Here is a 53566-nt window from a genome sequence, read left to right on the forward strand (position 1 = left end):
CATCCATCTCCATTTTCATGATCATAAAGCAGCAAAAGACAGAGATCGAATACCGATCCTGCATCACGTTTCTCTTCTCCCAATCCGACACACTCAAGTCTCATACAGCATCACCATTCACGGCGCCTTAAGCTCGTGCTCCACCGTCCACGATTAACTGCGCCTGGATCTCCATCGCTCACGATTCACCACGCTCAGAGCTTCACCGTCCGCGTTTCACTGTGCCTCGAGGTCCACCGTTATGTGTGCTATGGCTTTCCTCTCCGACAGCCTTAACTCCCCCTCTCCCTCTACCCGTGTCCAGATCTTGAACATTAACTGGTTTCAGAAACAGCCCAATGGAAAGCGACGAGGTTTAATTTCTTGTTCAGATCTACAATTAGGGTTCAATTGTCCAAATGATTTTCTATTAGTTTGTCAATATCACCCTTTTACATTCAATTTTGGTATTTTCAACTTGTTGCTGTTGCTGTAGCTTTGGTACTTCATTTTGCAATTGAGCCAAATGTGTGAATTGATAAAGTTTGTCCACACTTGGGATACTGAAACAATTAACATATGTGGCTGTGATTAGCAACATGAATATATAGTCAATGCCTTATTGTCTAAAATAAAGGGTTATGCTGAATTTTTTGAATTATTGCCTTGTAGAATATAGTTAAAATTGAAAATTGTAACCTACCAAGTGCGGCGGCACAACGAAGAGAAGAAGGGATGAGTGGCAGTGGCTGTGCACGGTGGTTGGTGAGACAATGAGAAGCAAGGGAGAATGAGAGTTAGCATGAGAGAAAAGACAATGGGAGACGGAGATAGAAATTGGTGGTGGTGGTTGGTGGTGGCGCCGGTGGTTGCAACAAGAGAGATGGATGAGAGGATGAGCGATGGTTGGGAAGAAAAGTGGAGGTGTTGGAATGGAATGAAGTTGGGAAGAACAAGGAGAGGCGTTGGAAGGGATTATGCAGTGTGCCAAACACTATCAGGATTAGAGGGTAAAATTGGAAATAAAAAGTTGACTATTGGTTGACTATCAAAAAATTAACAAAAAGGATATAATTGAAGCATATTTAAAATATCAAGGATAAAATTGAAATAAATTAAAATTTAAGGGTATTTTTGAAACTTTTCGAAAACTTCAAGGACAAAAAATATACTTTACCCTTTTTTTTATATGAAAAAATATTAGTGTTTTTGTTAAAAATGAGATTATTGAGTGTAATTACAGATAGGTGAATTTTATAAGTGAGAAGTTAACACGTAGGGACGCGTTGTAACAAGTGGGGACGTGTTGAACACGTGACAACATTTCAGTCAATACGCATAGACATGTTAAAACACGTTAGAAACGTGTTGAATATTTCCACAATAATATAATACACTTCAAATGTCAATATTTTGAAAATGTGGATAAAAGGTTCTTACATCTTTTTAATTTGTGTTATTTAGACAATGTAAAAGCAAAAATATATAGATATATATCTTCAATATCTAATTGATGAGTTAAATGAGTTGTGGTATCTTAATATTTTGACTATATATTTACCAAAAATGAATATTGTTATTCATATTTTAATGCAGTAACTTTTTTTTAAATTTATATAATTTTAATGTAAAAAAATTATGTGTAGAGTGATATTATTATTTTTTTTATCTATCAAATAATTTTTTGTTATTTATACAAGTCACATCTATTGTTATGATTATTATAATTTTTTATTTTACTTTTTTTGGTGTATACTTTTCTCTTATACTTTTCATTTTCAATGTTAAACTTAAAAGTGATTTGATAAAAATTAAAAGAAGCATAAAAATTTATCTTTTATATCATGAAAAATAATATTTACACACTTTTATTAATACTCTTTATGTACATATTTTGTTATAGTATAAGAAAAAATATTAAAAAATAAATATATAAAAATAATTATTTTTACTACATCAAGTAATTGAATATATATATATAATTATTTTATTTAAAAACATATTAAAATTAAATTTTATTTTTGATATACAAAAATAATACATATAATGATATAATCACCTCAAAAGATAAACCAAAAAATATTTAAAAAAAAAAAATCTCACTCGAAGAATGCATAAATAAGGAGACGTGTGTGGAAGCAACCAAAAAAAAAAAGTCACCTCTGACCATGGTGTCTGTCTCTATCTAATCTCTTCCTCTTGAAGCTTTTCGCTGCCACAATGAAACACTAACAAGTGACAATTTGACGCACCCAATCAATCACACATTCACACTCTTATTACTTCAATTTTCGTTCAGAAAAGAAACCCATGGCTATGGAGAACAACTATTCATACCCATCTTACCCAGACTCAGGGGACTCTTCTCCGCGCTCAAGAGAGATCGACTTCGAGAACCCTCCTCCATGGGACGACCAACAACCGCCACCCAACTACAAGGCCAAGTTCATGTGCAGTTACGGCGGCAAGATCCAGCCTCGCACCCACGACAACCAGCTCTCCTACGTCGCCGGCGAGACCAAGATCCTCGCCGTCGACCTCAACATCAAGTTTAACGCCATGATCGCCAAGCTCTCCGCCCTCTGCGGCTGCGACCCCAAGGACCTCTCCTTCAAGTACCAGCTCCCTGGTGAGGATCTTGACGCTCTCATCTCCGTCACTAATGATGACGACCTTGACCACATGATGCACGAGTACGATCGACTCTACCGTGCTTCCGCTAGACCTGCCCGCATGCGATTATTCCTCTTCCAAGCCAACACTACTAACACTAACAGTAATAACAACCTTCCTCCCTCTTCTGATAACCGTCTTGACCCGGTCCAACCAGACCCGCTCAAACCGAATCCCAACGTGGATTATCTCTTTGGTCTTGAGAAGAATACTGCTGTTAATGTTGCTCCTCAGCAGCTTCAGCCACCTGCGCCGTCACCGCCGGCGGCTCCTGTCCCGGTGAAGTTCCATGATACGGTGCCGGAGCCTGTCCCGCCGCCGCCGGAGTACCAACAGAGAGTTGCCGTTAATACCTCCGATCGTGTCGTTGGATCGGATCCGAACTTGAGCCACCCGCTGGAAGTTCAGAGGCAGTTTCAGAGGATGCAAATTTCGGAAAGCGATCAAGCTGCTGCGTATCGGAGGAAGAGCGAGGAAGCTCTCGTCGGGAATTACGCCCCTACCGGCGGTGACTATTACGCTCAGAAAGCTCCTCCGGCGAGTGCGCCGTTACAACCTGGATATTGGCCTGATAAGCATGTTTCCAGCGAGGCCTATCATCAGGCGGCATCGTCCGCTGCCGGCGGTGGTGAGCCGCCGGTTTATGTGATTCCGGCGCATGGAGCGTTCTATCATCACGCGCCTGTAGTTCGTCCACAGACTCCTCCACCGACAACGCAGGGTTACTACGCGGTGCAGCGAATGGCTTCCGACGGTTACCGCGAAGCTCCGTTGTACGGCGGCGTGCCGCCACATAAGCCGCCGTTTTCTTCGGCTGCTCCGGCGAACATGGCACCACCACAGCCGCTTAAAGGTCCCGGTTATACGGAAGGATTCGGGGTGGTTAGGCCAGTTGGGATGCAGGATAATACCGGTGCGGCTTACGCACAGGTGGCGTACGATAGTGGAAGTGGAAGACAGGTTTACTATACTGCGCCGGGTGGTGGTGTCATGCACGCGCCGCCGTACCAAGGGGTTACTCAGGCGCTAACCGGTGGTGGGGTGTCGTTGGGTCAAGATGGTAAGGTCATAAGCAAGGTTTCTCAAGGTTCTGTGTGATTATTAAAAGTTATTAAGATTAAGGTTGTGTTAATTTTGAAATTTTACTTAAAAATATATGTTTCCTTTTATTTATCTTCCTAATCGTATTAATAAGATACTATACGTTTATTATATAGATACTTATATATATTATTCTTAGCTTCTACTCGCTGTTGTGCACATTGTTGATGATGGATATAAATATGTGTAGATTTATTTCCATGCTTCTAATTAGGTCTTAATAGTGTTTCTTTCTCTCCTCCTTTCCCCCTTTTAGAGCTATAGTGATTGAACTTGAATTCCCAAGATTTTATTCTCTTTTCGACTAGAATCATAGAAAAAACAAAATTTTGTGAAGGGGGACCAAAAACGGCGATAATAATGCTTCTAATGATTTTGTTCGAGTTTTTCCTTCCCTTTTCTAGTGGTTTGTCATTACATTAAAAGAATCAAAATTGGAATACGTTTACGTGAAAAAAAAATTTGTTAATTACCGTCATTAAAAGATTTTTACATGATTAGCCATACATGTATATATGTTCAACTATTTTGTAGGTTTAATTGAATAATCTAATGCAAACATATATAAAATCAACTTCGTTTTTATTTCAAATTGGTAGAGAGGGCGTTTACATCTACAAATTAAAAAGATTTGTCCTGATCTGAATCATCCTATTCAACACCACCATCACCATGCGTGCATCAAAATAAAGGTGCACAAAGGAACAAAAATGTAGCAATCAACCTCTAATACCTGCATGATATGATAAGATATTATGGGGAAACAAGATAATTTTGGATCCTCCCTTTTCGTTCCTCACATGGTACCATCATTTGACGAGTGTGCAAATTTTAGTTACATACTCCCATCCAAAATCATATCATATATTTATTTCATCATTATATGGCTAGCAAGTAAAACAAATAAAGATGGCAACTTATATAACCGTGACAGGTGGGGATTTGGATACACTTATTAATAAGTGTGTATTTTCTGAGGATCATCCAACGATCATAATTGTCCCACTGCATCTTCCTTTGAATTTAAGTAGAAGATTGCATTGTGTCTCTTTCACCCCCATTTTTATTTCCTATGATGTTTCATCATGAATTGGGTCCACGCGACATATGTCACAGTTTTTTATGACACGCTTTGAGGCGGCGTGGCGCCAACTTGTGTTGGAAAAGTGTAAGGAGTTGTTGTGATATTTTGACTATTCTATTTTATTAATCAATGCGCAACTAATTAAACTGATGATGACTTAATCGTGCCTTAGCATTTGAGCTGCATCCTTGATTTCATGTGTGTTTAATTAATAATCACCATTTAATTCCCTTTCTTCTTCTGTCTAACGCAGTTCGATAGATCTATCATGTTGACGTAAAGGGGCATCTGGATAAGAAATCGCAAGCTCTATATTCAATGTTATGCTATCATTTTTTTTAAACAAAAGCTGCATTTCATAATTGAGGAGTGCTAGTAACAATATATTTTATGATTTGTAACCATCAATTAATTATTATTAGTATTTTTAATGGTCTAAAATTATATTTAGTAGTGTAGAATTATTCATTTTTTTATTAGTTAAATGCTGGCCAAATTTTAATAAAAATGACGGTTCCTATATTTTTTCTGTATAATTAACTCTTAAGCAATAATAAATAGGTGCATATTATGTATGTGATTAACCGATTATTATTACAGTCGCTACTGTGATTATACGATCTTTTAATATTTTTAAAGTTTATTTAAAAATATTTTGAGTAAAAACTATTAAATAATCTAATATATTTAATTAAATTATCATTTCAAATCTTTTAGTTATGATGTTCGCACGCATGAAGATGTGAATTGAGTAATCTCTTAAATAATACCACTAATTTAACTTTCTTCATTTCCGATCTGAACATGCTTGTAACAAAAAAAGAATGCGATAGTATGTATGAGCATGCTCCCTTTTTTTTGTTCCCAACGGTATGAGCATACTTTTTTTCCTTTATCATTTACGCATTCTCAACAAAAAATATTTGAGAATAAAAAAATATTAACTAAAATTTATTAAAATTTATTATTTTAATTTTATTTAATATATATTATAATAAATAAATATTAAATATTTAAATTATTTAAACTGATTTTTTCTTTTCCTAATTAACATTATCGTATTCACATCATGCTCGTATATAGCATCAAGCCGAAGACTCCTATTCCAGGTCAAGTGAGTAGAGACCCCTTTTGAATTTTGTGTTCCAGTTCCGTGACTTTAGTGCATAGAGGTTAGTTGAAAATGTCATATAAACCAAAGTACCAAACAGAGATAAGGGACCCAAAATGAATCTTGCTATATAATAAGCAAGCACCACGGATTTTCCAAAACGCGCTTTTCTTTTCCACTAGGCTTTGATGACAAAGCTAGTAATAATAAGGGTCTATCTAGTGTACAGATGCAATTTGATACAGATTTACAGATTTTTGTTTTTATTTGGTTTAAAAGCATATCATTAAAAGTGTTGCTTAAAAAGAAAGTGTTATCCTTAATCGTTAACTTGGTTCTGATACCAATTTTACTCTTCATATTTTACTTCGAATAAGTTTATAATTTGTATAATTTACAAAATTTTACTCTTCATATTTTACTTCGAATAAATTTATAATTTGCAAATTCATAAAAAATGTTGACCATTTCTACTAGTATTTATAATTCTGATTTCATTTGTATAGTTTTTCAATCTTGTTTTAGTTTATAATATTCTTTTTTGTAAGGATTATTGTATATAAAATCTTTTATCTGTTTGTCTTTTTCTTTAATATAATTTCTCAAATCTTCAAAAACTTCTTTTATTTCTACACTTTCTGTTGTTTCTAAATATCTTTTTAATTTTTCAACCTCATTCTCCATTTTTTCTTTCAACAGCTTTAATTCTTTTAAGTCATAATATGGTTTTTCAGGCATTTATAAATTGTTTAAGTTTAACTCCAACTTGTTTATATTTATTCTTATTTCTATCTTTTTTATTATAAGGTCATCAATTTCGATCTGAAGATTATTTAATTCCCTTTTATACTCCTTTATTTTACTTTTTAATTTTTTCGCCCTTTTTCTTTTTATTTTATTTTCTGGTCTTTCAATCTTTGTATGCTTCATTATTTATTTTAGAATTTCTACAAATTCTATCATCGCTTCATCACTATTTTCTAGAGATTCTATTAATTTTTCTAGCTCTTCAACTTCTCTTTTTGACTTGTCATAAATTATTTTTAGAGCTTCAAATGCTCTTTGATTTATTTCAGAAAACTGCAAATAATTCAAACGATTTTCTCTTTCAAAGAGCTCTTGTTTCTTATCTTGATAAGTTACATATATTTCTTCTTTATTTATTGTCATAATTTAGTATTTAGGGTTTCATTTAATTTTTCGACCTTTTTTGTTAATTCTTTTATTTCAGAATTTTCTTCTTTAATTTTTAACTTAGATAAACTTAGAGGGCTATTAATTTTAGATTCTCTTATTTGAAAATTTGATGAAACCAATTTTTCTGATGGTTCTTTTAATAATAGAACTGAGTTTTCAATAGCTTTATATTTTGGTATTTCTGTTTTTACAATTTTCTGAAATAGTTCATCGACATAAATTCTTTCTCTGTTTTTAAATATTATACTATGATGGCTATTTGTTAAAGCATAATTTATTGCATATGTTATTGAAAATGGTTCATCATCTTGTTCCATTAGATTCTTTCTATGAAATTTATAAACCAAACTTATAGATCTTCCAAGATTTTCAGTTGATAAAGGTATAGCATATCCAAGATGGACATTAAATTTAACATTTACGTTTGCCAAATTTCCATGAACAATTCTAATTATTTGATCTATCGGGTCATCAGTAATTCTTTTGTCACAGATTGCTAAACTTATTGGTGAATTAATTCCTTTCATATATGTAGATTTGATTAAGACTTGTATAGTACTAATATGAATCCATCCAATTTTAGATCTTTTTTGTTGATCCTTAATTTTCTCAATCTGTTTACTTAATTCTTCATTATTTATCAAAGCTATTTCAAGTTCTCCATTGGCAGATTTTATCTTTATAGGAGCTTCAAGTTGAATTTTTCCATAGTATATTATATTTTTTCTATTAAAAACTTCTTTTAATAGATTTTGTTTATTAAAATTTTCATTTGATTTGAGATTTAATTCTGTTTTTAGAACAGCCTGTTTTTCATTATCTAATAAAGCAGTTAATCTATAATAATCAGATTCTTCTGTTAATTCTAAACTTTCTAAATAATTCATAATTAAAAGACTAGGATGAAGATGTACCTTTTTAGAGAAAAACTTCATTTATTTAGTATATTTTACATAAGGTGTTTTTATCTCCAGAGGGGAGATTGTAGATACTAACTCCAGAGGGGAGTTTAGAACTATTTTTCCCTAAGGGAATTCTTCTTCAGACTATAGAATCGCCTTGGCAGCTTCCTCCTTGCTCTCCTAGCATATGAGTACTCTTAGCCTCCTGCTTTCTATTGTTTGATGCCTTTACAATTGCCTAAGCAACCTATTTATAATAGTTGGGTTTGATGGACAATTTCCATCCTTACCCTTCTTATGACGTCATTGCTTACGTCATTGTTTGTTCTCTTTCACCAGCTACATTGTTGGTGCTCTATGACCTAAGTGCTTACGTCACTATGCAATAATGTTGAGAGATGTTTCAGATGCGCTGTCCTCTTCTTTTATCATGTGACCGTCAGATGCATTGTCTTCTTCCTTCATCATGTGAGTTGATTCCGTTTCATTATTGCTTTCTTCAGATATCTCTGAGGCACATAGCTGGCACTTGTGGTCTTCTCTGTCTCTTATCAAATAGCAGAGATTCCTCTTTATCCTTTCAGGGAGCTTTTCTAAAAGTCCAGATAAGTTGTAGAATGCTGATTCAAATTCCACCAAGAGTCTCATCTCTCTTTCTTCAATTTCATTTCTTTTACTGGACACAAGCAGAGTATTTCTACTTTTATAATTAATCCTTGTGTGAGATTCCTTCGTTATTTTTTGAGTTCTTTCAAAGACCCTTGCTAATGTGCTGGCTAGCCTTCCTTCATGACTGTAAATTGTTAAATCTTGAATCTGATCAATTGGTTGAAAATTTCCTGGGAAGACGGACATGAATATTACTTGGTGTGCTGGAACCAAGCATTCTTCTTCTTCATTAAAAATAGGTTGACTGTTTGTAAATTTTAGGGATATATCCCTTGGATTTACATTGTCAATCATATTTTTAAATCTCTTTACTGCATCAATGAATCCTGTAGGAAACTCACTAATAATTTTTAGATCATTAAAAATTAAGATTGTATCAATTAATCCATACTGGAAAAACTGATAGGTGTCAGATGGGGAAGCATCTGGAAATATAACCAGCTTTGTTAGCTGTTCTTTGGCAATAGGATAATATCCCAAAATTGCCCTTTTTTCTTCAGTCCAATTCAGGACTATGTTAAGGGTTTCTCTGAGATTTGATCTACAGACCCTTTTCTTTTCCTTGATTTCAGCCCTTGTAGGAATGTTTCTGATTATCCCTGTTCTCTGGGTTTGAATTGGAGCTTTATCTGCTCTTTTTAGGGTTTGCTCTGGATGGAGAGCTTCATATTCCCTGAAGGATTTCTTTGCTTCTTCCAGTGTTAGAAACCCTCCTTTATGAATTATCCTTAATTGATGTGTGAATGGTGCTGCTTTTTCCCAGGCATCATATACTCCTTTCATGGGGCCATTATAAATTACATAATATTTTTTTTATCTTGGGTGGATTTTTTAATGATTTCAGCAATTGTTTTATTTTCTGAAATTTTTTCTTCACCTGATTTGTCCACCACGCTTAGCTGGCTGAACTCTGATGGTTTTGCTTGTTGTGTTGATTTCATTGCTTCGATGGCCTTCTTGAGAGATTGGATCTGTGTCCTTATTTGCTGACAATGCTTGCATTTTTCGACTTCTTGCTCATATTTTTGAATTTCTTGATCTAATGCGTTGTAGACGAACTCCATTCTCTTGTTAATGTATCTGCAATAACATTTTTGTCACCCTTAATATATTCAATTTTTATTGGATATTGTAACAAAAATAATTGCCATCTTACCAATCGTCCATGAATATAATCAACTTTTAAATTATATCGTATGAAACCTGTTAGGTAACTTGAATCTGTCCTTAATGTAAATTCTCTGGGTAGTAAATCAATTTTCCATTTCTTAAGAGATTTAATTGCTGCTAGAGTTTCCTTTTCATGAGTGGTATATCTCTGTTCTGTTGGAGTAAAAGTCCCTGAAATATACCTGCAAAGTAATTCCTTTGGAGAATCTTTAGAATCTAGTGATTCTTTTTCTTGTTCCAAACTTTTTATAGCTTTCTTAGCTTTTAGACATCCTGACCAGGTTATATCTGAAGCATCTGTTTCTACTATTAAGTAGTCATTTTCTTCTGGAATATAAAGTTCTGGAAGTTTTTCACATAATTCTTTAATCTTTTGAATTTGCATACTATCTTTTTCATCCCATTTCCATTCTTTTTTAGTACTTATTTTTGGAAATAAGCTTTTAGTGTATTCTGTTATATTCTTTAAAAACCCTTGATCAGAAATATAATTTATACACCCTAAAAATCTTTGTAATTGTTTTCTATCTTCTATTTTACTAGGAAATAAATTTACCTTTTCTAGGACATTTGGCTGAAGTTTTAGCTTTCCTTGAGTGGATAGAATTAATCTAAGAAACTCTATTTCTTGTTTTGCTATTCTTGCTTTCTTTTTGCTAAGAACTAATCCTTTTTCTTTACATCTTTCTAAAACTATTAATAATTTTTGAAGATGATCTTCTCTATCCTGTTTTATAAAAATTAGTATATCATCAATGTATACTAAAACAAATTCATTTAACTCTTTTAGATTTTCTTCTATAAATCTTTGATAAATACCTGGGGCTTGTTTTAATCCGAATGGCAATACATTCCATTCATAGAGCAACACACTTGTTGATTCTTTTGTTGGGCAAGTAAAAGCAGTTAATTTCTTTGTTTCTTCGTCTAAACGAAGTTGCCAATATCCTGATTTTGCATCAAGAGATAAAAACCAAGTTGCTCCTTTGATTTTTTCTAAAATAGAATCTTTTCTTGGAAGTTTATGAGCATCACCAATAGTTGCTTCATTCATCTTCTTATAGTTAATAACCATTCTTCGTTTTCCCCTTTTAATTTCATTATTGTTTTCGACATAAAAGGCTGGAGCCGCATGAGGACTTTTACTTAATCTTATAATTCCTTTTTCCAAAAGATCTCTACATTCTAGTGAAAACTCTTCTCTATCTCTTGCGGAATAAGGAATTTTATTTGGAACATTTATCTCTTTTGTAGGATCTTTTAATTTAATACTTACTAATTCGTTATTTGTATTTTTAATATCTAAAGGATTTTCAGCACAAATTTCATCTAAAAGTTCTTCTATCTTTATTTCAAGATTATTTTTTGGGATATTTATCTGAAAGTATAAATTTAAATAACATGTTTCTAATATAGAAAATATTTTAAATTTTAAGATCTTATCTATAGTAGTAGTCGGTATTTTTATACATTTTGATTTTTGATTTATTGAAGAATCGTATGGAGCTTTTAAAACTATATATGTTAATTCTTGAATGAATGGATGATATAGCTTTAAAAAATTATTTTCTATGATAAAATCCATTCCAGAATCTAACATATATATAGATGGAACAATGAACCTATAATTTTGAATAAAAATTTCAACCATCTCTGCTTTTTGGTCAATTTTATGTATTGATTTGTCAGCTATTCTAACTCTTAATGGTTTCTTTAATTTTTTCCAATCAAGTTTTATATTTGAACTAGCAAAGCATTGTGTTGCTCCAGAATCTATGAAAGCATTTATAAACTTTTCTGTTATTTTCATAGTAATAAATGTAGCATTATTACTCAGTCTCTGAGTCTATTTCCGAAACATATTCAAAAATATAGTCTAAGTTATCATCAGATTCTTCTAAAGGTTCCATGAAACAAGACTTAGCAATTTCTATTTGTTTAGTAAGATCCTTTTTATCCTTCTTTTTCGGACATTCATTTGCATATTGTCCTTCTTCTTGGCAATACCAACATTTACAATTTTCTTTTTTATTCGGGCAATAATTATTTCTTTGTCTTTTGTTTTTATTATTATTTTCCTTTCTAAAATATCTCCTTTTTCTCCAGTTTGGATAGTATTTTTTTTTTCTAAATTGATATTTTCTTTTTCTTTAAAAATTTTTATTAAGACCATATTTTTGAGGTATTTCTTCATTATCTTGACAGCAAATTCTAATTATATTTGCAAATCTTTTTTGAGTTGCTTCTTGCATACAACGTTCTTTTATTTCCTCTCTTATTGCAGAGGTTGCTCCACCAAAGTTATTTTCAATTGTTCCTCTATTTATTTCTCTTATAAATCTTCCCATTATAAATTCATTAGCAGGATATGGAAGTTTTGTTATATACATGCTAAGATAATGATTTTTATCTTCTTCTTTTAATTTGTAATAATGTATTCTATATTCACATATATAAGACTCCACATTACATAGATCATATATCTGAATATTAGCTAAATGGGTTTTTGCTTCTTGATATTCTTTATTATAAACTTCTTGTCTATGATCTATAATATTTTTTCCAAAAAATTCTTTATATAAAATCATCATTATATATAATATCTTATCATAAGCTGTGGTTTTTGTTGCTAATTCTTCTATTATTTGATTTTCTATTGATGTCATATAATCTCTTATAGTTCCTTTAGTATGAAACCCTATGTAATTCCAAATGTCTCTTCCAGACAATTCACTAAGTTTTGGATTAGTAAAGGCTTCTAATAAGAAGGAATTCAACCAGTTTTCAAAAATTTCTTTTTCATTCTTTTTACAGTCTAAATCGAACATTCTTTCTCCTTCCATTTCCTGGATTTTAGGAACGTATTTTGATGGTATTTTTGTATATTTTGAATCTTTATTTATAAATCCTTTTTTAAAAGCATAATTATCAAAACCTGTTTCCCATTTAAATTGAGATTGATTATCCTTAGATGTTCCAGCTTCATTTTTTACTTGTATTGGAATTACTGGTTCTTCGTCACTTGAATAATCTAGGATGTATTCTTCATTTTCTATATTTTCAGAATTTACTAATTCTTCTTCTATCTGAAAACCCTGTTCCATAATATTATTTTCTTGAGCCATTTTTAATTGTTTAAAAAGCATTGTAACTTCTTCTAATTTTTCGTCAATATTCATAATTTTAGTGGTGGTTTTACTTTTAAATCTGTTATGTTGATTATATTTTGAAATTTTTCTTTTTTGGGATTCTCTTTTTCCTTATTTCTTTGAAATTTTATGGATACTAAAATTTCTTCAAGCATATCTACCATAGAATTTAATTGTGGGTTAAAAGTATGATAAAGATGTGGGGAATCATTTCCATGGTAACATTTTTTAGAAATTCCGTGTGAAAAATAAGTTTTTTCAGGTTTTTGAAGTCCTTCAATAAAACTTATAGTAAAATAAAGATTTTGAGAAAAATCATTTTGTATTGATTTTAAGAATTCGGTGTCATTACAGTTAACATTAATTAAAATCATTAATTTTTGATCTATTAATTCTGATAACTTAATTATTTCTTCTCTTAAATCTTCTAATTTACTTTTTTCCATTAGGTGACGCTTTTCTTTGTGAAGAGCTACGGTTTTAAGTAAAAAGCGTGGCTTTAAAAAGTGTGGTTTAAGTAAGCAAATCTTTAAATCTGTACAGATTTAGATCTGTACCATATAATTTTCTTAATAATAATTAGAATTTATGTATATTATTTTTAAAAGTACATATTAAGATTACAAATTAAATTTATTTTATTAAAAATATAAAAAATTTAAAATCTTCTAGATAAATTTGTCCTTAAAGTAAAACGTTCCCTAGGGTTTAGAAAATTTAATTGGAGGTCCTACTCATATATAGTTGAAAGCGACTTCTATAAGGTTCTATGTACCCATTGATGCTTATTAATCTTAAATAAGACTAGGAACACACTAATTCATAGATGAGCATATGAAGATATTATCATTTTTTTCCCTTGTGTGTGAGAAAAATGTAAAACTCAAAATGGCTTATTTGTACAATGGGCTATATGAGTTATAAAATGAACATCACCCATAATATTTAGAATAACCATTTGAGTACTAGGGATAATAAACATCTCATGTCATAAAATTACTTATCCTAAAAACTTAAGCTTTTATTTTGGGGTTTACAAGATCGAACTCTTGATCTTTCGGATCTAAAACTCTAATACCATGTCATGATACCACTCATTTCAGAAACTTAAACTGATGGAAAAAGGTAACACTAATAGTTATATCTCTAATACTCTCTAAACCTTTATTATACCCATTGTACAAATATTTCATTAGCTCCCATACTTTTCCATAAATAAATTATCAAAAATGTATTCAACTTATTTTGTGTCGATAAAAATATTTTCAAATTTTATAATTAATAAAAATATCTTCATATTATTTATTAAAAATGTGACAAAAATACATAATCGTAAACTAAAACGTTTTACATTAGTGGAAAACAGTGACGTGAATTTCTAACGACAAAAAGAAAAATCAAAAGATGTTTTAAACACTTTTAAATTGTATTTTTGTTATATGAATCTTGTTAAAATTATTTTAAAAATATATTTTATACATTAAATACATAAGAATTTAAAAATTTCCTATTATTATAATTTTAAAATTTATCTTTCACCAAATTCCTATTAAAATAAGAAACCCCTTTTGTAAATAAATATGGTGAGTGTTTGAGACTAGGTTTCATGTGTTATTACTTATTGGACGTACTGGGTTGCGATGACCAAATCCCAGTAGCGAAGTCAAGCAAGAAAGGTTAGATCAGATGGATAATAACTCAATAATTTCACTAATTATTCTTCCCTAATTAACACGCTAGTCAAGGTCAACACAACAGAGAAGTAATTCAAGGCTATTTTTTTTTATGAAGTAAAAGAAGTGATATATTTTAATATTGTAATTTTTGGTTTTTTAAAATTGTGAAAAGTATATAAATCGGAGGGTCTGATTTCGGTACCTCAAATTTTTTAGTTTTTTTTAATACAAATTGGACAGTCCAATTTGTGTATCTTTTCACAAATCAGACGGTCCAATTTGTGTACCTCTAGAAATAGGACGGTTTGATTTCTGTACCTCTAATAAATCAAACGGTCTGATTTCTACTTCTCTAATTAAACGTCCTACATTTGAAAATAACGTCCCAATAATTTACATTTTAACAAAATACTATTATCACTCCAATATTAAAAATAAAAAATTCGTAATTCAACAGATCACTATTCCCAAATATTAAAAATAAAAAGTTCGTAATTCAACAGATCACTGTTCCCAAACAGATTACAATAACTATACATAAGATACGGATTCTAAATTCTCCTTAATAAGATATTTCGATTCTGTGTTAGGTTATTAATCTTGTGTTAAGTTATTAATCTGTTTAAATAATTATTAGTAATTTAAATTTTATTTTGTATATACAATAATTTATTAGTGAAAGACAAATTTTTAAATAGTATTTTGATCTACGATAAATTAATTTTTAATTAATCAAAATAAAAATACCATATATAACAAAAAAGATATATTATATCAAAGGTGGAAATTTAGATGCAGTCAATTTTACGTAAAATTGATAAATTTAGTCAAATTATTTAAATTATTTAACAATTCTTAACTATCAACTTAACATGAAGTTGATTGCACTTGAATTTTTTTCTATGTCAAAATATATAATTCTCTTATTTATTATATAGTCATCAAAATTAGTATTCTATAAAGTATAATGGCAACTATATAAAAATGTTGATATTTGCGGATATCAAGGTAAAGTTAATACTAATATATTAAAATAAAATAATATGGATAGATCGTATGATATCTGACTAACACCACTCAATGCTCACACACAAATAGACCAACCTCCTCAGTCTTCTGTAATGGCCATTGGATACCCATCAATCAATCATATTGTACAAGAAAAAGGTCGTTATATATATCGATTATCGATGAGTAAAGCCGAAGTTTGCTCTGTTAATGGCTTTAAGATGATAATGTCGTAATGATTGAGATTGAGATTCTGGATTTGATGTTGTACGAACAAAATGTCAATTATCCATGCATTAGACTATATTAGATTGATATCTTTAATAAACCAAAAAAAATTGACCTGAAGTGAGTTTAATTTTAATATTCTTCCAGGGTAATCCATGATCTTCATTCTTCAACGAATTATAACCCTGGCTCAATTTATTGCACAGGATTATCATTCGTCCGAAAACATAAACACAAATTCCATAATATCGAAGTTAATTAAATTTATGAATTATGAAGAAAGTGACACAGCAGCAACCACTTGTTGAATTATGCAAATTTATTAATAAAAAGGAAGCAGCTTTGCAAATTGATTTTGCATTTCTTCCATTTAGTTACAAGATCGATAGACGCCTTTTCTTTTTTCATACAACTCACTTGTTACACACACACATTCTAATACTATATAAAGGGTTCATCTAGTATTTTTACTGAAATTTAAAGCCGGTTATAGTTTTTAATAAAGCACAACATATATCACTAGTACAACTGTACAAGCCTACTCCAACCGATTGATATGATGCCCGTTCAACACTTGTATAAACAAATATCGAGGATTCGAATTCTGCTTTGTGCACATGCAATAACTTATTAGCATGCGACAGATCTTAAATGGAGCTCTAATCCGCAACAAATTAATCCTTAATCTGTCGAATTAAGAAATATCGTGAACAAAAAAAAATATCACAGTTATCCCTTTTTGGCTTTTTTCCATATAACCGTCCATTTATCAATTTAAGGAAATATTTTTTTTTTTAATTCGATCTCATATTCTTAATTGGTGAAGAGTGAAGACCCTAAATTTGAGACCACTACTGTCTAATGACACGGAAATGTACTTTTCTTCCTATCTCCTTTTATATAGTTTAAGTAGAAGATTTGAAAACTTAGTTATACTGTATTTAATCTTTGCTTTTATTAATGATGATGTTATATGACTAAATCATTTTAATAATTAAGGGTTAGTTTGAATTGATTTTTTAAAAAATATTTATTTATTTTATTTTATTTAAAAATATATTTTTTAATAAACAAAAGTCATTTCATATTTAGATAGATTTTTTGAAAAAAAATTTAAATATTAATAATATCTTTTATTCATTTTTTTTAAAATAAGATATTGTTGGCTTTTACCAAATTAAATAATTTACTTCTTTTAATGATCTTTTAATAAAAAAATTTTCATAAAAGATGTATTCAAATATATTTAAAACTTAATAAAAGTGTTTTATTTTTTTTTTTTTATAAAAATTAGTTTTTCACTCAAATAAGATAGTTTAAACCAATACTAAATTGATCTAATAATTTATTGGCGTAATAAAAATCAATTGAAGAAGAATAAAGAGATATATAAAAAAAATTAATTACAAAAAAATTTATTTATATAATATTTTTTAATTCTTTATTATTTTATATTTTTTACAGTAAATAATCTGTTTGCTGAGATGGTTGTACTGTTATGATTTGCAATTTTGCAGTATATATTTTTTCTAACACTACCGTAATCTTGTTATTGTTTTCAACCATCATGTATGCACAAAAAAATTAACTAATAGTTAAATTATTTGTAAAGGTATTATATATTAAAATTGTACAAAATAAAAGTAGAAACTCACATGCAGTTATTTTTATGTAAAGTTGATAGTTAAAAATTGTTAAATAATAATTTAATCAAATATATCAAATCATCTAACAGTTCTCAACAATTAGATGGTGTTTCCCATTTTTTGTTTAAAGGTGTTGCCGTTTTCGCTCATGAAGAAAAAACACACCAATTGGAGGACCCCAAGCCCCAGAAAGTTTAGAGGCCCAAATAGTAAGCCCAACTAAATATTTAGGCCCACATGACGCAAAGGCAGCCCTCTAGACTCTAGAGTATAGAGTATAGACCCTGCAAATTATGTATGGAAAAACTGCATCAACCATTGTAAATTTGTGAGTATGATGTTTTGATTTTTGAAGAAGTACTAATACCTTATTTGATGCCAATTTACATTATCTGAAGCGCTTGACCACGTGATAGTTTCATATTGTTTTAGAATAAGGGCCACAAATCCACAATGTACAAGTGGTTTTTGAATCTGAGCCATTTAAGGCAAAAAAAAAAAAAAAAAAAAAGATAGAGGGCATCCACTTTGACATCCTCTAAAGAATGATTGATTCCATTTTAAAGTACACCTATACATATAGGTGCATGCCTCCTTCTAGTTAAGCGTTACATTACCTGCCACACCAAAAGGGAGACCTGAGAAGAAAGATTGGTTCATAATTTAGGAAAGCTTTTAAGTATATTACTGTGTACCAGTATTTTAATGAATTTTAACTGGTAATTTTAATTATATATATTATATATTTTTCATAATTAAGATCAACGGTTTACTAAAACATTAGTATATTGATATACTAAAACATTTTCTCATAATTTATTACTAATATAAGATATTAAGATGCACTTCACTTTTCTTTTAGGGTTGTGTGGTTCTTAATTAGTAGCAATGGTTGTCTAAATGAATAATTCTTGGACCATTAGGGTTAGGGACTTGGGGCTAATGGGCTATATCATATTTCTCGTAGTTTTGTAAACATGAAATGTAGTGGGATGGTGAGAAATTTGTCATTGAATATAACATGCTTCATCTAAAAGAAAGTTGTATTGGTCGTTTCTCTATCAATGTGAGAGAAGCAGGATCATATGCATAGTGTCATGATTAGTTATGAAAATATTACCAAAGTTTTGAGTCCATCACTGGATATACAATTGAAAAGACAATTTTAATTTTTTTCAAAATAATTATTGAAATGTATTAAACTATTTTTTAATCTTTTGAGTATATTTTTATTGTTTTTGTTTATTTTTTTCGTGTATACTTTTTCTTACCAACATGTGCAGCTTCGTATCTAGGAATAGGAAACTTTTCTAAATCCGAAATGTGAAAGCATCCCTGCTAGAGTGGGGGCCTTAAATTTACAAAGATTAAATTAATTACTTAGCCTACATTTAGAAGGGAGGCTAAAATTGAGTAGTCTATATTATATTTAATGTAAATATATTAGATAAATTATATCTAAGTATTATATTTGGTTTAAGAAAAATATAAAGATTGAAGAGTAGATTTAAAATTTAAAAAATTAAATGAGAATTCAAAAAGAAATGTTATTAAAATTTTATTCTTTCGTCCAAAAAATTTTAGATTTTCAGTTCTTTTTATTTCCATTTTTTAGAGATACTAAAAAGACTAAAATTTTATATTTTAAAATTAAAATTTTAGTTTTAATCTCTAATCACCAAATACAATATCAAATTTTAGATCTGTAGTCTTCTTTCTAATCTCTAAATAACACTACTTTAGGCTTTTAATCTCATTTAGATATAATAATTTTTTTTTGTGACTTGTATAACAATTGGTTAAAATCTACGAAGTAAGTATAGATACTTTTCTCATTGATTCGTCGTGTCCACGTGTTGGACGTATTTTCGATACGATATTCATCTATATTCGTCAGACACGCGTGTTTTCTGTATTCAATCGTGTCTTAACAAAAAATAAAAAATTGTTCTTCGGACACGCTTGAACATTCTTAAATATCATCACGTGTTAGCGTGTTTAGCCTTATTCTTAACATGTATTCTAAAGATAAGTTTAGAAATAATATATATTATTAATTATTAAAATAAAAAACTATTTTAAATACTTTATATAATTAAAAAGACATTAGAAATATTAAAAAATATATTTATATTTTAATATTAATAAAATACTAAAATATATTAAAATTTATCTAAAAATATAGTATATTTTATTTATATATCGTGTTCCTGTTTCTTATAAGAACTTTAAATTTTCGTGTCCGTGTCAGTGTCCTTACATCATAGCTTAAAATTAGGGGTGACAAAACAGATCGAACATGCCGAGTCAAACTGCCAAAAAAGCAGGTCGGGGAGAGATTTTGGACCCACCAATCTTTAAAAACCCGCCAAGCCTAGGGATGGGAAGGGCGATGAAGAACGATCTTGGTGAAGGCAGCGACGGAGCCTGAATTGCAACGAAGATGATTATGCTCTGACAAAGGAGACGAAGACAGCGAACACAACGACGATTCTACTTCGAACAACGACGTTTTCCTCAGGCTAAGTCAGATGCGCAGGTGAGAAGGGAGAAGGGTGGCGGATGGCAGTAAGAGGAGAGGTGGGAAGGAGGAGGCTGGATTTTGCTCGAGAGAACTTGCGAGAGAGGGAGTGACTGCATAATAAAGGGTTAAGGATATAAGGTTTTTTCAAAACTAATATATATATAAGGGGGTATTTAGTCATTTTTCATACACGGGTATTATATGGGTCTCCATAGGGCGGGTAACTCTATCCCCGCGTCCCGCCCCGTTTATTATACGGGGCCCCGTCCCCCATTTTCGTTGGTAGAAAGTGGTCCCCAAATCTGTCTCCCGACAGGTAAATTTTATCGGGTACCCGCCTCGCAGGAGGAAATTGTCATCCTTACCAAGTCCGCGCTGTCAAACCCACGGACTTTGACGGGGCAGGGCAGGTTGGCTTGGCGGGCCTGCAACTATTTTTTGAGGTTATTTTGGTAATTTTTTAGCAAGATATAAATACAAAAATTTGGGATTAGTTTTTCGACTAAATCCCCATTTTGGTTTCTGATATTCATACGATTACTCAATTTGGTCCCTAAAATTTAAAATGACCTATATTAGTCCTCCAAATTCAAGTTCGGACACCAAAATGCTCCATCAACTCTTTTCGGCGATGATTAGGCAAATAGAGTGCTGAGATGACACCCTTCCTGCCACGGTGGATGATGAGTAAATTGGGTGCCAAGGGTAAACGATGTCGTTTACTCATCATCCAGCGTGGCAAGAAGGGTGCCATCTCAGCATTCCGTTTGTCTAGTCATCGTCGAAAAGAGTTGAGGGACCACATTGGTACCTGGACTTGAATCTGGAGGACCAATATAAGTAATTTTGAATTTCGGAGACCAAAAGGAGTAATCGCATGAATCTCAAGTACCAAAATGGGGATTTAGTCTAAGTTTCCAGTTTCACAATCTCTCTTGCAGTCCCCTTACTCTCGAATTCCCTCTCTCGAAGTAAACAACAAGTGCACAGAGTCTCTGGCCTCCAGATCAGAACACCGGCAGCAGCCCTCCCTCCCTCTTCACTCTCGTCGTTCACTCTATCGCATAGTGGCAACAGTGTAGAGCACGAGCGGTGGCAGCGGCTCAGAGCATCGGCGTCCTTGGTTCAGAGCTCTCCCTCTCAGTAGTTTAGCGTCCCTCGCACCGGTAGCAGCACAGAGCACTAGCGTCACTGGAAAAGGCATCTCATTCTCGTTCCTGGCTCTGTCTCCCTCACTGCTGCAAAGGCGCTCGTCTCTTCTCTCTCAGGTCTGCGCTCGTCTCTTCTCTTTAGCGAGAGGTTCTCTAGCAGTAGTGGTCTCTCCTTACAGCGGCGGTGTGAAGCATTAGCAGTGGTGAGCCTCCCGCACCTTCTCCAACCCTGCTATTTTCTTATTTTTTCAATTTTTAATTTTTGAGTCATGGATCTATTTCAAAATTTGAGTGTGATTTTATTTTTGAAAATTTGTTATTTGTTTTAATTTTTTTTATTTTGTTGATCTGTTCTGATATGTTGCTGACTTATTGCTAGATTTGTTGCTAACTTGCTTCTATTTATCTCATTTTTTGATCTGTTTGATCTAAATTCTGATTATTAATTTATCTAATTGAGGAAATGAAAAATTCTGAATATGCTGTGAATCAACTTCATGATTTGTGATTTGGAGAGATTTTTTTGTCATGATTTTGGATTTGAGTAAAAAAAAAGGAATGCGGGCTGGCTGACTGGACGAGATAGTAAGTTCAGCCTATATCACTTTGGCGAGACAGGTCAGCCCGTTCCGTTTTGTGGCGGGTTTTGGCGGAGCGAGGAGACCCGCTTTACCACCCCTACTGAATGCGGATCGGATATGACCAAAATCTCAATCCGATTAACATTATCTACATAAAATCCGCAATTTATTCTGATTCAATAACCTTATGAATTAGATTAATATCCGTAATTTTTAGATCAGATTCAAATAAAATCCCTCCCTTTATTACTATTTTTTTCTCTTTATTTAAATAATACTTGTCCGCTAATTAACACCAAAGAAGAGCATTTCCTAAAAACGCATGGTAGACTGGTAGAGTCTTGGAGAGGAGACACCACTACTACTAGCCTACTACTGTACTACTATTCTCGAGTCTTTTCCGCCATCATATTTAAAACTCAGTGACAGTGTTATGTCTTGTCACCTATTTCTCACTCCACCAATTTTGTTCATTACTATTTTAGACATGTTTTTTTTTTTCCGGCTCATTTTAATTTAAGAAAAATATAGACACAATAAAAATATTAAATAATGTGAATAATTAATATATCGAATATTCATTTTATTAGGTGTGCAAATAATTATTCTAATATTAAAATTTAAATAAATAATTTAAAAATATAATATATTTTGATTTAATTGGTGATTCATATTGTTAAAAAAATTATTGGTTACCTAGTCTAACTCATTTATTTAGATAGTGAACAAATTTTGGTTCAACACTCTTTAAAATTCTGGAGATAATCACCAAAATTTGATCAATATCTAAATTCGTTAAAATTTAAACCATTATACGTAAACGCAGAATCATGTATACCCACTCTTCAGTGTCCTCACTCCTAACACGCTCTCTTTTCACCGTTCTTCGCCATTTCTTCTTCTTCTTCTTCTTCTTCTTCTTCTTCTTCTTCTTCATTCACACATTTTCACAAACACATGGCGAGTAACAATGGAACAGAGCAAGTAGTGGTGCCTCTTCCAGCTTCGGTGGACAATCTTCTAGAGCGCATCTGCAAGGAACAGAACCAGAGTCCTCCAGATTCTAAAGTCAGGCGCAAGCTCGCTGAAATTGACGAGCAAGAAGCCCTTAATTTACTAAACAAAATCTCAAACTCCAAAATCAAGTCTCTAAGCGCATTCATACTTTACTTGATCAAACAATCAACTGGCTCATCATCCCCATCTTCATTTCCTTCTCCGTCGAACTCCCCTTTTGCTTCTTCTACTCTCTCTCCCAACGGTTTCACCGGTTCACCTACGCGCACGATGAGGCAGCACCACCAAAGTATGCTTCTTTACTTTGAGTTTGCATCTTTTCACTCGTTGCTGGGTTCAGTTACACAGGAAAAGGAGTAGTTCTTCACTTCTTTGCTTCCTCTTTTGATTATTCTTTAGGAAAAAAATGGAACTTTTTAACTATTGACAAATTTGAACTTGGAATCTGTATCTGCTTGATCTCATTTCTTACGTGCATAGCATATTTTGAGTTTAAAACGTCGTTTTCCACTTTCCTTTCTTTTTTCAAGACTAAATTATTTTCCGGTTTTGCCCCCACCCTTTTGTCAAAATTATTTTTGTTTTGTTTGTTTGAGTTTGCTTTTCTTTTCCATGATTGTTTGTATGAATAAATAGAGTATCATTTGTGCAGCATGAATACTGCAAATGCAATGTTGAGTGTGATACTATGATTCATTTATATGTTGATGTTGGTTTCTTAGTAAAGTACCTTGCTTCTGTCAGGAACATAACACAGTTTTAATGTCGTTAGTTAGGGCTTTTAGTGCCATTGTGGGATCATTTACAAGCTTCACTCTTTGTCGTTCATTTTTGAAGCTACAGATACAGTTGGTTTAGGCAGTTCTCAGGCCGTTGTTACAGAACTTAAACGAAACCCCTTGGATTTTTATGCTGAAAGAAGAGAAGAGAAGATGCTTAGTCCACAGATGGTGGCACTTGGAGAATTGGAGTTCAGAAGGGCCTTTCTGCTGTTGAGTTACATTGGAGGGTAAGCTCAGTGCATCTTGGCTATTCTTCTGTTTGGTTTTTGGTTTTTCGTTGCATATAATTCTGTTTTCATTCATACAATTACAGGGAGAGTCTTGAGAGACTTCAACCGGACTATATTAGAAGCTTGAAAGATTTGCCTATGGGAAGGTTTGAGAGAACAATATGGCAAGATGTGGGGCATAAATATATAAAGGATTGCGATCGGCAGTCGGTAAATATCATGAACTGATTTCTGGATAGAAATTTGGGTTGGTTTATTTCTTTGCAATAGGTTTATAGTTTATTCCTTTGCAATTGGTTTAAGTGCAACTGTGAGATCTGCAATCAAGTTGACTTTTGTTTCAAATTTTAATGTTTGGAATTTATGGTAGTCATAAAATTTGCATTAGTAAACTCTTAATTGTTTCAATAGTGCTCGACATACAAAAATAAAAATTTTGTTTAACAGGATGGGAATATCTTGTTTAGCCTTGGGATAGAAGACTTTTACAGTCTACAATGATGCATATCAACATGATGCTCTTTCATTCTGCGTTAAATTTCTTTTCTGTTTGTACTAACGACAACCTTGGTTTCTTCAGTATGTTGAATGGGATTCTAGTAGGCCACATGTATATCAATGCTATGTTTCTACGGATGGGAGCTTAAGATTCAAGGTTTGTAGATCTCGACATTGTTTTTTTGTACTGTCAAAATTTGTGACCACTCGGTGGTTTTACTGCCGTCAAGGTTCCCATTTGTATAGCATTAATATTTGTATACTTTTATGAAATTGCGATTCTGTATCAGTAAGCTGCCTGCATATTGTTTATTTTTCTACATAGATATTTTATTTCTATGCTCATGCTTTACTTTATTGGTCCTGTACGTATATCAATCTCTCAGGGTCCTATTATACAGAACTCAAGAACACACCTACAGAGAACGTTAGGGGATGACAATGTTTTAGTTGTTAAATTCTCCGAGGAGAAAAGTATTCCAAAGATGCGAATCACTGTTGATGAGGCTATCAACCTGTATGAGAAGTTTGGAAAGGAAGGGATCCAAGTTGGCCTTAGATTGTATCGCTTTTTTGGTAACCTTTTTATTCTTGTTCTTTATATGTACCCCCTCTCCCTTTTCTGGTTAACCTCCAATTATGATTTAACTACTAAATAGAGTGAGAAATTTGCTTTTAAATTTTATCCTTTGATATATAATATTCTATTTTTGATAGATCATTACTGTGCCATATATCAGATGTTATCTCTTGAGTTGTTTAAGAAACTTGTAGTGACTGGCATGTGTTTATACATCTTTCACCAATTGAGCAGTTTTTAAAGATGGTGGAAAGGAAGAGAAGAAGAAGGACCCAGCATCGTCCTCTGTAAAGTGTTATTTTGTTAGGATGAAGTCACTTTCTTCTGCTGATGAGAGGGCATCGTACATTCTGGCAGATCGGAAAATGATCGAAGCTAGATGTTTGTTTATGCATGCTCACACGTTAGCTAGTGTGGATAAGTATATGGCTAGGTATTATGACAAATACTATTTTTAGACATTTATATTTTATTTTGGCCTGCACTTAATCACCTCATAATAGATTTTGTCCAAGAAACTAACTGTAGTGGTTTTCAGATTCTCTCTTCTTCTATCAAAGACATTCAAACTTGACATTGACTTGGCTAGTGTGAATGTTAAGCAAATTGATGATGAATATTGCCTGGTATAGTCAATATACTCAATTTTTATAATTTACAGTCTTGCATGAAGCAAATTATTATTATTTGACCTTCCTTGTCACTGGGAATTAGGATGAAAAAGGAGAAAAAGTTCCCGATATAGATGGCAAACCGCGTATTCACACAGATGGAACTGGGTTCATCTCAGAAGACTTGGCGTCGTGCTGCCCTACCAATGTATATAAAGGAGCTGCCAAAAATAAAACCATGAAGGTTTCTTGACTTTTTAGTGTATCATTCCACTAAATTGTTCAGTTAAATTCCTTTTTTCCCCCAATGACTAGTCATTTGTTAAGAATCCACATTAAAAAGAAAAAATGTGTTGCAAAACCACTACAGCACTACTGCAACTCTTTCATCATAAAAAGAACCATGCATCTGCTTTTGGTAACTAATAACAGTTTTGGTTGGTGGATTAAATTTTGTTTCACTTCCTGTGAAAGGATGAACTCAAGTTTCACCTTTGTGGTTTATACATTCTCCGATATTGTGGTTTGTGGTTTGTGCTTTATCTTATTGACTTTAATGCCTGAAAAATTGTGGAGTTAAACTTTAATGACTCCACACATAAAAACTGTTCTGAAAGTCGATGCATGGAAGAGAAAAATTTTGGATGGGAGCTCTTCATTTTTCTTGTATTTTTTTCCGTCATGTCTTCCATAAGAATAAAAATGTCTTCAATGGACTAAATCAGGGGGGGAAAATGAAAGAGAGGTTGAAAGGAAATGTTTTTTCTAGTGCAAAACTTGTTTATATTGTGTTTTGAAGAAACTTTCTTTTATACATACTCTCTCTTTATATATATATATATATATATATATATATATATATGGTGAAATATGTTTTCCCTGTACTTTATCATATTCTGGTTCTCCTTTTGTTGGTATTTCCTGGTGAAGTAAATGACAAATTTTATATGGTAAGAAATATTTTAATATGCTTTATGATCCATCCCCTTTGTGAGTATTCTGTGCTTATGACTGTCATTAAACTTATGAAATTCCCAGTCTGTTAGCTTTTGATGATACAATGGGAGATGCTCAATTTCTGTGGTTTCCTTGCCAGTTTTAATATTGCAATGACGTTTTTGTATTGCTTGTTCATGTCATATGCCTGGATATTGTCCTAATAGAATTTATAATTTTCCCTTTTGCCCATAAAGCCTTTGATGATCCAGTGCCGTCTCTTCCACAAGGGTTCTGCAATTAAAGGCACACTTGTGGTTAATTATACGGTATGTTTTTGAACAACTCTTGTTTTTAAAAATCATGATTTCCTCTTTGGCATATGTTTATCTAGTCAATATTATGGAACACCTAGTTTGCTGAGTGCTTTTTAAGCTGTCTGAATTGATATGTAAATTATAACTGTGTAGATCATAAGATATTTGTACATTTTGGTATTTCAATGTTTTACTCCACTGTGTTTATTCTGGTTTTCAATGATTAAGTTGAACATGTAGTATTATAATGATGAGAAGGATAACATAGGTGACATGTTTATATTGTTGCAATTAAGCATTGGTGGACTATATTATAGAAGTGTATATTCCCAAATTTATCCACATAGGGCATGCTGGTATTTTAGCTTTCCAATATATTTTTCCTGGTTACTAGAGGTGCTTGACATACTCTCTACTTAGAATTGGATCGGTATTGTGGTCTATTCTATAAAATAATTTATTTTCTCTAGATAAAGAAAAATATTAGCGTAAAGTATACTTTTTGTCCCTAATATATATATGGGTTGATGATCGTGCAGCTTCCTCCTAGGACAATCCAGGTTCGGGATTCAATGATTAAAGTTAAGACCGACAAAGAACTTGCGAATGCTCCAAGCATAGATTCGTTAGAAGTGGTGGGAACGAGGTTTTTCACATCATCACCTTTCCTGCTAGTATTTTGTCTTAGTTATCATTATTTTGATAATTAAATTAGTTCAGAAGCTGATAAAGTATATGTCCAATCACATATTACTTGTTAAGGGATAATGTATTTGCTTTTCTCGATTTATGTGTTTCATCTGGATGTGCAACTTTAGCATTTCACCAGACTATTGACCAATGAGCCCTTTCAATGCTGTGCTTTATTGTTTATATTTACGTTTCACCATTTACTAATAATCCTCGATATAAATGGGCTAAAGAGGCATATAATGATTTCCTTAATAAGGGTGCTTGGAGGAGATGAGGGTTTCACCTGGTGGAGTTTGGTGAAGGTAGATGTATGCATCCAGAGAGGTTGTTCCTAGAGTTTTTACTAGGAACTTCCAAGTCCAAAGGCTACAAGGTTTGCCAAGGCTAGCCCCTAGCGCAGTAGTCGTTTATTTGATAAAACGAATATAAATGGTTACTCGCTATCTTTTTCTATTGAAAGAAATCCATAAGGACACTATTTGATGATTCTATGTTGCCCAAAGTTTGCAACCGATAATAGATAGTAGATTGTTCAAGCTTTTTCTTATGAAGCAAAATATCTACTGTTTTTTAGGGAGAGAAATCACTAACTAAAGTTCCACATGTTTCAGCAATCACCCAAATCGGTCATTCTTGTCTAAATATCTCATTGCACTTCTAAGCTATGGTGGAGTTCCAAATGAATACTTCATAGAAGTACTTGAGGATAATCTGAAAGATGTTGACCAAATCTTCTCTAATAAGCGCGCTGCATTTAGAGGTTGTTCATGCAGATTAATAAGATATATTTAGTCATATTTCATCAAGGTCTTACTTATTTAGTTATTTTGGTCTTTGGATAAGAGTTAAATTAATTTACTGTTTTAAATGTGTTGAAATCTCACCAAGCAAAGCTTTCTAACCATCATTTACATGCAGTTGCTCTAAACCATGGTGAGATGGATGACTTCACTGCGTTGCGAATGATCTTATGTGGGATTCCTATTGAAGAGCCACATTTGCAGTTTCAATTGTCCGTATTTGCAAAGGAGGAAATGAAGAAGCTTAGAGGAGGGAAGATATATATACCGGATTCTTTCTATTTGATGGGGACTGTTGATCCGACTGGAAAATTAGAAAGAAATCAAGTTTGTGTAATTCAGTAAGCATAAATCTTTTACTCTTTGGAATTAATTAATCTTTTATCCAGAAAATTTTCTAAATTTTAGATGTATTTGATATTCAAAACTAATGAAAACAGAATATTTGTCTTGTTGACACATACATCCTTGTAGTGAAAATGGCCATTTTCGCCAAGAATGAACTGTATGCAATATTGAGTAGAACAAAATGCAATGAGCATGTTTAGCTGCATCATGCTCTATAGCGTTCCTTTAAAAAAATGGAATAATTTTTGCAATTTAATATTATTATGTCTGAGCTGATTGTTCCTTTTCTTTGTAGTGAAAATGGCCCAATTACAGGGGAAGTGTTAGTTTACAGAAATCCAGGTTTACATTTTGGGGACATTCACAGAATGGATGCGGTACCTGTGGAGGAACTAAAATCTTATGTTGGCGATAGCAAGTATGCAATTTTCTTCCCATGTGTTGGCCCTCGCTCTGTGGCAGATGAGATTGCCGGAGGTGATTTTGATGGAGACATGTACTGGGTTTCACAAAATTCTGAGGTTCCAATCTCTGTTTGAAATTCAATTTATTCTTCTCTCTAAATTTGTTTATTGCATTGTTGTCCCATTATCTTCACAAAATGGAACTTTTCTTCTGGGGGAATATACCCTTCTTATTTGCTATTTGTCTGCATGTATATGTGCATGTTATTCTCTGAGGATCTTTAAAGTAGTTTAATTTGACCATTCAAAGTTTGAAATGCTGCAGCTATTAAAATACTTCAGACAGAGTGATCCTTGGATCGAAACTCGACCTGAAGAGCCTTATGATAAAGAACCACATGATAAAGAACCAAGTGTTAAAGAACCACGTGATATGTCTTCTGAGGAATTTGAGGAACAGCTTTTTAGACTATACCTAAAGACTCGATTTGAACCAAGGTGAATTTGCAGAGATATATATAAATTTGTAGAATTCTAGTTGTATATCTGCTTTCCGAAGTCGAAATTGTGCAAGGTACTGCAGGCAAAATTAGATTTAAATACGTGCGTCATACTCATATCTACTAGATGACCACTCTTTTATGCTGATTTAGACACCTTATCCTGTACTCGTTACATGTAATACTTGAATAACATAGCGAATCCAGGTAACAAGGCTGTTGGTGGAACACAATTCCAGTTGATCTTAGGGATTTTATTTTATTTTATTTTTGTACCTTTCAGCAATGCAATAGGTGTGGCTGCTGAGAGCTGGATGGCACTTATGGATCGATTTTTGACCATAAGAAATGAAGAGGAGAAGGAACGAGTGAAGGAAAACATAATTAGATTGGTTAATATATATTATATGGCATTGGATGCTCCGAAGAAAAGTGGTCGTAAGGTTAGTTTGACTGTATCATTCTATTATTGCTTTATATCTGGTGTCTGCTTGTGGACTCGATGACTTTTCTTGACCAAGCAATTAGCAGTTGTGTGAATGCTTCTTCTCACTTGGCATGGAACTATTTGTCATATTGAAGTCTATAGGTTGATCTGAGCTTCCCGATCCAACCCCCCCCCCCTCCCCTCCTCCTCCTTTTTCCCAATCATGGGATTTTATGATCTTGGATTGTGTGCAATGCATTCATTACTTGATTAAATTTACTGTTATCATGATGAACTTTGTTATCTGTAAATATTAGAATTTATCGTGTTCTACTTTGCATGTTCATTATGGCGTGCAAATCTGGGTGCATGTCTCTTCTCTTCTGATCAATTGTCCCAAACTTCTCTTATTCATTTGTTGCCAGTCATTGCCAATAGATGCAATAATTTCATATCCTTTATTCTATCATCCGTGGTTTTCAGTTTTCTACTATTTAAATGTTCGTTTCAGGATTGAAAAATCATGTTTCTGGTGCTGTATGGTCAAATAGATGACATCACTGAATTTGGTTTTATTGATGTAAATATTTACAAATAATGCTTTCCAGAATGAATACCATCTGTGTTTTCCAGTCTGAACTCTGAAACATGTACTTTATCAACAGATTGAAGTCCCAAAAGAGTTGTCTGCAGAATTGTTCCCACATTATATGGAAAAGGAGAAATCATTCACTTCAACCTCTGTGTTAGGAATGATATATGATGAGGTTCTCAGATGGCAACATAAAGAAGATTCTGCAATAGGTGAGTACTTGCATTTAAGTCAGGTATTTATGTATTTATATAAATATAGAAAAGGATTGTCAAGCAAATAACATTATCATCTGGCAAGGTCCCGGGATGATAGATGTATATTGCTCTACTTTTTCATAGAGGATAGGGGGTGTTTATGAAGATTCAAACTTGCAATCTTCTGGTTATAAGGTAGCAACCTTAACGTGGTTTTGCAGCTTACCTTCATGATTTATTTATTTATTTATTTTCCTCCAAGTACTTTATATAAGGTGATGTACAATCTGTCCATTTTATGGATGCTGATTATCGTCCTGTCCATGTTACCAGAAATAAAAAAACTCCCTTGTTTTGATATTGAAGTACCTAAAACAAGTTTGGAAAATTGGCAAAATTTATATGAGGAGTATAAGAGTGATATGACTGCTGCCTTAAGAGACAAAGAAAATGACAAAGATGCTTCCAAAGAGAAGGCAGATGAAGTCATCAAATATTATAAGCAGGTGAAATTCATATTTTTCTAGTTATATTATTTGTATATACCCTCATTCTATATGTAAGCACATTTTTTTTACTCCCTGGATGTTACCATGAACAGTGTGTGCTGATGGGAATTTTCCTTTTTGCGTAGAAACTGTATGGTGGTGCTGACAACATGGAAGATAGTGCAAGAGACATAAATGATATTTATAATGATGCTTTGGCTGTGTATAATGTTACTTATGACCATGCCATGGCAGTGAAGCAAGTTGGTAAATGCAGATTTGCATGGATGGTTGCAGGTTCACCTCTATGCAGTCTTTATAACCTTAAACAAGATGAAAAGGCTTTTGTGGTTTCCCTCTCTATATTGCGTGAGATTGGATGATCATCTTCACTCTACACAGTCATACTAGCTAGTTAATTGTATCATAGCCTATGCCAATACTTTGGTTGATGAACTGTTACCAAACTGCACCTTAGCTGTGCCTGTAATATAATATAGGATTTTCATGTTATCAAGTATCAACCTGTAGGATTGGTCATTGGCAAGTAATGAAACTTTGTGCACTATATTCATTGTAGATCTTTATGTTGCTGCTTTAAGTTATATATGTGATATGTGACCAACTGACCATGTTTGTTTTGGGGATTTATGATGTTAATGTCTAATAATACGGAGTGGCAGTAGTGGAGACAATGATGATGGTGATAGAGATGGAGCTGATGGCGGCACGGCCGTAGGCACGATGGAGGATGTTATATTGCGGAAAATGAAGCAAACTTTGTGCATTATTTTGGTTTATTGCAGTTATTTTTGTGGCTGTTTTTAAGTGGGAATGTGGTATCTGTTAATATTGATCGTGGGGAGTTTTCATGTCTAATATATGTAGTTAACCCTACTAAATTTATCTGTCATTATTTTTGTAGCTCAAGAAATTAAATGAAAATTTAGAAACTTGGTTGTAGTTAGTCGATGAAGATTCTTTTTTGAGTTAGAACTTTAAACAATTTAGTAGTTAGTGATTACTTAAAAATGGTGATAGTTTGGAAGAATTGTTAATTTATTATCTTACTGGTGTTGGTGTTCATAAAAAAACCAAAATGTGGTTAATAGGTTAAAAAATCATAACCACATTTTAATGAAACAATTTAAAAATTATATCCATATTTTTTAGAATTGGTTAACCAAAATCAAATTTAAAAAAACCGGTTTTTAAACCGGTTAACTAAAACCAAAACCAAATTAAAATCAAAATATAATTTCAAAACCAAATTACATACTCTCTCTCTCTCCCTTCCTCTCCCTTTCTCTTTTCCTCCCTCTCCCCCTTACTCTCTCTTTCTCTCTCTCTCTCTCTCTCTCTCTCTTTCTCTCTCTCTCTCTCCCTTCTTTCTCTCTCTCTCTCTCTCTCTCTCTCTCTCTCTCTCTCCCTACCCTCCCTCCTCTCTCTCTCTCTCTCATTTTCCTCTTTCTCCTCCTCTCCTTTTTTCTCTCCCTATCCTCTCTCTCTCTATTCTCTATCCCCTTCTCTCTCTTCTTTTCCCCTATTTCTCTCCCTTTTCCCTCTCTCTCCCCTTTCCTTCCCCCCTCTCTCTCCCTTCTCTCACTAACTCATTTTTCTCTTTATCTCCTCTCTCCTTTCCTTCTTTCTCCTCTTCTCTCTCTCTCTCTTCCTCTCTCTCCCCTATCTCTCTCTTTCCCTTTCTTCCTCTCTTTCTCTCTCTCTCCCCTCTTCCTCCTTCTCTCTCTCTCTCTCTCTCTCTCTCTTTCTCTCTCCACCTCGTCTTTCTTTCTCTCTCCATTGTCTCTCCACCCTTCTCTCCCTCTCTCTCCCCTTCCCTCTTTCTCTCTCTCCCTCTCTCTTTCTCTCCTTCTCTCTCTATCTCTCTCTCCTTCTCTCTGCTCTCTCACTTCCTCTCTCTCTCTTTCCTTGCCCTCTTTCTCCCCCTCCGTTCTCTCTCTTCCTCTCTCCTCCCTTTCTCTCTCTAATCATCTCTCCCCTTTTTCTATCTCTCCTCCTCCTCTCTCTCCCCTCCTCTCTCTCTCTATCCTCTCCTCTCCTTCTCTCTCTCCCATATCTCTCTACTTTCTCCTCTCTTTTCCCTTCTCTCTCTTTCTCTCTCTCTCCCCTCTCCTTCTTCTCTCTCTCTCCTTTACCTCCCCTCTCTTTCTCTCTCTTTTTTTCTTTTCTCTCTCTCCTCCTGTTCCTCTCTTCATTTTCTCTCCTTCTCCTCTTTCTTTTCTTACTCTTTCTTTTCTCTTTCTCTCTCAACCTTCTCTCAATCTCTATCCCTCTTCTATCTCTTTTCTTCTCTTCTCTCCAAAGCGAGAGGAAAGAGAGAGAGGAGGCGAAGATAGAGGAGGAGAAAGAAAAAAAGAGAGAGATAAGAAGAGAGAAGAAGGATAAGAGAGAGAGAAGCAGAGAGAGAAAGAGAGAGGAGAGAGAGAGAGGGTGGGAAGAGAGAAGGAGAGAGAGACAGAAAAAGAGAAGGAGAGAGAAAAGAGAAGAGGGGAGAGAGAAGGAGAGAGGGAGAGGAGGGGAGAGAGAAAGAGGGAGGGGGAGAGAGAGAGCATGGGGAGAGAGAGGGAGAGAAGGATAGAGAGAACGAAAGGGGAGGGGGAGAAAGAGGGGGAAGGGGAGAGAGAGAGATAGATAGAGAGGAGGGGGAGAGAGAGAAGAGAAAGAGAGGAGGAGAGAGAAAAATGGAAGAGAGAGAGAGAGAAAGAGAGAGAGAGAGAAAAGAAAGAGAAGAGGAGAGAGAGAGAGAAAGAGAAAAAAATTATTTATAGAAAATATTGAAAAGAGATAAGAAAGATAAAGGAACCAAAGCAATGGAAGGGACTTCATTATTTACAAATGTTACTTGTATAATTTAGAAAGAAAAAAATTAGATTAAAAAAATTCAATTAAAAAAATGTTTAAAATTTTGGATTTTTGTATGTAAAAATATTAATTTTTGTGTAAAAATCTATTTTTACATGTAAAAACCAATTTTATGGTATAAAAACCAATTTTTTAGTATAAAAAACCGGTTTTTTGTGTAAAAATTTATTTTTACATGTAAAAACCATTTTTATGGTATAAAAACTAATTCTTTTAGTACAAAAACCGGTTTTTTAGTACAAAAATCAGTTTTTTATATAAAAACCGGTTTTATTTTAATAACCGGTTAAAAACCGATTTTGATTTTTGAAATTCACTAACCGATTAATAACCGGTTTCATCATGTAAAACCAATTTGGTTAATTAACCAATACTATATTTTTGGTTAACCAAAAAATTGGTTTAATTTTTGGATTAACCAAACCATGAACACCCCTAAATATTAAGATTCAATTATAAATTTATAATTGTCTTATCTTGAATAAAGCATGATTGTGTAGAAAAAGTCTTGCAATCAATTTAAATTTCCTTTTAATCTTTAATTAAAAGTACAAATAATGTACAATTCTGACTAATATTTATACTTTTGGTTTTCTATCAATTATTCTCTCCGTTTTGCTTTGAGATATTTTTATGTTTCTCCTTTTATCTCATGTATCCATATAATATACTAAATCTAAAAAATGTTACTGTCTGTTGAACAATGTTTTACATCTTATGCTAACTTAACAAAATGTTTGATGGTAATTCATTCTATCATTGTTTTTATTTGAATATATTTTTTCACATATTAATTATCAAATAATTATATATATTTTCTCTCTTTAGATTAGACAAAAGATTGTTGAGATATAACTATTTTTTTACATGTATTTAGACATACAATTTCACTTCACCAATCTAAATTGACGTGTAGGGATGGGTCAATGGTGAATGAAAATTACTTAGACACTCATACAATCAAGCCCTTATTGTAGAATGATAATCTCTATAGATTTGTCGTTTAATTGTCCTATTTATATCATGAGCAAATATTTTTTTTTTATTATTTTAAACCAAAAAAGACTCGAATTTACGATTTTTTAGATGAGTATAAAAAGACTATGCCATTTGAACTATAACTCATTAATATCATGAACAAATAGTTTAAAAAAACAAATAATTAAAGTTAAATGAATTTAATATTGTGAGATATAATTTTGAAATAATTAAAGAGTTTATTTCTTTAAAAGGTTTGTGTATCATATTTGGCCATAGGGTTTATCTCTTGTAAATTAATTACCCCTTTTTTTGTTTGTATAAATGAATAAATTAAACTAAAAAATTAATCCATATCCAAAGAGTATTTAGTGCTTTTCAAGTAACATAAACATCATATCATCAGTCGGGGACCGCCAAAACCCGAGAATCCCAAATGGATCTCCTCAAGCAAGAGCTCCTCAAGAAGCGCCAATCCCTCGCCGAGGTCACCGGCGGAAAGAGAGTCTTCAAGCGCTCCGAGATCCAACAGAAGGAGATCCAAAAGCTCCGCGAGCAAGAGAAGCGTGAGTTGGAAGCCAAATCCAATCGCCACGACAACGCCTCCACCAATAGCAACAACAACAATGCGTCCTCCACCTCCGGCTCAGCCTCCGCTGCCGCTGCGTCGTCTTCCACCGGTGGTACATCCAAGCTCCCCAGTTCTGCCTCCTCCTTAGCCTCGGGAACTTCCCTCACCGAGGAGCAGAATATCGACAAGCTCGTCCTCTCAAAACAGGAGGTCATCCGCCGCCTCCGGTTCCTCAAGCAGCCGGTGACGCTGTTCGGCGAAGACAACGATGCCAGGCTGGATCGCCTGAAGTACGTGTTGAAAGCTGGTTTGTTTGAAGTCGATAGCGACATGACGGAAGGGCAGACCAATGATTTCCTGCGCGATATTGCGGAGCTGAGAAAGCGTCAGAAGACGGGAATGCTGGGCGAGAGGAAGAGGCAGAAGGCGGAGGACGGCGCTTCCGAAGACAGGGAAGGTGGCGCTGGAGATGACGATTTGAGCGAAGGGTCCAGTGGCATGGACGGCGACAAGGACTCAGACTCGAAGCGGATGAAAGCGGATTTCGATGAGCTGTGCGAGGAGGATAAGATTTTGGTTTTCTTCAAGAAGCTGCTGAACGAGTGGAAGCAAGAGCTGCAGGAGATGCCGGAGGCCGAGAGGCGAACCGCGAAAGGGAAGTCCATGGTCGCCACGTTCAAGCAGTGCGCGCGGTACCTCAACCCGCTGTTCAAGTTCTGCAGGAAGAAGGTGAATTTTTACGCACGCTCTAGTTATTCTCTAATTGAAATTATTCTTGAAGGGAAAACAGTTATGTGGAAGTTAAATTTTGAAGATCAGTGTCGAGTGATGTGTAGGGTGATTTTCTAGCATTGAAGTAGGATTGGAGGGGAAAAAATGGAATTGTATGTGTGATCAAACCATAGTTAGCAAATCTGTAAACTGAACACATTCTGAATTTGATTACTGCATGTTTGCATGTCTATATAGACATATTTGATTACTTGTTAGGATGGAGCTTGAATAGTCCATGTCTGCATATCTATTATTATAAATTTGTTTATAGATGAGTGGTTTGGACATCATTGGAGAGGGATGAGTGAAAATCTTGTTTTAGGTTTTGAAGAATGCTTAGGCTTAGGAGAGTGGATCAAATGAAGGGTAGTACTGTAAATTACAGGAAGAGAGAAACCTAAGAAAATTATACAATAAATTATTTGAAGAACTTTAGATATAATTTGTTTAAACACACAAGATTTATGATAGGTATTGTGGCGTAGTCTGTGGCTAACCCCATCTAGTAGGACAAAGTTTAGTTTCTCTGGTGAGTTTGTTCATGGAGTCTATCTGATTCAGTTGGGGAGCGTTTTGGTTTGGTTTTGCATTTATGATAGATCCTAATGGCTTCAATTGATACATGTTGCCAAGTGCCAACTCTTCCAGTGGAGAAAGCTTTGTTGTTAAAATTGGTGATCAGAAACAACAAGGACAATCATGGCTAGTTGATATACCCCTTTCCTCTGTCTTAATTATCGAGGTTGTGCTGGAAATTGTACTGGTCATAATTTAGATGTATATATGCGTCGTGCTATATGTTTTACCTGCTAATGACAATATTAGTTCCGAAACGACAATCATTGCTAGTTGCTACTTTCTGCTTTTTACCTGTTAAGAATGATTTTCTGCTTGGTCCTTTAGTCAGTATATAGGAAGATATTGAAACACAGTCCTAGAATGTTGTTGTTGTTGGGAGAGGGACACAACAAGAGAGTCGGAGTGTTAGAGGATTTACTGAACATAATTATATACACTCGTTGAATGTTTAATGGATATTGTTTCAAGTAGTAAATTTTATGGTTTTAAGGATAAATTTTTCTTGTTTGCATAGTATGTTCAGTAATGTAAGCACATTGAAGCAATTCGCTGATAGTTCGTGTTGGGTTCCATGCAATTTTCAGGTTCTTCCTGATGACATCCGACAGGCATTAATGATTGTGGTTGATTGCTGCATGAAGCGAGATTATCTGGCTGCAATGGACCATTACATCAAGCTGGCCATCGGGAATGCACCTTGGCCTATTGGTGTTACTATGGTTGGTATCCACGAAAGGTCTGCTCGTGAAAAGATTTACACCAACAGTGTTGCTCACATTATGAATGATGAGACTACTCGCAAGTACTTGCAATCAATTAAGAGGCTAATGACATTTTGCCAACGTCGATACCCAACAATGCCATCTAAAGCTGTTGAGTTTAACAGCTTGGCAAATGGTAGTGATTTGCAGTCACTGCTAGCAGAGGAGAGATTTAGTGGGGGAATCAATCAAGCATCTGAGGAGAGACTTAGGATAATGCCTGCTCCAAGAGATAGCTAGTTAATCCTAATTAAAAAAAGAGAGCTAGTTATTACCCTTGAATGACATCATATTTTCAAGTTATGCAGGGATATGATGCATCTGATTAAGTTTATTCCGAAGATACGATCTGTTTCTGATTCTAAATCTGAGATTGTATAAGCTATAAAGGGTTGCATTTGTGAAAATGGCAACAGAAAACATGTAAAATGTTGATCTCGTAAATTTTCATGTAAATGGCAACGTTATGGTTGACTAGGTTAGCTAGGTTAGAAAATGGAGCAGACGAGCAAACTGTAAAATTTACATAATTAACACAAAAGAAATATAATATAATAAAATTATAAAATTGAATTATTCTATTCTAATTATATTTCTAGTGAGATATGAAGTGATAATTGGTGATACTATTTTTATTTTAACCAGTTTTTTTCTAAAGAGATTTTAAATGGGTATTCATTCTAACTAAATTAAATCTATAGCATTGAGATAAAAAGTAGTAATTTAAGATACTTTACCTAAAATTAAGTTTCAATTACATTTAAAATACTAAATTAAATAGTATAACATTCAATTCGAACACAAATATACAAAACTAATATTCTTTAACAAGAAGAGTAACTAATAATTTAGTTCACAACAAATGTGGAAGTACAAACATACAAAGAAAATTTTATATTTTTTCTGTAACACTCACTGTATTGTTACTTTTTTATAATATATATATTTATCAACTTAATGTATTGTATGTAGGTTAAAATGTTAAACTTTGTATTATTATATTTTTTGACAATGCAATAAACTAAAGAAAATATCCGTAAATTTTAATTTATTTCAATTTTGTCTGCAATATTTTTTATTTATATCAATTTTATTTCCATATTCAAATTTTTCTGATCAAAATACAATCAAACAATCTTTTTGGAAGATAATCGAACTCCGTAACCATTCTCATCAAAACCATTAAATTGTTATCATTCAGTATTTCAGGCAACCAGGAAAAAAAAACATCATTATCCCAACATAACTGATATTTAAATAATACAGCAAAAGAAAATGAAGTTCTTAACAAAATTGAACCAAGAAGCCTAAAATTATAGAATGGAGTTTTAAGGACGAGCAGCTCCAGCTCCAGCTCCAGCTCCAATAGGACGAGGAGCTTGACCAGGTTGACCAGGCCTTGGTGCATCATCCTTTAAAAGAAATAAAAAGACACCAATCAAACAACAGAAGTAAAACATAAAACATAAAAGCCATGTTTCATAATGAATGAAAACAACTAGTAAAGCACACAAGGCACAATGAAAACCCTAGCAGATGTTTGGACACATCATAAATCTCATTAGGCTTAAGCAGAATTCATCTATCTATTCAATAACCAAAGTGCAAACAAACTCAAAACAAAATCATATCAACAGTATTACAAATCATCTTCAATTAGTAATCCTTAGCAATGCACTAGTCAGCAATCTATAAGATACAATTGGAGCACAAAGAAGACATACCCTGCGCCTAGCAAAGCGCTGCGGAGGCTCACGGTTCCTCCTATCAGTGCGAGATCGCACCCTCACAACGTGAGAGTGAATAGCACACGAAACACAATATTGCATCTTCACATACAGCTTCGGAAGAGTGTATTCTACAAACATAATAACAATTAAATAACATTCAAAATTCAAAAAACAGAGAAAAACTCAAATCTTTAATGAAGAATGATGCAGATCGGGTAAGAATCATTACGCTCATAGACACAGGCTTCCTGAACATCACGAACTGCAGCCTGCTCAACAATGTTCCTCACAAGAAACCTCTTGATTGATTTGTCCTATTAATTTTGAAAAAACAATCAGAATTTCATCGATTGAAGGAAGGCATGAAAGAAACCTGAAAGGAGAAAGGATAAAGAGGAAAGTACCTTGGGGCAGCACTTGCCGCAATTGGAGCAGCGAATGAATTTGACGTGGCCACGGCCATGCTTGTTTCTTCCTCCGTTTCTGCGCTTGAAAGTCTACAAAAGAGAGAGAAAGTAAGTATTAAGCAGTGAAGGAGAAGAAACCGAGATGAGATCACAGGAAGAAGAGATTGAACCATGGTTGAAGCTCGTTCCGCTCTGAAGCTAGCTAGGGTTCTGGAGGCGATAATCTCAGTGGCACAACTATTAGGGTTTTCTACTTTTCTTTCTTTTTTTGTTTGGTCAGTGTTTTCTTTCTTTTATACTGTCTACTGGACACAGAATTGGGCTCTGCATCTGAAAACAAAAAACAAAAAATTGTAATTGGGCCTGTTTTACATCAAACCATATCTTTCGTTTTTACAAATAGTTTTTTTTTTTTTAGCAAAGATAAGAGACTCGAACCCGCAACCTCTTAATTGAGTATGGAGAGACTTATGCCATTTGAACTATTAGTCATTGGCTTTTTTTTTACAAATAGTTATAAATATTTTTTGTTTCAAGTTTATCACAGTATTTAACTATTTATGTCCGAAATCCAAATTGCTATATACCTGATATGACGGTGTTGACTAGTAAATTATAAAAACTTCTTAAAAACAAATTAAAAAACAAGAAAAACTATAAAAACATTTAGACTAATTAGACCAAGCATTAATTGTTATTTTTATTTTAATTTTATATTTTTCATTTTATTCTTTAACTTCGCTCATCTCTCTTAAACTTTTTCTCAAATAATATTTTTTGAAAAAAAATATTAAACGAACAAATATTTTTTAATCAAATTCTAATTAAACTTACAAAAAATTACTGATTTTTTTAAACTATTGCCTTTTTTAACTAACAAGATTATGAAATTAAATACAAAAATTCATATAGCAAACTATTTTAAGAAAATACCTAAAATTAGAAGTATTTAAGATCCAATCCAATTTAAATTAAACCACTCATTCAATCAAATTCAAATAAAAAATCAATTAAAATAACACTAATTTAAATTTGATTAAATTTTACTTTTTACAAACCACATAAATCAAATCAAATTTTAAATATAGTTCTCAAAACTAATCTAATCTAAACCACCCAATATATTATAATATTATTATTTTATTATTATATTTATAATTTTATTTATAATAAAATCAATTTATTATACATTTATATATTATTTATATGTTATTATTATTTAATAAATATTTTATATTCAAAATAAAATTTATTTATTTATTTTAACTAACCTATAATTTTATTTAATACAAACCGTTATAAATATTTTTTTTTATGTTAGCATTATAATGGTTCTTGTTAACTTTTAAAGATTTTGTCCTTAGCTTTCGCTTAAAATAATACAATATAATATAGGAAAGTTTTCAGGTGTTTCACTTACTTTATTGGAACTCCAATGTTCCATGTACGATTAAGTTGCAGGTTGAATTTTTGTCTTATAGTTATTCATAAAAAGACGAAAATAGCCCTTTAATCATAAAATAAAAACTAAAAAGACAAAAACAACCTTAAAGAAATTTGCACTGCTGTACAGGGAAGCCATGTGCAGAAATTTTATTTCTTTATTTATTATGAGTTATATTATTTGTGAAATCTCATATATAAAAAAAAAAAAAAGAATTTTGTTTACAAGATGTTTAAAAGTAAAATTAGTTGCATTAATTTGAGCTAAATGTATAAAAATAAAAAATTTATTAAAAGAAACAATACTTTTTTATATTCCAAAAATTATATATATCATGTTATTGTATATTGATTAAATAATTATGTATCTATTTTATATATTATTTCTTAATTTAAAAAATTATAATTTATATAATTGACACATTGATTTTAATTGAAAAAATTTAAAATAGTAAATTTTAATTTTATTTTATACATGATACATGACAAATTATTAAATTAATAAAGACTTAAATTTAATATTTGCAAATATGATAACATTATGTTGCTATAATTTACTTTTTCATTGTTCAAATAAAATTATTCAATTTGAGTAATTTATTTTTTTATTTTTAAAGGTATAAATTGTAATTATTAATTTTGATAAATGATATGCCTAGTAAAAAAATAATTAAAACTTATTTTACTTTTATTTTTTTAAAATCAAAATATTATTGGTTTTTAGAACAATCAAATAATATTTTTTGGTAAAAATTTTTCTTTCAAATGTATCAAATATGTTTAAAATTTAATAAAAATACTTTATTATTTTAAAAAGTGTTTTTTCACAAAAAAATTCTAATCCAAATAGAATATTTTTTGAGTAATTGTACACATTCAAAATTTTTTATGAATCAAGTCAAACCAAGTTAAATAATAAGATTTGGAATAATATTAGTTATAATTGATTTTTGTGATGTTAAACTAATTTAGCTATACTTGGTTAACAAAAATACTTAGATGTATAGTATTATTTTTTTTCTTTAGGTTATTCAATATATTTAATATTAATATTATTTCTCTTTAATAAGTATAGATGAACTAAAAAGACAATCATATTTGCCTTGCATATAATGACTTCTTTCTTATATAATAGTATTTAAATATAGTATAAACATATCGATTTAAAAATATTTTTATAATATATTATTGAAATTTGTCTTTTTACTATATTATTTTAAATAAGAAAAACAAAGATAAATAGAAAAAAACTGGTGATAAATATTAAATAGATCTCTATAATTAAAAATAATTTTTTTTCATTCTTTTCAAATTTTCTATTTCTTTGCTTTTGTTTATCTACTTATTTATAATATATTAAAGGTGAAATTAAATATTGTTATCTTGAAAAACTAACACATAATATAAATAAAAAATATTGCACATACATCTTAATAATAAAGTTGATATATTTTTTCTATTTAATATTTTTTTCGTCCATCTTTAATTTACTAATATTAAGATCTTTTCTCTTCGTTTACTTTTCTTAATTATCATAGGGTATGAAAAAAATATTAACAACAATACTTATTAAAATCTAAATTAAAAGATGATTATTCTAAATAGATTCTAAAAAATCACAACAAAAAAGTTCATATGTGCTCATTTATTTTTTGATAAGAATTGTCATTATTTTTTAAAATATTAAACTAAATTTTATCATAAAATAAAATAGGAGAAAAGAGTCAAACAAAAGAATATTAATTTAGGATAATTATGATTCTAAAATTTTTCATTTAATCAATTATAAGTAGCATAAGTAATTATCATTAACTTACAAGTGTAAGCAATTAGTTAATAAAACTTAACGAAAATAGATTTATTATTAATTTTAAATTTATTTATTAAAATAGTTTTTTATATACAAAAAAATTAATTCATTATGACTTTACAAAATTTGTGAGTCTATAATTTTAGTTTTTTTTTTAATTTAAATACGGTTTGATTTAGTAAAGTTTTTTGAAGAGGTGTTTGTACTTTTTAAAAGTACAAACTCTTTATTTTGTGTTTGAATTTACCGTTTAAATTTATGTCTTTTATAGTATTTTTAAATTTTAAAAGCAATTTTGCTTAACATAATTGTTTTTGTTTGTGTTTATTAAAAATAATTTTTAATTTAATTTAGCAAACATAAATGATACACTTTTTAAAAAGTAGAACCGAACGGATCTACTGGCGTCGACGTCGAGGAGCAGCGGCGAGGACCAAACGACGAGAAGCAGATGAGATCTAGAACGACAAAGAGCTGCGGCGATGGCAAGGAACAGCGGCAGCGGATTCCCTTCCCCTTTTATTTTCCACATTCCCTCTTCCCTCTTATTCTATTAAAAACCCACCTCCCGAGCATGGTTAACCCTTCCTCTGTTCCCTAACCTTTAACTTGTTTTTCTTTTTTTTTTATATTTTTTTAATTAAGGATAATTTAGTAATAAAAATGAAAATTTTGGTAAAAATGACGATTTTAAAATTAAGATAAACGTTTGAGACTATTTTGTAGCGAAAAAATACCAAAAATAAAATAAATTTTCAGTTTCTGCCTTAGAGGCCAAAATCGTAAACCCTTTTACCAAATTAAGTCTCCATATATCTTTCACTTAAAGATGTTAATTAATGACTTAATATTTTATTTTTTTAATAAATATTTTTCACAAATACTATTAATAATGCACAAAATTTATTATTTATTTTTTCTATCAACCTTTATTATTTATCTATTGTCAATTTCTAAGTTATTCTTGATAAGTCCTGCTCATGAAACTATCCTATATCGTAATTTAGTTAAAATATAAAATTATTTTTAAATATAAATACAGCTACTTCAACTTAAAAATAGACAATAAACAAAATATATTGATAAATTTTAATAAGTAATAATGTTTATTGTATTATTTTCATTCCAAAAGAGAATATAATAATAGAATATAAAATCTGATTACTGGAATATTGACATAACAGGTAAAAAACACCAGTAATGGTAAGGGAGGTACAGGACTTGAGGAAAAAAAAAGAAAGAAAATAACTTTTGCTAAGAAATTAACATTAAGAAGATAGTTTGTTCTTGCTGCCATTAGCAATCACAATGAAATAATGAATGAAGTAGTATTATCCGGAAGCCCAAGCCCATTTGGTTAAAATGTGGTGACGAATTATGTGTTTGAGTCCCTGACAAAAAAAAAACTTGTGTTTGAGTGAATGGCATCTGAAACATGTGGATGTAGCATTTGTATGGGAATTTGGAGCTTCCTATATAAATATATATAAATATAGGGTAAAGTATATTTTTTGTCTTTAAAGTTTGATAAAAATTTTAAAAATATCTCTAAATTTTATTTTATTTCAATTTTGTCTCAAAAGTTTTCGACAAGAATGATGAAATTATCTTTTTTCCTAAGATTTATCATTAATTAATTTATTGAAAAAGATTTTACTAAATTTATTTCTTTAATTAATAAATATCAGATAAAATTAATTTATTGTGAAATTCTATTTTATCGTTAAAAATTTAGCACATTAAATTTAATACTTATACTTTGAAATGAGTTTAGTTGATAAAATTAAAATATAAGTAATATTATTTTTGTACAATTTTTTATTAATACTATTATAATGGTGCTTATTTGAACAATTAAATTTAGCTTATGCTAGTCTTAAAATTGTCCTATTTATTATTCTAGTCATTTAAAATATATATATTTTAAACTTATTTTACATTCAATTAATTAAATTAAAAATATATTTAGTGACAATTTCAGTTAATATATCATTTTTTTTCAATAAAACAAATTAATAAACTTACCTTACTAGTAAAGTATTATCTTCTATTAAGCAACTTTTTTTTATTAAGCAAATATGTAAGTTCATTTTTTATAAAAAAATAGAAATCTTACAAAGCCTAACTCGCCTAATGATACAGTTTTAAATACATCTACTCAAACTAGCTTGAAGCTAATTTGGACAAAAAAGACATTTTTAAATCAATTAAACTGTCCAAAGGATGTAACGGTTGCATGCCTACCATATAGTTTCTTTGTGGATGTCCACAAAATTTTCTTTTCTTAAATCTAGACCATTTGTATTTTTTTATATTAAATCTGATTGGTTACAAACAATAGAATAGTGATATTCTAAAAAGTACACTGGAACAGGTGAAAACCTTCCTATAATATATCCTTACTTTTAAATAATTGCTGCTAATAAGTTTATTGTTATCTTGAAGTTTCCCATAAAGACTAAAGTAGTTAGAAGGCGCGGTAAAAGCGTGTGAAAGCGTGTGTAGAACAAATTCGGGCATAAAGTTCTTAATGCTCCTTCCTACTACTCTCCCAATTTGCAAAGATAGGTGTATATATATAGCTACCACCCTTCATCATGTGAGTGCTTTTTAAGAAAGAAACAAAGAAAGAAAGGCCTACTCTCTCTATTAGTGTTCACATGGGACACCATGCCTTCTTTTCATTGCAACTCATTCATAATAAAAACTAATAAATAATATAAAATGTTTTTTTTTTAAAGAAGATTCTTCAACTACATAAGAATTTGATTATAATTGAATAATAACAGTGACCTGGACCTTAAATGGTACAACTACATGCTTTACACCACATTGTTTGATTCTTTTCTTCTTCCTCTAATTAAGGAGATGGTGGCCGTGGATATAACTTTTCCAAAGTAAAATATATATAATTTACTTTTGATGCATAGTTAAACTACACAAATGACACCTACATCTAATTATATTATTATATAGCAAAATAACTATTTTTTATATTAATTACATAAATAATTATAAAAAAAGTAAATAATTATATAAAATATTTTATAATGTACATCAAAATCAAAATCTATATATATATATAAAAGAATCTAGTATTGACAATGAAGTTACATATATACATGTATACATATGCCAACATCCAATAAGTAAGATTTGAGAAATTAAACGTCCTTTCTGGAGCTTTCTTTCTTAACTGCATCCACCACCACTTATATTCTTATATTCTCTCTTACTTTTGCTTAAAGCATGTTTGTGCTCTGCATATATATTTATATATAGAGCTAGATATATGTGTCCTACAATTGCATTCAAGAAACATTTTGGGTTTTATCTGGTGTTTCTTCAAAGCTTGTTCTTGTGAAGATGAGTGAAATCAAATATGGCTATCCATACCCTTCTCAAGGTATATATAGTACAAGCACCATCTATAACACTTGTCCTTTCATTTCTCATAAATCATTGCCTAAAATTTAATTACATGCTTCTTAATTATTTATTAGTGTTGTTGTTAATTATTATATATATGGTATTGTATCCCAAACAGGTCCTTATCAGGGGCCGCCGCCGGTGGCTGCACCGCCGCAGTACTATGCTGCTCCTCCACCACCCAGAAGACAACCAGGTTTCCTTGAGGGATGGTAAGCAAATAAATTTAAGAGAAATTATTGTGAAAACTCAGGTGAAATCGACTTCACGTGAAGTTGATATCTAAGAGCGGTTAGATGAAAATTTAGTCAAATCAGTCAAATTATTTAACGGTTCTCAAGTATCCACTTCACGTGAAGTCGATTGCACCTGAGTTTCCACCGAAATTATTGGGTCACTAATTTTTAGTATTTTTAGTTATTATCTGACTAGCATACATATTAAATTATTTTTAACAAATAAATTTTATTCATTTATGTGTGTAAATTTTAAAAAATATACAAATTATATTGATTAATGTGTGTAAGCAGGAATATTTTGAGTTTTTAAAATTAAATAATAAGTTATTTATGATTTATTATATTTGTTAAAAATTTTATTTAAAAAAATTATTTTACTTAAAGTAATTAAGTAGTTAATATTAAGAAATGTTATGGTAATGTTCTTGCTAGTGAAAATATCATAACTTAACAAGGTATTTTGCTAAAAAAATGTTATATAAATTCTGATAAATATAAGTACAAATTATATATTTTTTGTGTATAAAATTTTTGAAAATATATATATATAAAAATTATTACAGGTCAAATATTAATTAAAAATAATAATACTTGCTGGTTATGTAGTATTGCTTTATATTTAATTCTATTAAAACAAATTAAAAAGTTTAACATAGTTAATTAGTTGACCAAGTAAAAAAGCCGTTTGATTATTGTTATTATTCTTTAATTAATTTGATTTTGTTGTCTTGTTGTGGCTAAATCTGCAGCTTAGCAGCTTTGTGCTGCTGTTGTCTCTTGGATGAGTGCTGCTGTGATCCAACAATTATTTTTGCAAGTTAATGCATATGATATGACTTTAGCATAGAAGGGGAAGACAACACTATCATTATTAATTGTTATGTGTAATAATATTTGATTTAGAAGTTATTAATTAATTGCTTAGTGGATCCCAATCAACAGATATGTATCAGTTGTAATTAATACATTATTGCTTTTGTAATCTATTGATATATATGCTTGAATTGAGAATCACTTTTAGTTTTCTGATTTGCTCATATGCTTGTCCCTTTTATATAAAATAACATGCAAAGATTCTATCATATGGTTGAGGGCTTATTTGATAAAGATGTAAAGTAAACTAGAAAAACTAATCTTGTTAACAAAATGTCATATTCTTTTTTACTTTCTAATGCAACATAATTTCTCATTAGTATCGATGAGTTATATCTCAAATAATATAGTTTACCCATACTCAATTAAGAAATTACAGATTCGAGTTTTTTATTTTTGATTAAAAAAAAAAGTTCTAATTCGTATAATTTTTTTTATTACTTTTTATGATCAATCCTCCTATTCTATCTATTCACATAATTATATTTTAAATATTGTGTTGTTTTCCATCAAATTTTTTTCTCATTGATTTATTAATTAGTACACCTCTTTCATTTTTTTTTTCAAATATTTAGGTATATTGTTCTTTCTAGCAAAGTGTAGAGGTAACTTTAGATAGAGGGAACGAATTTTCAACACCAGAGGATATGAAAGATGATGTACCATTGTAATTAGAAAATTAACAAGTGTGAATGAAAGAATAAAAGAAGGACCATTCTACTAAAAGAGAAAAATGTACAGCTAATGTGAAAGGGAATTTCTTAACTTTATCTACGGTCAATTTTAAAGGGGAGGCTCTTAATATTTTAGTAAATAATGACCATAATACTCTCATATTTTCTAATAACTTTAAGTTCTATTTAATTAGTTGGATGATGATATATTACATGTTTTATTTATTTTTTTATTCTTATTTTTATTATTATTCTTTTATTTTTTGTCAGAGTGCTACAAGCTTAATATATGTTAGAAAAAATAAAAAAAATGTAAAAAAAAAAGATTTGTGTGTATTTTAGTTGTATAAAATAATATAATATAAAAAAATATTTATAAATATGAAGAGAATTAAAATAATAAAAATATAATATTTTATAATAAATATTTAAATAATACTAATTAATCTATACATAGTAGTTGATGTGCCTTTTCTCCGCTCACAGCAGTATTTATCCAAATTAAAGCTCCTTTTTAGTTTCTTCACCAACCCCCGGCTTCTCAACATTGACCCAATCATAAAAAAAAATGCTTTTTTTTTGTAATATCACATCAATAATGGTGATGGTGTATGTACAGTCAATTATGAGCAGAATAATCAGTATCAACTAATGTGACTTCATATGATAATATAATGCTTTCTGGATGCATTATTAGAACAATGGGGTCATATTATGGAAGCAATGAAACAGATTAAATAGGACATGATCGATGTAATGTCTATATACTCACATGACTTGAAGAGTTGAAGCCATTAAAAATTGACACTGATACTTGATTTTCGCAATCACTATTTGCTCAAAGTTTCATTAAGTTACCAATAATCAATCTCACTATGTATTGATAAATATACAACAAATATATTGAAGATTAAATTTTACATTTTTCTTATAATATATTTTCTATTAATAATATTAATATAAATTCTTAAAATACATGTTAGTTAAACTCTTGTTTTTATTATTTCATTATGATGCTTAAATATATTAATTTTTAATGTATTAACTAAAAAAAATGGAAATCACTTACTCCACTATTTAAAATTTGCAATCTAGGATTAAAATACTTTGAATTAAAGAAGTTTGCATAAGAAGACAAGCATTAAATATTTTCATGTCTTTTTGAAAGGAAAAAGTGTAAAACTCTTTTCTCACATAGCCATATTTCTTGGTTGTCAACTTAGTTTAAGAGGAAGAGAGAGTAAATAAAATATCACAATAGTGGGAGTACAAAACAGCATTGGAGATTGTTGTTTGTTCACCCATTTGGCAACATCTCTTTGACTTTGAATGATGACCTTTAGATATGGCTGCCCAATTAATGTGAAGCAGCTACAATATAATATAACACACCCGTTGCGGTTGTTATCTCTTTATTATTAGATTAATGAATTGATATTATTCAGTGACATATAGTATAGGTAAGTGGGGGATAAGGCTTATGAAAACTATTGATAGGGACTAGTTCATATCCCATTTGAGGTGAGGAACTTGTTGCTTTCCTGTTTTAGATTTGAAAAGTAATAACAAGAACAAAGCAATAATAATGCTTCATTCGGGAGACTCATTTTGTTGACATTTGTTTATGGAGGAGTCTCCATATTCTTGAGTCTTCACTATATAAAAATGTGCTCTGTATTTATTATTTACAAATTTAGGTTTAATTACATGGCCTTTGTTATGCTCATACTTAAAAGTTCCTGTTTCTTTTCTCATCGTTGGTTGAATAAAAATTGTATCTATTTAAATATTTTTATTTGAATATTATTCTCTATATATATATTTCGATCACCAACCAATCACTATATATATATCAAATACGTATTTACATCTCATATAAACTTTTTTTTATTATAATAATATAAATATAATTGATTAGTTATTCATCTATTACAAAAATAATTATTCTATTGTGTCAAATTTGATTATTATGATGCCTAATATTTAACTAAAAAATATATAAATTAGTATGTAGTATAAATTAGTATGTATATAACTGATTTATTTAATAATTTTTAATTTACATAGAACATTCTAATTTTTTTAATTGATTCACTAATACTAATATTTGGTTCCTGTTATTAAAAAAACTCGACTAACTTGTTTTATATAATTTTCATACCCATATATATATAACAAAATATTAGAAAATCATCAAAATTTATTATTTTTTACTATTTTTTTTCTATATATTGCGATATCCAGATTGAGTATTGATATTGTACTAGTATCTATAGAACATACGCCTTCTAGTAGACAAAATACATCATTTTTGATAATTGAAAACAAAATTAATAGACATAATGCATAATGAACACCTCATTTCTCCCACCAAGTAGTGTAATTAATTTTCTTTTTTTTTCCCCACTCATACATATGTTGGAAAGGATGCTAAAATCGGCTGATCTTTTTTTCATATGAAAATTATTATTATATTATTTTCAATTATGAAAAAATGATATATTTTAATTGAATAGGAAGATAATCACAAATTAGAGAGTGTGATTTGCATATTTAAAAATTTTCTTACTACTAAAACACACATAGAAATGTTGGTTTTGTGTTTTAAAAATTTTAAAAAATTAAAGTTCACAAATCAAAAAGTCAGTTTTGTATTTTAAAAATTTTAAAAAATTTAAAGTTCACAAGTTAAAAGATTTAAATTTTTGTAAGTTCACAAATTGAAGGGTTAATTTAGTGTTTCAAAATTTTTAAAAAAATTAAATTTTACAAATCAGAGAATTATAGTTATGATCTCTATATAAATAAAAAAAAAATATAATAAATTTCACACATTATTAAAAAATACTATTATAAATTTAATATCAAAATTAAAAAGAGGCTAAAATCCCCTAGCTAGTTGCTTTATTTCATATCACACATGCAGCTCAAGCTTGGATTGGATGCACTCCTACCTGATTAAGATTTATTGCTAAGTGCTAACTGCTGCTAAATGTGTAAATTAGTAAAGGCATGCTGAATCTACTTTATGTGATTATATACTACAAGTATTCCTATACTAATTGGGAATGACACTAGATCTATCTAACTTGATGCTCATCAATCTTTTTAGACCATAACATTATTAAGAACAGGTCTAATCAATAATATGCCAGCAAAGGGGTAAGTGTTTTCATTCATCATCAGTTTCTCATAGGCATCTAAAGGCAACAAGCAAGAATATACAAAAAATAAATATTTAATTATTATTATTAAATTAATATAATAAAATTTACATATAATAGAAATTATAAATTTAATAATAATTAACTTTTTATTTTATTGTTTTTTATTTTAAAAGATTTAAATTTTAGATTATTGCTTTAATTTTGTATATGTTGCCATATATTATATATATAATTAAGCACTTGGTAGTTGGTTGGGATAGCTTCCTCTTAATGCATCACAATTAAGGCATTCAATGCAAGAGGAAATTAGATACATGTCTCAAATTCTTTTTTTCTTTCATGTTGTAATAATTCTTTTCACCATTATTTTACTATATTATGCACAATAATTAAAAACTTATTTTTAAAACTTATACTAAAAATAACAAAATATATTAAATCTTAGTTGTACCGGTTTCTCTTAATAATGCATAGTGAACATAATATAAAAGTTGTTCTTTGAAATGATTTTAATCATGCCTTGTCGTTTTAGATATATTAGCATTTTATGCATAACATTTTAATAAGGCATTTACGAAGCATAAACTCCATTCTATTTAACTTTTATTCTGTTTCTGTACGACAAATTAAAATATTTATCCATAAATTAAAAAAATTACAAAGCATATTTTTTTCCCAATATTATTATAATTTGAGTAAGTCTAATAATTCACCTCAAAAATAATTTAAACGCTGAGTTATATGCAGTCAATAGTCAATACTCAGTACTAGTTTATTCAATTAAAAACTATTTGGCCATTCATCTACAAATATTCGCTTTTAAATGATTATTTTTAAATGTGAAAAGTATATATTACAACTCCAATAACTCTTAAATATATAACTTCTAGAAAATTGTATAGATAAGGAACATTTATCATCTCTTAAATTAATTTGTGGGAGTAAATAAAATAGAACTATTCAATTTTAATTTGAAATAAATAACTTGTTTTATATAAATCATATAAAGAAAAATCTTTCAGAGTGCAACTGAAACACAAACAAGGTTATTTCTCAATGATAGGTGTGAGTGACAATCACGTTATACATCTAGTGTGGGTTTGGTTCGAGATTATCCATTATCAAAAAATGACAAATAACACCAAGACAAAAATCTCTTCTGCTCCTTTCTTATTAGAAAAAATGTACTATTCTTATATTAATTTAAAGTAATGCATCTTTTATAAATATGTAGTTTTTTTAAATTAAAATTTATTTTTAAATATTAAAAAATTTAATTAAATTTTAATTTTGAGATAAAATACGTTTTTAACATATATATTAAGGGTAGACAAATAATCCAAAACTCCGTAATATATTTTTAAATTTTTACAGTGATATTAAAATATGCATTTAAAAAAGTCACCAAAAAAATATGCATTTAAAATAAATATTAATAAAATTATAATTTTTATTATCAAATTAAGAGAATATATAATTTTTTTATACATAAAAATAATACATATAACACAATTTATTGTATTATAAGCTATATACGGAAAAGAAAGGTTTTATTAGTTCTTACCTTGAATTTTCTTCTTTTTTTTTTATTTTTATTTTGATTTATGGAGAGTTGTTTTGAATAGACTCCATTGATAATTAATTATCCCCTCCACACTTGTTATCTTTCTAGAAAGTAGCATTTTTTACCTTTTCGTTCAAAATTTAAACACGATTTGAATTAAATGAAAATCCAAACTAATTAGTTTAAAGGTTATAGATAATTAAATGTTAAAAGCTCACACATTGCAATGCAAAACGCCGGACATATATTAATTTCAAAAATTATATACGTAAATTAGAAATTAACTATTAAGTTAATTATATATATTTATATATAAAAATATATATAATTTAATTTATTTAATATATATTTTATATTTTAATATGTATTTTTTTATCAACGGAGTCAGACCCCAAAAAGACAAAAGGTAAAAACA

General features: G+C 30.8%; 4 protein-coding genes and 1 long non-coding RNA gene across 8 annotated transcripts; 4 read left to right on the top strand and 1 right to left on the bottom strand.

The window, feature by feature from the left end:
* The first annotated feature begins 2057 nt into the window (after positions 1–2057).
* On the top strand, positions 2058–3898 carry LOC112782367 (uncharacterized). Its single transcript, XM_025824724.3, has one exon. It carries the CDS (start codon positions 2290–2292, stop codon positions 3748–3750), a length of 1461 nt encoding a protein of 486 aa, XP_025680509.1. The 5' UTR covers positions 2058–2289; the 3' UTR covers positions 3751–3898.
* An 18525-nt stretch (positions 3899–22423) lies between these two features.
* LOC112783143 (probable RNA-dependent RNA polymerase 5) lies at positions 22424–31837 on the top strand. Of its 4 annotated transcripts, none has more exons than XM_025825936.3 (18): positions 22424–23155; positions 23704–23875; positions 23962–24088; positions 24459–24533; positions 24763–24952; positions 25191–25389; positions 25495–25582; positions 25671–25811; positions 26761–26832; positions 27360–27466; positions 28125–28273; positions 28432–28654; positions 28957–29182; positions 29391–29563; positions 29849–30008; positions 30658–30796; positions 31115–31287; positions 31416–31837. In XM_025825936.3, exons 1-18 carry the CDS (start codon positions 22807–22809, stop codon positions 31650–31652), a joined length of 3000 nt encoding a protein of 999 aa, XP_025681721.1. In that variant the 5' UTR covers positions 22424–22806; the 3' UTR covers positions 31653–31837. The 4 variants fall into 4 exon arrangements, with proteins under 4 accessions (XP_025681721.1, XP_072087690.1, XP_025681722.1 ...); XM_072231589.1 differs by having other exon boundaries at positions 24778–24952; XM_025825937.3 differs by having other exon boundaries at positions 23710–23875.
* A 3518-nt stretch (positions 31838–35355) lies between these two features.
* Positions 35356–38402, top strand: LOC112783389 (uncharacterized). The gene is made up of 2 exons (XM_025826323.3): positions 35356–36430; positions 37639–38402. Exons 1-2 carry the CDS (start codon positions 35567–35569, stop codon positions 38053–38055), a joined length of 1281 nt encoding a protein of 426 aa, XP_025682108.1. The 5' UTR covers positions 35356–35566; the 3' UTR covers positions 38056–38402.
* Positions 38403–38952: 550 nt separating this feature from the next.
* Positions 38953–40255, bottom strand: LOC112784711 (small ribosomal subunit protein eS26z). Its single transcript, XM_025828007.3, has 5 exons — positions 40123–40255; positions 39950–40042; positions 39775–39859; positions 39540–39673; positions 38953–39227 (listed from the first exon to the last, which is right to left on the bottom strand). The coding sequence occupies exons 1-5, from the start codon at positions 40123–40125 to the stop codon at positions 39144–39146; spliced, it is 399 nt and encodes a 132-aa protein (XP_025683792.1). The 5' UTR covers positions 40126–40255; the 3' UTR covers positions 38953–39143.
* Positions 40256–45803: 5548 nt separating this feature from the next.
* Positions 45804–47887, top strand: LOC112786706 (uncharacterized). The gene is made up of 3 exons (XR_003194303.3): positions 45804–46611; positions 46753–46846; positions 47623–47887. It is a non-coding gene; the product is annotated as an uncharacterized lncRNA (long non-coding RNA).
* The last annotated feature ends 5679 nt before the right edge of the window (positions 47888–53566 follow it).

The sequence above is a fragment of the Arachis hypogaea genome, chromosome 20 (assembly GCF_003086295.3).
Source record: "Arachis hypogaea cultivar Tifrunner chromosome 20, arahy.Tifrunner.gnm2.J5K5, whole genome shotgun sequence".
NCBI lineage: Eukaryota > Viridiplantae > Streptophyta > Magnoliopsida > Fabales > Fabaceae > Arachis > Arachis hypogaea.

Excerpts from the sequence above, each read along its gene's own strand:
- LOC112784711 (XM_025828007.3), bottom strand. Across the intron at positions 39,674-39,774 it reads GGAAGCCTGTGTCTATGAGC|AATACACTCTTCCGAAGCTG; the intron begins GTAATGATTCTT and ends TTATGTTTGTAG. Across the intron at positions 39,228-39,539 it reads AGCGCTTTGCTAGGCGCAGG|GATGATGCACCAAGGCCTGG; the intron begins GTATGTCTTCTT and ends TTTCTTTTAAAG.
- LOC112782367 (XM_025824724.3), top strand. The coding sequence starts at position 2,290 with ATGGCTATGGAGAACAACTATTCATACCCATCTTACCCAGACTCAGGG.
- LOC112783389 (XM_025826323.3), top strand. The coding sequence starts at position 35,567 with ATGGATCTCCTCAAGCAAGAGCTCCTCAAGAAGCGCCAATCCCTCGCC. Across the intron at positions 36,431-37,638 it reads TCAAGTTCTGCAGGAAGAAG|GTTCTTCCTGATGACATCCG; the intron begins GTGAATTTTTAC and ends TGCAATTTTCAG.
- LOC112783143 (XM_025825936.3), top strand. The coding sequence starts at position 22,807 with ATGGCGAGTAACAATGGAACAGAGCAAGTAGTGGTGCCTCTTCCAGCT. Across the intron at positions 25,583-25,670 it reads TTGATGATGAATATTGCCTG|GATGAAAAAGGAGAAAAAGT; the intron begins GTATAGTCAATA and ends ACTGGGAATTAG. Across the intron at positions 31,288-31,415 it reads TCATCAAATATTATAAGCAG|AAACTGTATGGTGGTGCTGA; the intron begins GTGAAATTCATA and ends CTTTTTGCGTAG.